At 53.9% G+C, this 68,073-nt stretch overlaps 4 protein-coding genes across 7 annotated transcripts; 2 read left to right on the top strand and 2 right to left on the bottom strand.

The window, feature by feature from the left end:
• Nucleotides 1-748: 748 nt before the first annotated feature.
• Nucleotides 749-20,317, top strand: Tmprss9 (transmembrane serine protease 9). 2 transcript variants are annotated; one of them, XM_021174319.2, is made up of 18 exons: nt 749-896; nt 3,475-3,602; nt 4,782-4,849; nt 5,006-5,181; nt 6,231-6,272; nt 7,136-7,249; nt 8,268-8,439; nt 9,160-9,434; nt 10,197-10,333; nt 11,016-11,334; nt 13,355-13,526; nt 14,129-14,400; nt 15,246-15,382; nt 15,811-16,216; nt 18,127-18,298; nt 18,804-19,066; nt 19,145-19,281; nt 20,156-20,317. In XM_021174319.2, the coding sequence occupies exons 1-18, from the start codon at nt 749-751 to the stop codon at nt 20,315-20,317; spliced, it is 3,300 nt and encodes a 1,099-aa protein (XP_021029978.1). The 2 variants fall into 2 exon arrangements, with proteins under 2 accessions (XP_021029978.1, XP_021029979.1); XM_021174320.1 differs by lacking the exon at nt 4,782-4,849 and having other exon boundaries at nt 3,475-3,601; nt 5,039-5,181.
• A 556-nt stretch (nt 20,318-20,873) lies between these two features.
• Nucleotides 20,874-21,788, bottom strand: Timm13 (translocase of inner mitochondrial membrane 13). The gene is made up of 3 exons (XM_021174322.3): nt 21,587-21,788; nt 21,445-21,513; nt 20,874-21,224 (listed from the first exon to the last, which is right to left on the bottom strand). The coding sequence occupies exons 1-3, from the start codon at nt 21,704-21,706 to the stop codon at nt 21,126-21,128; spliced, it is 288 nt and encodes a 95-aa protein (XP_021029981.1). The 5' UTR covers nt 21,707-21,788; the 3' UTR covers nt 20,874-21,125.
• Nucleotides 21,789-22,370: 582 nt separating this feature from the next.
• Lmnb2 (lamin B2) lies at nt 22,371-39,075 on the bottom strand. 2 transcript variants are annotated; one of them, XM_021174910.3, is made up of 12 exons: nt 38,760-39,075; nt 30,688-30,824; nt 28,178-28,334; nt 27,944-28,069; nt 26,032-26,202; nt 25,838-25,963; nt 25,505-25,725; nt 25,067-25,340; nt 24,883-24,990; nt 24,387-24,506; nt 24,142-24,252; nt 22,371-23,847 (listed from the first exon to the last, which is right to left on the bottom strand). In XM_021174910.3, exons 1-12 carry the CDS (start codon nt 39,012-39,014, stop codon nt 23,806-23,808), a joined length of 1,848 nt encoding a protein of 615 aa, XP_021030569.1. In that variant the 5' UTR covers nt 39,015-39,075; the 3' UTR covers nt 22,371-23,805. The 2 variants fall into 2 exon arrangements, with proteins under 2 accessions (XP_021030569.1, XP_021030570.1); XM_021174911.3 differs by lacking the exons at nt 27,944-28,069; nt 28,178-28,334; nt 30,688-30,824; nt 38,760-39,075 and adding an exon at nt 27,000-27,307.
• An 11,942-nt stretch (nt 39,076-51,017) lies between these two features.
• Nucleotides 51,018-53,121, top strand: Gadd45b (growth arrest and DNA damage inducible beta). Of its 2 annotated transcripts, none has more exons than XM_021174943.2 (4): nt 51,018-51,287; nt 51,376-51,477; nt 51,957-52,179; nt 52,458-53,121. In XM_021174943.2, the coding sequence occupies exons 1-4, from the start codon at nt 51,244-51,246 to the stop codon at nt 52,569-52,571; spliced, it is 483 nt and encodes a 160-aa protein (XP_021030602.1). In that variant the 5' UTR covers nt 51,018-51,243; the 3' UTR covers nt 52,572-53,121. The 2 variants fall into 2 exon arrangements, with proteins under 2 accessions (XP_021030602.1, XP_085699506.1); XM_085843380.1 differs by lacking the exon at nt 52,458-53,121 and adding an exon at nt 52,233-52,420 and having other exon boundaries at nt 51,957-52,192.
• The last annotated feature ends 14,952 nt before the right edge of the window (nt 53,122-68,073 follow it).

The raw sequence follows: 68,073 nt of genomic DNA on the forward strand, positions 1-68,073 counted from the left end.
TTAGGGAAGGGATGAGCACGGGGTGTGTGTGTGTGTGTGTGTGTGAGCACAGTATGCGTGTGTGCTCGTGTGTGCATGCCTGTGCACGCACACACATGTGCATGTGTGTATGTGTTATGCACACACATATCCACATGTGTGCATGTATGTGTGTATGTGCACGTATATGTATGTGTGTGCATGTGTGTATGCATATGTGTGTATGAATGTGTGTGAGTGTGTTTGCATGTGTGTGGTCACCTGTGTGTGCATCTGTGTGTACATCTGTGTGTATGTGGACTGTCACTGAGGTCTCCCCTGCAGTCCGAGGCCGAGAGCTCACTGGTCAGAGCTGGAGCATGGCTCCTGTCTCTCACTTCAGTGATGATTTGGGGATATGGTTGCTTCTCCCCCAGAAGCTCTGTAGCTTAAGCGATGTCATAGTGGGGCCACTGACCTGTCCCCTCTGCTGTGCATGGCGGCCACAAGGGTCTGAGTGGCCATTTCAGGCAGAGCAAGTCTCCTTAAGGATGGGACACTTTGGCTTGGCCTCAGCCTTGGGATACCAGGATTAGCAAAAGGTGCACTTGGGTCCACATGGGTGTCAGGGAATGCGGGGTGCATGCCCGTCACCCCTGAACTCTGGAAGTGGAGTTAGTAGATCAGGAGTCCAGGACCAAGTTTGGCTGAATGTCAGACAAACCCTTTGTCCATTTTTAATTTTTTTTTCTCTTGCAGGTGTCTAGCTGGAGCTTACCTTTGCCGAGCCATGGAGCCCACTGCACCAGACTTACAACTTGTGCCAGAGGTGACAAAGGATGTCTCTGTACCTGCTCCAGACCCTGGCCCTTGTCGAACGGCTGTCATCACAGTGGTGGGCATCAGCATGGCCATCGTGACCCTGGGAGTCCTTTCAGGTAAGTGGCAGGAGGAAGGCCTGGGTCCTCAGGGTAGGGACCATGCAAAAGGACATCCCAAGTGTCAAAGGGCTGACCTTCCAGCCAGAGCCAGCAGTGGCAAGGACAGGCTCTGAGGTCCAGGAATATGCTGGGTATGCAGGAAGTGTCTGCAGCAACAAGAAGGAGCGGGTGGGCGGCACTGTGGTCCAATGGGGAGGGAACAGATACGTCAGTTTTGACAGCTTAAGGCAGCAGGTGGGTCCTGCCTTCCAGGTAAGGCAGGACTACAGGGGTGTGGCTTAGGAGGGGCTGGGCTCATGCCTGTTAGTATGGTGATACCGTGATAATGGGTACAAACTGGGGAACTTGTGTGGAAAAAATTTAATTGGCCAGGCAGTTGTGGCATACACCCTTTGATCTCTGTGAGTTTGAGGCCGACCTGGTCTACAGAGAGAGTCTAGGACAGCCAGAGCTGCACAGAGATACCCTGTATTGATAAAAGATAACAGAATACATTGGTAACTGCCCTACAGTCCCCAACTGTACTAATATGTATTAAGCTTTTCTGGACCGGCTAGGTTACTGCAGTCTGACATGGCTGAATGCTGCCTCCTAGTGGCTGTGCCTGTCACATGCGGTAGCATTCTCATCTCCCTTCGTGCTACCCCTCTTTGAGGGCTTCCTGTCAGTCCAAGCAGCACACAAACCTTTGCGATCATTTTTGAGGGATTTTCCTGGTTTTTTGAGAAAGAGAAGGGTCTGACATAGCTCGTGCTGGCCTCAAACTCTCACTGCTGAGGATGACTTTGAATTCATGATCTCTGTCTCATTCTCCGAAGTGCTGGGACTAGAGATGTGCACCACCACGCCATCACCCAGGGCCAATGCCTGCGGGGAGTGCTCTACCCACTGAGCGACACAGCCCATTGGGATGATCCCTCTACCCATGAATCCACAAATCCATCCCGACGGATGGCTAAGACTCAGCACCCACACGCTATCCGTTTGCTTCTGTTGTGTTTTTGTTGTTGTTGTTTGTTTTTGTTTTTTTGAGTCAGTTTCTCTGTGTAGTTCTGGCTGTCCTGAAACTTGCTCTGTAGATCAGGCTAGCCTCGAACTCAGAGATCTGTGTACCTCTGCCCCCTAGGGGCTGGGATTAAAGGCTTGTACTACCACTGTCTGTGGCAGATTTTGTTTTTAAATTTTATTTCTGGGGCTGAAGAGATGGCTCAGAGGTTAAGAGCACTGCACTTTCAGAGGTCTTGAGTTCAATCCCTAGCCCCGACATGATAGCTCACAACCTTCTATAATGCAGGAAAAATGCTGTATTCATAATACATAAATAAATCTTTTTTTTAAAAATTATTTCTGTGTATGAGCTTTTTACTTGCATGTATGCCTGTGCGGCACATGCATGCAGTACCCACGGCCGCCGGCAGAGGGTGCAAGGCACACTGGGCCTGCTATTATAAGCGGTTGTGAGCTATTGGTGCCGGAACCAAGTCAGGCTCCAAATGCCTGAGCTGTCTCTCCACCCACTAATTTATTTGCTAAGGGTAAGAGGCTCGTGTTGGTCTTGTTGTTGTTGTTGTTTGTTTTGTGGTTTTTTTGAGACAGGGTTTCTCTGTGTAGCCCTGGCTGTCCTGGAACTCACTCTGTAGACCAGGCTGGCCTCGAACTCAGAAATCCGCCTGCCTCTGCCTCCCAAGTGCTGGGATTAAAGGTGTGCGCCACCACTGCCCGGCCGTGTTGGTCTTAAATACCCTGACGCCACAGTGTCCGTGTGGCAGCCTCCTGAGTGGAGGAAACTGAAGAGTCAGAAACTCCCTTTAGGAGAAATGGTGGCACAGGCAGGGCCAGCTGGGGAGGGACGGTTGTAAAGTCCAAGTCACCACAGCCTACAGAGCAAAACCCTGCTTCAAAAGAATGAAAAGAAGAGAGGCTGGGAGATGGCTCAGCCCCCACACAGGGGCTACCTTGCCAGACACCAGGGTCTCCATCCCCACACCAGAAAAAGCCAGGTGCAGTAACGGGTGCTTGTCATCTTAGAGTCAAGGATGCAGGGGCTCCTCAGGTTCCTTGGCTGGTCATCCTAGTGGAATTGGTGAGCCTCTGTGTTCAATGAGAGACCCTGGCTCAAACACATGATGGAGAGAGAAGGGAGAGGGGGCAGGGTGGGGTGGGGAGTCGGATTTGATGACCTGACGTTCACATGTGTCACAAACTGTCAAAGAAGGCATGCCAGCCTGGAATGTGGCCTCTGGATAAATTGTACAAAGGTTCTGGTGTCTGCCGGCTTACTCTGTCCTCTGCAGGAGTCACTGCCCCATCCTAGGAAAGAGGTTGGGACACTGTAAGACCTCCTGAGGGACTGTGACCTATGATGTCACAGGAAGTCAAGGAAGCTGACTTTAGGGACAGTCCATGTCACTTTATACTGTCTCTGGGAGTCCTCAGGATGGCCTTCAGCAGAGGCTCAATGCTGGTCCACCTGGGGAGTCAGGTCCTGTGTGTATGGAGGCTGGGCAGGTGCAGGAGGCACTGAGCCCCAAGCCCACAGTGGGGCTGTCTCACCAGGCACCCATCTTGTCCGCAGCCTTCTTCTCCGCACAGGGCGCCCACGTGGAGCACATGGCAGAGCTACACGGGGTCCGTTTCACCAGCTCTTTGCAGCAGGAGAACTCTGACTTCTACCGCCTACTCACGCATGCTCTGCAGACACTGGCGAGTACAGCTGGGGCCTGGAGGCGGGGTCTGCTTGATAGACTCTGGGGGAGGGGAGGTCGGTCTGTGGGGTGAACTGGAGACGCTGTGCTCTGCATCCACCTACTAAACAGACGTGATATTTTTATCATGGAGTCTATTCTGTGTTGGTTTCTTACTGAGCACAATGTCCCAAGGTTCCTGCATGCTGGGCACATGTCAGAGACCCCACCTGTTCACAGCTGCATGCTAGTTCAGTGTTGGAATGGATCATGTGTTGTGTATCATTCTTTTATCCACCCACCCATCCATCCATCCACCACCCACCCACCCTTCCATCTACCCACCCACCCATCCATCCATCCACCCACCCACCCATCCATCTCCCCATCCATCCATCCACCCACCCACCTATTCCCCCATCCCCCATCTATCCATCTCTATGGTCATGCAGCTGCTCCTACCTCTCAGTAGCTCTGACTAGTGCAGCTGTTAATGTGCCTGAAACTGTTTGAGATGTTGCTTTAAGTCTCTGTGGTTGGGCTAGAGAGATGGCTCAGCAGTTAAGAACACTGGCTGTTCTTCCAGTGTTCCTGAGTTCAAATCCTAGCAACCACATGGTGGCTCACAACCATCTATAGGGGGATCTGATGCCCTCTTCAGGAAGCAGATGTATATGCAGCAGAGCACTCATACGTTAAATAAATAATATTAAGTATATATATATATATATAAAAGTCTCTGTGGTTATAGCTTGGAAGCAGCATATATTCTTATATTCTTTTCCACAGCTGAGTAATATTCCATTCTTATATTCCTTTCCACTGCTCAGTTCCATTTCGTTACATGCCTCGATTGCGCAGTGTTTGTTAATTTATTGACAGAAGAGTGTTTCACGTGACCAACTTCACAATGCCCTCCCTGCCTGATCTCTGGCTGTGGTCCTGTTTGTTTTGCTGTGGTTATAGCATCGTTGCTCTCATTTCTTTTTTTTTTTTTTAATTTATTTATTTTTCATTATATGTAAGTACACTGTAGCTATCTTCAGACACTCCAGAAGACAGAGTCAGATCTCGTTATGGATGGTTGTGAGCCACCATGTGGTTGCTGGGATTTGAACTTCGGACCTTCAGAAGAGCAGTCGGGTGCTCTTACCCACTGAGCCATCTCACCAGCCCGTTGCTCTCATTTCTGTTGCAGTTTGTGAGTAGTTTCCAGAAAACAGAGTTAGAGTCAAGCTGCGCAGGCTGCACCGTGCTTAGTTACAGGTGAGCTGGGGCCTCTGTGAGGGCATAGCAGCCTTGGTAGACATTGTGGAGATACCAGAAGCGTATAGATAATTCCAGAACCTTCCAGGAGTATCTAGAAGATTCCCAGCTGTGAGCTTGCCCTCCACCCTCAAGACCCTCCCCTCTTGCATGCAGGGATGGCAATTCCACTGTGATTGTACATTTCCGGCTACACTTTCTGCTCCGAGCCCTCCAGCCCCTGAGCCTGAAGCAGGAAGCAGACATCTTGCAGAAAGGAATCCAGGAAAGGCTGCAGGAACAAGGTCTTTCCCTGGCTGCCTATGGCACCATCGTGTCAGTCGAGCTGACAGGTAGGTGGGTGGCTGCCAGGTCTGGGAGATGAAGGGTTGTTGGGAGCGGTGGGTAGCTCAGATTGCATAGAGCTTCAAAATTTAAAAGCTCTTCACCTCTGATGGCAGGAGGGAGATACAGGCTCACACGCCCTCTGCTGTGGGGTACATGTCTTATTCATACATTCATGGACTATTTTGTCCATGGTTCCAGACATCCTGGGTTCACTGTGGTCCCAAAGACAAATCAGAAAATACCAGAACTAAAGAAGTCACACATTCTAGGTTGGACCTGTTCTGCAGAGTGTGATATAATTCAAGGGGCTTGGGGCTAGAGAGGGCTCCGGGTGGTTAGATCTCCGACTGCTCTCGGAGATATCCTGGGCTCCATTCCCAACACCCACATCGCTGCCCGCAGTCTCTGTTGCTCCACTTCCAGGGGATCCTATGCCCTCTTGGATACGCACACACATGCAAAACACCCCCATACATAAATTAATTTTAAAATATCTAGCTGGGTAGTGGTGGCACACACCTTTAATCCCATTACTCAGGAGACAGAGGCAGGGAGATCTCTGTGAATGCAAGGCCAGCCTGGTCTACAGAGTGAGTCCTAGTACAGCAGGCTGATCAGAGAAACTGTCTCAAAAATATTAATTAATTAATTAATTCTGCCTAAGCCATCTGAGTCTGCCCTGCTGAGGCTGTGAGCCACTCCTGTGTGTAACTTCTCACGGATCACTGTTTCAGTCCACCTGCTATAAAATTCCTCGGTGGCAGGCGTGTTCCTGCTTTGACAGTGGCTGCCAGCCTCAGGTGGCTCTTAAGCGCTCTCACCAGCCAAGTTGAAGACAGGGCTCAAGTGTTGGTGGCTCTGCCATGGCCTGCAGCAGATGTCCTGAAGAGCCAGCACTCAACGCAGTTGACTTTGTAGGGAGAGGGAGGAGAGAGGGAGGCCTCCTCATGCTGCCCAGGCTGACCTCAGGTTCACAATCCCCCTGCCTCAGCCTCAGCGACAGGCATGACCCACCACTCGTCTCTCACTTGGCTTTGTCTCACTTCTGCTTCAGGAAGGTGTGAAGGTCCGGTGACTGAGAGGGACTTAAAGTCAGGTAGGACTGGCCTGGGCCCCAGCTCAGCTTCCTGGAATGCCCTCAGCTCATCTCTGGCAAGCATAGGTGCAGCTACTGTGGTCCTCTGGCCTCCCTGGGACAATAACACAGGAGTCGTGGGTGCCGCAGCAGGATGTGCTAATGGGTAGTTTATCCAAGTCAGGGTCTCACTATGTAGCCTAGGCTGGCCTCAAACTCAGAGCTCTGCCTCCCGAGTGCTGGGGTTAAAGGTGTGCGCTTCCATTCCCAGTCACTGCTTATTTTTATGTTTTTCTCTGTCACTCCTCTGTTACTGTGACAAGACACCTGACTCAAGGAACTAAGGGAGGGAGGGTTTACCTTGGCCACAGTTCTGATGTCCATCTCATCGGGGAGGGTGTGGCAGCAGGAGGCAGGGTCCTCAGTCAGGAAGCAGAGAGAGGTGACCACTGGAGCTCCGATGTCCTCTCAGCTGAGTAGAGGCTTGTCTTCATACTGTTTCCAGATCCCATCAAGTAGGCCATTAAGATCAGCCATCGCAGAAGGTGACGTGGATTCTATTGTAAAAACAAAACCTTTAATCCCAGCAACTGGGAGGTGGGCACAAGTGGAAGTCTGTGAAGTCAAGGCCAGCCTAGTCTGTAAAGTGAGTTTCAGACCATCCAAGTCTACCCAGAGAGACCCTGGCTCTCACACACATACACACTCACACAGTCACTCACGTCTCACACACGTCCGTGTTGTTTAGCCCCATCTTTGTCTCCAGAGAGAAGCAAAGAGCTCGCAGACATTCTTACACTGTGCGGTTACCTAAAGGGCCACCATAGGTCGCTGCCTCTGCAAGGAAGAGACCCCGGGCCCTCAGCTTGGTTCTCTGTTCCCAGGCTACTGCCCTGGGAATGTCTTCGCCTGTCAGAATGGTCAGTGCGTGAGCAAAGAGAACCCGGAGTGTGATGACAGAGTGGACTGCTCCGACGAGTCTGACGAGACTCAGTGCGGTCAGTGTTTGTGTGGCCTGGGCGCTCAGTGCACTTGGCTCACAAGCTGGGAGGCGGAAAGGGAGGAGGTGTGTGAGGCTGCCGGGTGGGTGGGGGAAAGCCGAGGGGGTTACTCCTCAGAGAAAGCAGGGGTGGGAGCCTAGAGCTCGATGTTGCCAGGAACAGGATTGCTCAGATCAAAACGTGAAGAAAAGCCGGGCAATGGTAGCACATGCCTTTAATTCCAGCACTTGGGAGGCAGGGGCAGGCGGATTTCTGAGTTCGAGGCCAGCCTGATCTACAGAATGAGTTCCAGGACAGCCAGGGCTACACAGAGAAACCCTGTCTCAAAAAACTACCAAAAAAAAAAAAAGTGAAGAAAATACCGTGGTATTTTATCACATATTGTGATAATCAATGTTTCTAGTATTCTCAGCCTGCACAGAGAGGCAGCTCGGGGGGGGGGGGGGGCGTTGCGGGGGAGGGGTTCTGCTTTGTGCTACTTAGGAGGAAGCCCTGTATTTTAGCTCCTAGTCCCTTGTGAGAAGGTAGGACAGGAACTCAGGCCAAGGATGGAGGTAGGCTGGGCTCGCTCCCTCCCAGTCTCACTACAGCCCAGGATCTCCAGTCTAGGGGTTGACACCACCCACGGTGGGCTTGGCCCTCCATTAGGAATCTTTACTAATCAAGAAAGTGCCACCCAGGGCTTAGTGGGGTGGGAGTGTCAGGCAAGTGCTCAGGAGCTGAGGCAGGAAAATCATGAGTTCCAGTCCAGCTTGGGTTGGAATAAGAATCTGTTTTAAACAAATAAACAAATAGGTCACCCGATTTTCGGGCTCCGGCACCTGGCCTGAACCTTTTTCTGACACTGACTAATATGTGTGATCTTGGATGTCTGATCCCTGAGGCTGAGTGGGGCTTCAGGAAGGTTGGGCAAGCCCCAAATAACAAGTGGGGGAATGCCTTGAACCTGGGGCCAAAAGATAAGTGACGACTGCTCCTGGGTCACGGTCCTGGCTGGAGATCCTGTGTCTTGCAGACTGCGGCTGGCAGCCTGCCTGGAGGTCAGCTGGCAGGATCGTGGGAGGCGTGGAGGCGGCTCCCGGGGAGTTCCCCTGGCAGGTCAGTCTTCGAGAGAATCACGAACACTTCTGTGGCGCCACCATCATCGGTGCCAGGTGGCTGGTGTCTGCTGCCCACTGCTTCAACGAGTGAGTCCCACCTGGCCGTGGCTGCCAGTCCTGCTGCTCGGCACAACCCACCTGTGTTTCCCTGTACCCCCTCCTTCCTTTTTCCAAAGTCCACTCTTTATTCTCTCCCTCCCCCCCCCTTTTTGGTTTATTTAATTACATCTATGAATGTTTTGCTTGCGTGTCTGTTGGTGCACCATATGCATGCCTGACTCCTATAGAGAACGGAAGTGGGCTTTGAGTCCCCTGGAACTGGAGATGTTGTGACCCATATTGTATGTGGATGCTGAGACTCAAACCTGGGTCTCTCTCTCTCTCTCTCTCTCTCTCTCTCTCTCTGGTTTTTCGAGACAGGGTTCCTCTGTGTAGCCCTGGCTGTCCTGGAACTCACTCTGTAGAACAGGCTGGCCTCGAACTCAGAGATCCACCTGTCTCTGCTTCCCAAGTGCTGGGATTAAAGGCGTGCGCCACCACTGCCCAGCCCTGCTCAGCTTTTATTTAGCATCTGTATGTGCCACAATGTATATGCATTTGTGTGTGTGTGTGTGTGTGTGTGTGTGTGTGTGTGTGTATGTGTGTGTGCAGGACAACTTGCAGATTTCTCCTTCCACCATGTGTGTCCCCGGAATTGAACTCAGACAGGCCGGCTTGGCCACAAGAGTCTGCTCGCATCCTTTACTGTTTTAAGTTATGGATTCGTCGGGGCTCTTCGTTAAGTCGCATCCCCTCGGGCCTCCCCAGATTCCAGGACCCTGCGCAGTGGGCCGCCCAGGCGGGCAGTGTGCACCTGAGCGGGTCAGAGGCCAGCGCTGTGCGCACACGCGTGCTCCGCATCGCCAAGCATCCCGCCTATGATGCGGACACGGCGGACTTCGACGTGGCGGTGCTGGAGCTGGCGCGCCCGCTGCCCTTCGGACGCTACGTGCAGCCTGTCTGCCTCCCCGCGGCCACGCACGTCTTCCCGCCGGGCAAGAAGTGCCTGATCTCCGGCTGGGGTTACCTGAAAGAGGACTTCCGTAAGCCTGCCGCGTGCATCCTCCCACTCCTGAGACCTTCTAGCCCCAGGGCAATGCTGCCTCCTCCCTCCGAGCTCATAATCTGGGGGTCTGAGGCAGGGGATAAGATCAGGGACCTTGGGAATACATGTTCTCCAAAACTAAAAACAGGGCTAGGGGCGTGGTCATAATGGAGCCCCGGCCTAGAATCCCCAGGTAAGGGGCTGGGGGGACATGGCCAGGGTGGAGTTTTTAGCTAACAAGTGGGTTCCATACCTCCGGTAAAGAACAAAGAAGAAATTCTGTAAAGCTGAAGGTGGTGGTATACAACTAAAATCCCCAAATTTAAGACCAGAGGATCAGGAGGATCAGAAGTCCAAGGTCATCTTTAGCTATAACGTGAGTTCGAGGTCAGCCTGGGCTATAAGAGACCCTGTCTCAGAAAACAATAAAAGCCTATAATCATAAGGCAGTGGGTGGCGAAAGTGTCTCATTTGGAGCTGAGCTGCTGGGCTGAAGAGTGAGTTCACCCTCCCGGCAAGTCGGGGTTGGGGCCTGAACTGTGACAAGAGAAGCTGATCCAGTCTAGCATGTGTGGGGAGAAGAGATGAGGGGTGAAGGCTTGCCACCTGTTAGTGCCTAAGTAGATGTGGATGTTGGGGTGAGGTCAGGTGGACCCAGCATCCTGAGAACCAGAAGGAGATAGTTTTCAGTCTCCTGGCTCAAAGTGGCTGCTGGGGGTCCAGCGCTCTCACCTGCTTTTCTCTGTTGCCCTGTGGGCAGTGGTGAAGCCAGAGGTCCTTCAGAAAGCCACGGTGGAATTGCTGGACCAGAGCCTGTGTTCCAGCCTGTACGGCCACTCGCTCACCGACAGGATGGTGTGTGCCGGCTACCTGGACGGGAAGGTAGACTCCTGCCAGGTGAGCTGCCAAGGTGAAACAGTTACCCTCTGTCCCCTCCCTCCGGAGAACAAGCAAGTGCAAGCTAGGTGGAACCAACCAGCACTCGGGAGGTGGAAGTCAGGAGTTCAAGGTGTGAGGCCCCATCTCAAAAGGAAAACAAGCCAAAAGTATCAGTATGAGCTCGTTGTAGTTGACTGCATTTTATAAACGAAGCCACCGCATAGTTTTATTGGTTTTTCCAGACAGAGTTTCTCTGTGTAACCCTGGCTGCCCTAGACTGTATTTCTCAGTAAACCGGATTGGCCTTGAACTCACAGAGATCTTCTTGCCTCTGCCTCCCGAGTGCTGGGGCAGGAGGGGTGGCTCAGGGGTTAAGAGTTTTGGGGGATCCGATGCCTTCTGGTCTCTGAGGGCACCCGGTGCAAAAGTAGTACACTGACAATAAACACAGACTAAATATTCATCACATAAATATCTAAATAAATAATTACACAAAGGTATGCAGCTCCTGGCACGAGTGCTAATGACATCACATTTGCTATCCTCGCTCTCCCCTGTGCTACTACCCAGGAGCCCTTGTAGCAACCTCCATCTGCCTCTGTCCACAGCCACGTGGACAGAGGATTCAGCCCCGGCCCTGGGTTGTCTCCGCCTCGGAGAGACCTTGCTCCCAAGCTGAGAGAGTGCCTTTGTTTTCCAGGGTGACTCCGGGGGACCCCTGGTCTGCGAGGAGCCTTCAGGAAGGTTCTTCCTGGCTGGTATCGTGAGCTGGGGAATCGGCTGCGCAGAAGCGCGGCGCCCAGGGGTCTACACCCGGGTCACCAGGCTGCGGGATTGGATCTTGGAGGTGACCAGCGCTGCTGACGTGTCTGTGGTCGCCACCGCGGCTCCAGCGCCCGCCACCCCCAGCACTCCCTGGCCTACCAGCCCTGAGAGCTGGGCGCCCAACACCTCTGCCAAACCCACCGCTGCCCCCAGCCCTGTGCCACTGCACCCCAGCACTGCGGCCAAGCCACAAGGTATTGTGGATTTTGGGCAGGTGTCCCCTCCCGGGCCGGTCAGATTAGACCTGCCTCTCCTCAGCACTAAGGAGACTAATGATCAATTACTGAGGTCTGTCACGAAGCACTCGGTGGAAAAGAGAATGTTAATAGATCTTCATCCACATCTGTCTCATTGGCTCCTGAGGGAGTCAGCAAGCACTCTATTGACTATTAATGTCTGCCATGCAACACTGGCTGAAGAGGGGCATCTAATTGAAATCCTGACATGCTCAGTGTGGGGTTGGTAATCAATTGTCAATGTCTGTCAGGAAAGACCTAGAGGAATTGGTGATTGACTATATGTTTGGGGGAGGGGGATATTGGGCTCTTTGTAGCCCTAATGGTGGTCCTTTAACTCTTTGTGTAGACCAGGCTGACCTCGAACTCACAGACATCTGCCTGTTTTTGCCTGGGGTTAAAGGCGTGTGCCACCAGGCCTGGCTGTGATTAACTGTTGCTGTCTGCCTTAACACTGTGGGACACTAACAGCTGATTACTGATTTCGTCTGGTGGGGGGAGATGGAGGGAGAGGGCAAATGCCCAAGGACAACTTGCAGGAATTGGTTTTCTCCTTCCACCACTGGCTTTCAGGGAATTAAACTCAGCTTATCCGGTTTGATGGTTAGTGCCTCTACCTGGATGTCTGTAAGTGGAGGATTGGTGATTGATTGCCAGTGTCTGCCTGCCTTGACTCCTCATTGAAAAATTGGTGATTGATTATTGGTGTCTGCCATGAAAGAGCATGGTGGGAGATCAGCAGGTTTATTATTGGCATCTGTCTTGACATTTAGTGGGAAATTGGTAACTGCTTATTGATATCTGCCATGAAGCAATCAACAGGGGATTAGCAATTTATTACTGATGTCTGACATGAGCACACACATCTGTTTCAGGTTGGTCATTCTCCAGGTCTTTGGGAGGACATTTTTTATTATGTTTTAAAATATTTATTTATTTGTTTGTTTTTGGTTTTTGTTTTCGAGACAGGGTTTCTCTGTGTAGCCCTGGCTGTCCTGGAACTCACTCTGTAGACCAGGCTGGCCTCAAACTCAGAAATCCACCTGCCTCTGCCTCCCAAGTGCTGGGATTAAAGGCGAGCGCCACCACGCCCGGCGTGTTTTTAAATATTTATTTTATATTTTATATGCATTGGTGTCTGCCTTCATGTGTGTCTGTTGGATCTTAGAATTACAGAGGGTTGTGCTGCGAATTGAACCTGGGTTCTCTGGAAGAGCAGGCAGTGCTCTTAATTGTTGATCCATATTTCCAGCCCCAAATTTTATTTTATTTTATTTTATTTTTTTAAAGATTTATTTATTTATTATATGTAAGTACACTGTAGCTGTCTTCAGACACTCCAGAAGAGGGCGCCAGATCTCATTGCGGATGGTTGTGAGCCACCATGTGGTTGCTGGGATTTGAACTCTGGACCTTCGGAAGAGCAGTCGGGTGCTCTTACCCACTGAGCCATCTCACCAGCCCCTTATTTTATGTTTTAAAACAATTTTTTTTCACTGAGGCCTGGATGGAATGCAGCTCATTATGTAGACTAAGTTAGCTTTGAACTCACAGAGATCCTCCTGCCCCAGCCTCCCAGGGGCTGGGATTAAAGGCCACACTGCTGGTTTCATTGAAAGTATAATGTAGGTGTGTGGGAAATGAGGCAGCACAAGACAGCACAGTTAGAGTGATATTGCAGGGTCAGCAGGAAGTTCCATATGCCTGCGGGAGCTGGGTGACCAAGTCTCTGCTGTGACCAGCATAGTCCTGCGGGCACCATCCCTGCTCCTGCACACCTCTGTGTTTTATCAGCTTTGAATCTCTTGAGGTTTTGTGTAAGTTGTGACGCCTGGTGTACCTGAGGCAAGGGCCCTGCCACACCCTGCCCAGGCTGTGACATCCCAATTGCTGTTATGTAGGTTACCCTAGGCCTAGAATGGGTGAACCCAGAGTAGATGACGACCCCCTCCATTCCCTCTCTCCTCTCCCCTGGCAGAGTGTGGGGCCAGACCCGCCATGGACAAGCCCACTCGGATTGTGGGCGGGATCAGCGCCGTGTCTGGGGAGGTGCCCTGGCAGGCCAGCCTGAAGGAAGGACCCAGACATTTCTGCGGAGCCACCGTGGTGGGTGACCGCTGGCTGCTGTCTGCCGCCCACTGTTTCAACCAGTAAGGCCTCCCAAGATCCCTGATAGCAGTCCCTCACTGCATGCAGCAGGCACCAACTAGCTAGTGTGCTGCTTTCCTGTCAGTCGGGGCTCAAAATTGACAAACCAAACCAAGCAAGACAATAAACAGGAAGCGCTTATTGTTCGCTGAATGCACATACAATGGGGTTCGTCCAGAACCACAACCATTGGCTCTGGCTCTGGCTCTGGCTCTGGCTCTGGCTCTGGCTCTGGCTCTGGCTCTGGCTCTGGCTCTGGCTCTGGCTCTGGCTCTGGCTCTGGCTCTGGCTCTGGCTCTGGCTCTGGCTCTGGCTCTGGCTCTGGCTCTGGCTCTGGCTCTGGCTCTGGCTCTGGCTCTGGCTCTGGCTCTGGCTCTGGCTCTGGCTCTGGCTCTGGCTCTGGCTCTGGCTCTGGCTCTGGCTCTGGCTCTGGCTCTGGCTCTGGCTCTGGCTCGACAGCAGGGGGATTCTGACCTACAACATTGATAAAGTTGCTAGGGTCTCGGTCAGAGTGTCAAAAGCAAAGTCCCAAGGGTGCATGCACTCTGCGGCAGGGCCTTTTCCTGGGGTGCGGGTGGGAGTGCCTGAGGTCCTGTCTCTGCAGCACCAAAGTGGAGCGGGTGCAGGCGCACCTGGGCACCGTGTCCCTGCTGGGTGTCGGCGGGAGCCCCGTGAAGCTGGGGCTCCGAAGGGTGGCCCTGCATCCCCGCTACAACCCAGGAATCCTGGACTTTGATGTGGCCCTGCTGGAGTTAGCCCAGCCATTGGTCTTCAACAAGTACATCCAACCGGTTTGTCTCCCCCTGGCCATCCACAAGTTCCCTGTTGGCCGGAAGTGTATGATCTCTGGCTGGGGCAACATGCAGGAGGGAAATGGTGAGCAGGTCCCAGGGAGGGAATTACTACTTTATCTCCAGGGCCTGGCCTGGGAGGGATGCTGCGGCTTGGCTTCCCTCAGCTGGGTCCTAAACTACTCATTATTCTGTGCCGACCCGACAACCTAATCCTAAGTGTCCCTCCACGTCTCCTAGGGTCTACAGATGGGCCCTTACGTGTGTGTATAAATAAAGTTTTATCAGCACAAGGGCCATACATTCATACGTCCACGGCTGCAAAAACATCTGTGCTGACCCAGTAACCTTTAGTTTCATAGACCTGAGCCACCAGCCTCTTACTATGCCAGAAATCACATGGAGCCCACTGACTGGGTATAAACCAGGCTTTATTGCCCTATGGGCCCTGCACATCCATTCACTAACAGGATATCTTATCCCTGGCTTTTCTTTCACACGGCTGAAACAGTAACAGCCAGTAACATTCTAGTCCTTTACGGACAACTTTGTCAAAATGGGAATGGTGCCTACACCACTACAGCACTCAGGGACAGAGGCAGGAGCATCCTAGATTTAAGGCCAGCCTGGGCTACATAGTGAAACCCTTTTAAAAAAATGCAAGAATTGGGGTGTGCTGAGCACTTGGTTAGTATGTGCAAAGGTCCTGGGTTCCACCCCAGCCCCACAAGGAGAAATGAAATTCCTGTGAAAGCTAGGTGTGGGGGCAGAGAGGCAGAGGCAGGAGGATCTCAGTGAGTTCCAGGACAGCCAGAGCTACACAGTGAGACCATGTCTTAAACAAGTTAGAAATTCGTGTGGGCTCTGCTGGCTGGTCTCAGGGTACAGACAGTGCCTGCTGGCCCTGCATGATGACCTCTTTCCTGGCAGCCACCAAGCCCGACATCTTGCAGAAGGCATCCGTGGGTATCATAGAGCAGAAGATGTGTGGGGCTCTATACAACTTCTCCCTCACTGACCGCATGCTCTGCGCTGGCTTCCTGGAGGGCAGAGTTGACTCCTGCCAGGTGGGTGCCATAGGGATGCCCCGCCCCCCGTTCCTACCTGGGCTCTAGGAGCTCAGTGGTGAGCACTTGCCTAGCGTGTTTGAGGCCCTGGGTTCCATCCCCAGTACCGAAAAAGGGAAAACAAGAATGCTTGATGATCGGGCAGTGGCGGCACACACCTTTAATCCCAGCACTTGGGAGGGAGACACAGGTGAATCTCTGTGAGTTCAAGGCCAGCCCGGTCTACAGAGTGAGTTCCAGGACAGCCAGGAATACACAGAGACACCCTGTCTCAGAAAAAAAAAAAATGTGAAGGATCAGAGAAGGAAAGGAATCTGCCGAAGGTCACACAGCCAAGCCTGAATGTGAAACCTGATGTTTAATGGGAGTGGAACCTTTTTGTTCCTTGGATGGGTGTCCCACAAAGGCCTGTTGGTATCCTCCTGCAGGGTGATTCTGGTGGCCCCTTGGCATGTGAAGAGACACCTGGTGTCTTTTACCTGGCTGGCATCGTGAGCTGGGGCATTGGCTGTGCCCAGGCTAAGAAGCCTGGTGTATATGCACGAATCACACGCCTCAAGGACTGGATCCTGAAAGCCATGTCCTCAGAACCCAGCTCCATGGCTCGCCCCCACACCTCCAGCACACGGCTCAACCCTAGTGAGCCCCCCAAAACTACAGCTGCTGGCCTCATTATCCCAGAGGCCACCACCAGCAGACTTGCTACCCCCAGGGCCACCATCAGAGTAACCACTAGACCACTCAACACAACACTGTCTGCCAGGAGTACCACCACCAGGGGACAGACAGCAGCCCCAAGTGCCCCGGGCACCACCGTACACTCTCACCTGCCAGGTACGGTAACTCAGGCCCGGACTGACTCTCACGGCACGATGGTGCTGAAGACCATCCGGAGCTGGAGTCCGATGTCTGGGTCCTGTGGCAGCCTGCCCAGCCTGCAGAAGGCACTCTGCCCATGGTGCTGTCTGTGTCTGTTTGCTGACATCTTCTGTCCATTTATTTGTGTGTGCACACGTGTGCATGCAGAGGCCAGAGGAGGGCCTCCATATCCCACTTCACCAAGAATGTGAACACTGTCCTCTGTCACACTCCACAGTGCTCCTCCGAGGCAAGGCTCCTCATTGTACCTGCAGCCTCTGCAGCAGCTGGCAAGTCCCAGCCAGCCTCCTGCCTTTGCCACCATCCGTGCTTGGGTCAAAGGCTTGCACACAACCATGCCCACTGACCCATCTCTCCAGCTTCTATTTCTTTTAGTATTGTCAAGTACTCTCCTGGACTAGGACCTACTCAGTAGCTGAGGCTGACCTTGAACTCCTGTTCCTCTTGATGGCTGGGCCTAAAGGCAAACACGTGTCACCTCATCTACTTGACAGGAGCATCACAAGTTCAAGGCCAGCCTGGGCTGTGAGGAGCTTTTAGGGCTATTGTGATCAATTTAGTGAGAGTTCCTCTAACCAGCAAACACTAAGGACTGGAGCTCTGCCTAGAATCCTGCCCCACAGGATTGGGGTGTGGTCAGGGTGGAACCTCTGCTCAGAATCCCCCAGTGAGGGACTGGAAGCGTGGTCCGGCCCAGTTTTGGAGTCCAGGAGTGTTCAAATAAAATTTAAAAAAAAAAAAAGAGGAGAGCAATACCCAGAGGGAGGGAGAGCGAATGGGACGGCTGGAGAGAGGAGTAGTGCCTCAGCTGAGCCTCTGGGTGTGGTTCCACATACCATAAGTCTTGGAGGCTGAGGCAGGAGAATTGCTTGGACTTTCAGGCCTTTCTGGATGCATGTGTAGGGAGATCGTGTCTCAAAACCCCAACATTTTACAACAGCTGGGAAAAGTAGACTGTCTAGAGAGGGGAGGACGTGACCGGTGTATGCTTTGTGTGGTCGGGTCTTACCCCACCCCACCAGCATCTGTGAGTGCGGCATGAACAGAGAGGAGAGCTGGTGACGGGGTTGTGTTTGTTTCTACCTCCCACTGTACTACAAGTGCCTCCCACATCCAGGCACCCCAGCTGTAAATCCCTGCTGTGGGGACGCTTGCCCAGGGTGAGTTCCCAAAGGGTCCTAGGCTAGACCTTTCTCACCCCTTTCTCTCATTACTGTTGGGGTGCTGCTCCTAATGTCACTGGGCCAGCGAGGATGTTCCTCCACTTGAAGCAATATGGAGGCGGTATTGAGTGGCTTTGAAATAGCAGATGGAGTCAGGACTACATGAGAGGTAGTGGGCCCTTGGGGTCACAGCAGGGCCTCTACGGGAAGCCCCGCGCCTTGGGAGACCCCACACCTGAGCGACCTGGCAGATGAGTACTGGCTTCCCCAGCCTGGCCTTCAGCTCAGTCTGACCCTGACCCAGGTGACTGCGGTGGCCTGGGAGCTCCCGGCCAGAAACCCCGGGAGACCCTAAGGTGGGACTCTGGCTCCGGGAGCCAGTGCCCGAGGCTTACTTAGGAAGGAGGCAGTGCACGCTGAGTTCCGAAATCACTCTCCTGAGTTCCCACTCCTCCGATGGGGCCTTAGATGTCTTTCTTTCCCTGGGCTCCTTTTGTATTGGTTGAGGGTGGGCCAGGAAGAGACTCGGACCTAATGTCCCGGTGGTGGCCAGTGGCTGGGAAAGAGGCACCAGTTGGGTGTTATATGAAGCCACCCTCTGACCCTCCCACAGGGCACAGGGTGCTGGGTTGGGGTCCCAGCCTCGGGGTGGGTAGGAGGAAGACCCTCTGCACCAGGCTCACCATACTTGCTCTTCCACAGATTGTGGCCTGGCACCCCCCGGGGCCCTGACCCGGATAGTGGGCGGCAGCGCAGCCTCGCTTGGGGAGTGGCCCTGGCAAGTGAGCCTGTGGCTGCGGCGCAGGGAGCACCGGTGTGGGGCGGTACTGGTGGCCGAGAGGTGGCTTCTGTCTGCAGCACACTGTTTCGACATGTAAGTCCTGCCCTGGGTGCAGGAAACCACCTGCCCTTCCCCAATCCACCTCTGCAATTTGGCCCCTGTTCCCAAGGCCACCGAAGAGAAGGCACGGTCCCTCCTTGGCAGGGTTAAGGGACCCTCAACATGTGCTCATGTGCCTATTGGTCACAAGGTGAAAGGGACTGATTGTCCCATGCTGTGAAGGACCCAAGAGGGAGACTGCACTCTGGAAAGTTGAGCACCCAGAGCCCTGGTAGAAATGACTGGGGCTGCTGGTGTTCCCTCAGGGGTGTGTGTGTTGTCCCCATTTCCCTTAGTTGACCTAGTGGGAGTCCAGAGCCTTGACATTCAATTCTGCAGAGAGTGTGTGAGGCAGTTGGTGGTGTCCCCTCAGAGGGACACCCCTCCTGGCTGGGTGAGCCTGAGTTGGGCAGGGGGCAGAGCATCCCATTTCCAGTGGGACGGTGTCTCAGGCAGGCGTGGGGCTCTGGCATTGCCCACACATACGCGCACCCTGCAGCTATGGGGACCCCATGCAGTGGGCGGCCTTCCTGGGCACCCCATTCCTGAGCAGCGCGGAGGGCCAGTTGGAGCGCGTGGCACGCATCTATCGCCACCCATTCTACAACATCTACACACTGGACTATGACGTGGCGCTGCTGGAGCTGGCGGGACCCGTGCGCCGCAGCCGCTTGGTGCGACCTATCTGCCTACCAGGTCCCGCAAGGCCCCCTGATGGCGCGCGATGCGTCATCACCGGCTGGGGATCGCTGCGCGAGGGAGGTAGGCACGCAAGCGTCCGGCGCAGCGCAGGGGGCGTTGGAGGCACTCCCCACCCACACCTATCCCCGGATCCCACAGGCTCCATGGCGCGGCAGCTGCAGAAGGCTGCAGTGAGGGTCCTCAGTGAACAGACATGTCGCCGCTTCTACCCGGTGCAGATCAGCAGCCGTATGTTGTGCGCAGGCTTCCCACAGGGTGGCGTGGACAGCTGCTCGGTGAGTGGAGACAGGGCTTCTCTTAGTCCATGTATGTAGTCCAGGCAGGCCCGAAGTCCTGCACCACCACTGTCCTTTGAATCTTTCTGTCTCATCTCCAGTGCGCTGGCAGCACACGCATTCGCCACACTTGGCGTTTCACGTGGGTTTTGGGATTTAACTTGGGTCCTCGCGCTTGTGTGACAAGCCATCTTCCTACTGAGCCTGCCCAAGTCACCCCAGCCCACCTGACTCTGGGGACATCACATTTCACAACTGCACGTTCAGAGAAAACATGTGGTTTCCCAACCTCACATCCTACTGGAGGGTCCAGGCAGGGCAATTATGGAGTTTGAGACCAGCTCGCCCCAACAACACATACACAGATGTGTTTCGGTACAGGGAGATCACTGTTTTATGCGGTGCTTGCTGTGCAAATAGGAAGACTGAACATAGATCCCCAGGAGTCATATAAAAAGCCGGTGCTTACAGACTATGTGTGCTTGTCACTCCATTCTGTGCGGGTAGCAACAGGGGGAATAGTGGGGACCTGGCCACCACCTACTTCCAGGTTCACAGAGAGGCCCCGTGTCACCCGTGTCAGTGGAATGGAGTGGAAAACAACAGATAACCACTTAGCACCCTGCTCTGGCCTGCACATGCACAGCACGCACACACGTTGGTCCTTGGGACAAGGGCCCTGCAGAGGCAATGCCAGTGCAAATAATGAAGCAAATCAGCACTGAACCCATTCCCCACATGGCAAAAGCGAGGCTCTTGGCAGCCTCTCTTCCGCTCAGGGGCCTTTTGAGTGCCCAACAGAGAGGTGCAGTTGCAGGAGTCATGCCTACTCCTGAGGGCTGCTCATCTGGTCTGAGGACACTCTCTCCTTCAGGGTGATGCAGGGGGACCCCTGGCCTGCAGGGAGCCATCTGGCCAATGGGTGCTAACTGGGGTCACCAGCTGGGGCTACGGCTGTGGCAGGCCCCACTTCCCAGGTGTCTACACTCGAGTGGCTGCTGTGCTGGGATGGATAGGCCAGAACATCCAGGAATGATTGCCCTGTGGCTAGCAACCCAAGCTTGGACTAAGAAACACAGCTACCGGCCACCCACCCCACGCTGAGGAGTTGGTAGCAGACAAACATGGGAGTCCGATGGGAACTAGCTGTGACTGTGTATATTGTTCCAATAAACAGAGTCCTTTCTCCTACTGGCTCAGAGCCTCTGTCGAAGCCACGAGTCTCCAGGAGCAGGGCATGTCTCCAACTCGGGCTCCTTTGGTGCTTATGTTTTGGTGGGACAGAGTCTCATGTACCAATCCTCTTGCCTCCACACTTAACCCACCCTCAAGTGCTGGGCTGACAGGTGTGCACCACACTTGGTTTATTCAGAGTTGAGGTCGGCACCCTGGGCCTCATGCATGACAGGTGAGGGCTACATGAAGCCTTGCTTCTTACCCTCAGCTGGTCTCCCTGGGATGACCAAACACCTGAGACCATGCTCCGGATTCCCTGAGAGCCAGCAGCCCACTGACCCCAAGGGGAAAGATACCCTGGGAGGTCTGGGCCTACTCAGGGGAAGGGACCTGAAGCAGTGAGGTGACACGCCTGCTTTACTGCCCCAGCAGCGATTTATTGGCCTGCTCTCCTGAGGTCACAGGTCAGTGGGGCCAGCCAGATCCCCGTGCTCTGTCGGGTCCTCACTCTTCTGAGACTGAGCTGGACGCAGCAATCCAGGGGAGAGGCCTCGATCCTCAGGCCCTCCATGCTGCCAGACTTCGGGGCAGCTAGGAGGAGACAACCTAACTGGCGGGGAAAACAGTTCCGACCATAAAAGCACGGTGTCCCGAGGCACAGGTCCCGGTCACATGTTGGCTCGTTCCCGCTGCAGTCGAGAGTTGTAGGCGCGGGACACGGTGTTCCAGGCGTCCATGTAGCGGTCCATGCACATGGCGATGCATTTCTGCAAAGCGTGGAGGGGGATCCCTGACTGACGGTCACACGACCCGAGGACCACCCATGAAGGCTGGACCGATCTAGGCAGAAGCCCGGTCCTCACCCCGCGCACGCGCACAACTTCCTCAGTAGCTATGGCTAGAGGCCGCGCACGCGCACATTTCTCAACCTCCTAGACGCTCCTGACCCCGCGCCCCTCACCACCCCGGGTTCCTGGGATGTCTCACCTGCTCCGAGTTATCCAAGGAGCCCCCGGGCTTCCCGATGCACTTCCGGAAACACTTGTCCGTCATTCTCTGTGAACACATGCGAGGTCTCAGCGGGGACTCACCCGGGGAACCCCGCCACCAACCCCGGCGCGCCCCGCACCTGGAGCAGCTCCTGCGCGTTGGCCACGGCGATCTGCACTTTCACCTGCTCCATAATGGCCCCCGGGTCCAGCTTCCCGCCACCCGTGCCGCCAAAGTCCGAGCCGAAGCCGCTGTCCATGGCTGCTCAGTCAACCGGGCCGCGGTCGCGCGCGCCGACCGTACGCCCCGGAAGCCAAGCTAGGGCACCACGGGAAACAGAGGCTGAGTCAATTCCCACAAGGCGGCGCGCGCCGTCAGCAGTCTGACAAAGCTGCGGCCTGAGTCACCATGGAAACAAGTCAAACTACACCTCCCACAAACCCGTGCGCGCCGTGCACTCTGACCGCGGAGGCTCTATGGGAAACTGCACACTCCTGCTCCCACAAGGCTGTGCGCGCCGTCCCTAAGCACTATCCTTTGGCTTCTAGAAAGGAAGGAAACCCGAACCACAATTCCCAGAAGGCTGTGCAACTTCCCGCGTGAGCCCACTGACTTTTGACTCCCTGGCAAGGGCTGGGCCAGGGTCATTTTGTCCGGGACCTCCCCGCTGCGCATGCGTACAGTATAAAATCCTCGCTCCTAGCCGGGCGTGGTGGCGCACGCCTTTAATCCCAGCACTCGGGAGGCAGAGGCAGGCGGATTTCTGAGTTCGAGGCCAGCCTGGTCTACAAAGTGAGTGCCAGGACAGCCCGGGCTACACAGAGAAACCCTGTCTCGAAAAACCACAAAAAAAAAAAAAAAAAAAAAAAAAAAAAAAAAAAAAATCCTCGCTCCTATCTTAATCTGAAGATCTACTCTGAGGCTGCAGTTAAAGTCAATGTTTATTTGAGTATACAAAAGTTTCCAGTTGTAAAATGTATATTACAAATCATAGGCGTAAAAGAAAAGGTGGAACACACGTTTGGCATGCATCTTATAAAAGAAACAAATCTGTAGAGCTGAGCGATTGCGCAGTGCCACTCCGGAAACCATCTCGCCTAGCCAGGGCCAGAAACAGACCCCTGAGGACCTGCAGATTACTCTAGACCTGCTCCTCAAATACAAGGAAGCTAGCTCCAGTGCAGAGTACACCTGCCCTGTGGGCAAGGCAGCAGGGCTGCGCAGTGACTGCAGCCAGCCATGACTATCCAGGATCCAACGCCGGTCACAAAGAAAACGGAGGTATCTAGAAGCAGGAGGTGGCTGGTGGGTTCTGGAGGTCGGTGGCAGTGGTGGCATCCTGTGGCCAAGAGCTCTTGCCTTGGGGGAAGACTAGGCCTGGATTCTTCCTACCATCAGCTGTGCCAGGAGGGAGACAGAACTTGCCCTAGCTCAGTAAAGGAAGCTGCCAGTTGTGGCAGCTCCAGGCCTGAACCCCCAGAGCATCGTCCCAGTGAGCTGTGTTACTGACCGATGTAAAAAAATAAATATTCTTTAAAAAAATACCATGTGTCAGTGGTGGGGAGGTGACAGGTGAAACTGGCTGGCTCCTGGCACTAAGTTGCAGGGAAGCAAGTTTCCAGGCCTTGCCATCGGGGTGGGGCACAGAGGGGCCACACAGTTTACATACACGAGAGGCCAGGAGCATAGCTAGTGTGGCCACACTCATGTGAGCAGTCACTGGCTGGGAACCTGCAGCCTTTGCTCCTGAAGGCACAACGCCCACGGTTTGCCTGTCCCCTTCAGTCTTAGGATGGGAGGCGTCGTCCCATGTGTGAGCTCGCTCCTTCTTGGTCCTCCGCTTTAGAAGGGACTAGAACATTTCAGAATCTGGGACCAGAGAAGCCTGTGAATGCCCTGGAGCTGGAGACTGTTATAAACCCTTCAGATTCAGAGCACAAAGCTGGAACGTCCCTGGGTTCAGGTGCCATCAACTCCAGGAGAGGAGGGTCTGCCCTGTGTCCTAAGAGCTACCACATCCTGACAGGCGAGTGAGCCCCACAGCCCTCTTGGATTCTGAATTTGATTTGATTTGAAAGGCTTCAAAGAAAACAACTGAATCATCAGTTTCATACCAAGTCCACCCTGAGCTAGCAGCCATTCTCCTGCCCCAGATCCAGGCCCAAGTCCCTCAGCCTGCAGGTTCCCAGCCCAGGCCCGCGGGCAGAGGGCACCTCCATCTCGGAAACCCAGTAGAGCCCACCCACATTCTCATGGTTGCTTAACAGTCATCGAGAAATAGACCAAGGACTAGTGAGAACAGACCATAAAAAAGTAGTTTTAGGGGCTCTGGGGACCATGGTGACCGTGGGGCAGGTTTCACATCAGTCGGCAGCCCCTTGAGGTAGTCCTTGGGTCCCCCTGCAAGGAATGAGGGAGGATGGAGTTAGGCAGCCTGCTCCCAAACAAGTTGAAGGCCCTATTCCAGAGCCTTTCATTTGTCCCCAGCCCAGACTTGGGGGCTGGAGTCCCTATCTCCCCACCCCAAGCTCTAGGCAGAGGGAATCCTGGCTGAGGGGTTAGGAGTGTGGCCTCTGAGGTCTGTGGTGTCACAGAACCCACACAGTGAGTGGGTAAGTCCGCATCTGAGGCAAGACTGTGGAACCTGTACCTGAAGCCCCACTAGGTGTGACGCCAGTCACACACTTTCTCTACCTGCTGGTGGAAGAGGTCCTCTTCACCGAAGTCTGCCTCTTCCTCTTCCTCCTCTTCTCCGTTCTCCCTCCCCTGGACAGATGAGTGCTTTGCAGCCTTCACGGCCACCTCCTACACAACAAAAGTCACCAGTTTACTCGACCACCCCCAGTGCTGGCTAGTGGCTGCATCTCACTAGAGGTTTCAGCCCAGGTTTCAGCCCCGACACAAGTGCTGGGTCCCCGCCACGCAGGCTGTGCACCTACCTCACCATCGGCACTGACCAGGGCAGTGCGGAAGCTCTCCCCAGGGCCCCAGCTGGTCTGGCTTTTCCACACAAGGGTTGATGGGGGGCTGTGGGTAGCCCCAGCGCCAGCTGCCCACACCTGAGGAACCAAGATGGCCCTTGTCGATCACCTCAGGGCTTGGGCCAGGCCATGGCTGGCCACCATGAGGCTCTTTAGTTGGCTCCTCCCAGCAGAACAGCCCCAGGATGTGGAAGGGACAGGTTCACAATGGTCCCGAGCACACAGCTGGAGAACTACACTGGGATCCGAGCACCTCGGGGACTAGACACCCACACTGACAACTGTAAACTGCCAGGCCACAGACATGGGGAATCCCTTGGACAGTGCGGTGCCCGGAAGGATGTGATAGCTGTAAGTGCAGCCCAGCGGCCACAGGGCTGGTCTCAGAATATGCTAAAACCATACTGTACCTCCCACCCTGGAACCTCCCAGCTTAACGCCCACTGGCACCTACCGTGACCGTCTGGCCGGCCCGCAGGACATACTTGGGTGTGAACTTGTAGGCAATGTCCTCACCCTCCAGAACCTGTCTCTTGATCCTCCAGTTCCCCAAAGACTGGTCCTGCAAACCAGACCTGCTTTTAACCTCTGGCCACCAGGAAAGCGGTGCCCTCCCCACTCACCCAGCCTGTGCTCACCTTGTCTGAAGAGTTCTTAAGGCGCACGAACCTGCCCTCCGGGTCCACCTCGTCGATGTTCACAACACCCGTGGCCACAGACTGCTGAGCCAGGCGGGAGCCGCTGCTCACTCTGGAGGCACTGCTGGGTGAGCCTGGGGTGTCCTCAGTCTCCAGCCGCCGGCGCTTGCCCCGGCCCTGGCCCACAGACATGCCAACCCCGCTGCTGCTGCTGCTGCTCGATGTGGCCCGAGAGATGGTGATCCGTGATGAAGGGCTGGGGGACAGCTTCAGCCTGCGGGAAGGGAGGCGTGGTCAGGCCGCCCGAATGCTGCCCACTTGCAGTCTCTGGACCTCTTTTGAAGCTCTGCCCAGCCCTCTTCCCTGGCTCCGCCCAATTGCCTGGCTCCACCCACCTGAACCCCTCTGCCCATCTCCTTGTCCCAGTGCCCCTCTCACCTCTCCTCCTCGCCCTCCAGCAGCTTGCGGTAGGCGCTTATCTCCATGTCCAGGGCCAGCTTGATGTCCAGCAGTTCCTGGTACTCTGCCAGCTGCTGCTGCATGACATCACGCACCTCCGTCATCTCCTGCTCCTTAGCGTCCAGCATCTTGCGGAACTTGTCACGCTCCCCAGCCAAGGCCTCCTCCAGCTCATGGATGTGGTTCTCTGCAGCACTGGCCTGGGGAGGGTATGGCCAGGTCACAGTGTGGCCTCTGTATTCTCAGATGTGAGGGACCATGGGAGGACTGGAGTGTCAGAGGCCCTGAGGGGCAGGTCTGGGTCCCTGTCACCTGCTTTTGGAGGCCTAAGAGCTGGTAGCTGAGGGACTCCACGCGCATGCGGGCCTCCTTGAGCTCCTCGCGGGCTGCATGGGCTGCCTTGTCGTTCTGGTCCGAGAGCAGCTTGGCGTTGTCCAGCTAGGGGAGTCGGGAAATGTAAGCACAGGTGGCATGTAACCGGCCCGTCCCTCTCCTCACAGCTGTACCTTGGCCTGGTAGGTTTGCTCCAGTTCTAGCCGGTACAGGCGCACTTGCTCATCATGCTGACTGCGCAGGTCCTCCAGGGCCTGAGCCATCTTGAAGTCATATTCCTGTTGCCGGCTGCTGTCCACCTCCACCAAGCGCCGCTCGTGCCTCCGTCGGGTCTCCCGTACCTCCTGTGAGGGAACAAGACTGGTGACCCAGCTGTGCCAGGTTGTATCTCTAGGTGCCTGGCCATGTGCACACTTGGAGTGTTATTTAGCCATGGGAAGGAGCAAGGCTCTGACACAATCCACAGCTGTATGTGGAGGGACATGTACTGTATGCTGAGCAGGGAACTAGACACCAAAGGCAACAGCACTGGGGAAGCAGAGGCAGGAGATGGCTCTGGCCAGCCTGGGATCATAGTCAGATACTGTCTTAACAATACTTTTCAAGAGCCAGGTGATGGAGTTTTGGTTTAATTCCAGCACTTGGTAGGCAGAGGCAAGTGGGTCTCTGTGAGTTCAAGGCCAGCCTGATGTACAGAATAAGTTATAGGACAGACAGCTACACAGAGAAACACCCCCTCCCCCCCAAAAAAACTTTTCTTCCCAGGGGTGGCAATGCTCACCCTGAATTCCAGCACTCAGGAGGCAGAGGCAGGAGGATCTCTTAAGTGTTCCAGGCCAACTAGGTCTTCATAGGGAATTTCAGAGTAACAAGGGCTGCACAATGAGAAGTGGTCTCAAAACAGTAAGACTTCTAAGGCAGACGCTGACAGAGCCTTCTCTGGCACCCCATCCTCCTCCTCCCCAGCCTGGAGTCAGGGCAGCAGTTTCCACAGGAGGATCCAGAGTGGGAGGTGGGGCTCGCCTGGATGATCTTAGTTTTCTTACAAAATAGACTCTAGCCCAGGGATCTAGGGTGCAGTGGCTGCCCCAGGTTCAAGACACCTTTCTGTCTGGTGCTCCACATGGCTGCACCCCCTCACCTGCTCTCTTGTGGGGACCCTCAGGTGGTTGTTCCACGTCCTGGGATACCCCACAGCCCCCTCTGACTTCACAGGATCCTCCACGGGGGTCTTCCCAAGCCCCCTTGGACGTCGTTTCACATACTCCCTCAGAGGCCCCCCTCTGAGCTCTGGCAGAGCTCCCTCCACGGTCTCCATCAAAGGGCAGGCTGCCTCTGGGCAGTCCCTCCCGCATCCCTCTCCAGTGCCTCTCATGGATTCAGACTCCCCCATGGGTTTGTATTCTCAAACTTCAGTCCAGGGTCCCTTATAGGTCCCTCTGTGGGTTGCTGGTGACTTCCCACACAGGGCTCTACACTGAAGCTATTGGCCTATGGGCTATCCCCATAGGGCCTGTGGCTCCACGGCTCCATGGACCTCCTCCTGTTGAAGCTGCCTTTGCACTGACTAAGGTGGGGCCTGGCCCAGCGGAACCCAGGGATGCAGCCTGCCATTATGATGACACAACAGGCTCTGTGGGGGTCGAGGTGCCTGGGGTTCTGTGTGGAAAACCTGAATCTAGGGATAGTCCCTCCAGCCTTGCTCAGCAACCCAAGGTCCCAGAGGCCTAGATGTTACAGGGGAGACCCTAAGGTTGGCTGAATATAGTCCCCGAAATGCCACACTGTGACCCTCAGTAGACAGGCTAAGTAAAGGATGTCTATTTTCTGTGTGTGTATTGGTGGGGGATGTGCCATGGCTGTGGACATCAGAGGACAATTTGTGGGAGTCAGCTTTGTCCCTGTGGAAGGGGTGGGTCTCCTAAAACTGGAGTCTGTCTGCCTACCCCTCACCTCCTCAAACACACTCGGACCCCGCCCCCTCACCTCCTCAAGCACACTTGGACCCCACCCCCTCACCTCCTCAAACACACTCGGATCCCGCCCCCTCACCTCCTCAAACACACTTGGACCCCGCCCCCTCACCTCCTCAAACACACTCTTGCTGAAAGCCAACTCCTCCTGCAGGCTCTGGCATCGGTTCTCCAGGTCCACACGCATCAGAGTCTCCTTCTCCAACTGCTTCTTGGCCACAGCATGACCATCTTCTGCCTGGGAGACACGGGGCAGTGAGCTGAGGGGACAGCCTACTGGCCTGGCTGCCATCTCAGCCTCTCCATGTCACTACGGAGCTGAGACCCCAGCAGCTCCAAGACCCACCTTGGCCAGCTGCGCTCGAAGCTCTGCCACCTCAGTCTCCAGGCCCTGCTTGTCACCGAGGACTGCGGCCAGCTCAGCCTCACTCCGGTGAAACAATGATTCCAGTTCCTTCACTCGGCCCTGGGCCACTGTGAGCTCACCTTCCCGCTTCTTGGCACTGAAAGCAAAGAGGACGGGTGTCAGAAGGCCCAGGGAGGCCAAGCCCAAGGTTGCCATGGGCCCTGGTAGTTGCTGAAGGCTGCCTGTCTGCTGTTCCAGCTCCTGGGAGGCTGAGGCAGGAGGACTGCTCCAAATTTGAGACCAGCCTGGTCTACAGAGATCCTATTTCAAAAACAACAAGAGCATTCTCAAACCAAATTCAACCAAACTACTTGGCACTGTGGACCGCAGGATACTGGCTGCATCTGTGCCCGCAGTCTTCCCAGCTGTGTTCAGAAGTCCAGTTCTGGGTGGGGCTGCCCAGCAGTGCAGGACTAGGTACAACTCATTAAAGTCACAAAGGAAAGCCCCACTCTCCTGTCACACGTCACGCGGCAAGATTAGAGGTGGGCATTTAAGCACGCAGGTGTCAGAGTGGATTCTGGCGACTTTTACAACCTTTGGATTCTACCCTTTTGTGGTACGGAATATTCAGAGCCCAGCCTGGCCTCACATTTTTTGCAGCAGTCCTCCTGCCTCAGTGTTCCCAGAGTCAGCTAGTAAGAGGTGGGTGTGTAGAGATGGGTGGCACCCATGGCTAAGTAGCCACAGCTCCTGCAGACTCCAGACTGCTCCCTACTATGTCTGCTGGCGTCTTGGTGTGAGGTGCAGAAAGATCTGGCCCCTGCTTCAGTCAAGGACCCACCAATGCTCACAGAGGTGACTATTTGGGGGCTGGAGTCCTGCACCAGCTGGGATGTGGGACAGGCTGAGAAGGGACCATGTGCTCTGAGGATAAGTGTGGAGGCAGGACCACAGGCTATCACAGGCTATCACAGGTGCAGTGGCCTTGGGTGCAGCAGAGGATGGAGTCAGCAGAGGAGGTATGAGTGGTGGCTGGGCAATTCCTGACCGACCTCAAAGGCCCAGGCTCTGCCGAATGCATGGGCCTATCCTGAGAAGGGCAAGGTGCTAGGGCAGGGTCTTGTGGACCACACCAGAGCCTGAAGCCCGCTCAGTGGGTCCACCCAAGGCTGCCATGACTTCACGTTCCAGAAGGGGAGTAGGGTGGGTTAGGATTAGGGAAAAGCCGGTCTTATTCGTCAAGGCCATCCTCAGCTACATAGAGAGCTGGAAGCCAGTCTGGGCTTATATAGAAAGCTAGAGGCCAATAAATCAAGGTGCAATCTGTAGAATTAAAACTATTCTGGCTGGGTGGGGGAGGGGACGGTGCTGTGGACAGACTTGGGTAGAAATCTTCTGCCTGGCTGGTGCCAGCCCCACACCAGATGTGCTGAGGTGGCCAGGACAGAAGCACTGGCTGCCTGAGCACCTTTGATGTGGCTACTAACTATGACCCTCAGGCTCCAACACATCAGCCTATTAAGTCAGCGGCAGGGGCCGAGTGAGGGAAGACAGCCTGGCAGCCACCTCAAGCACTGCCACCAAAGGCCAGGTGTGTTGTCCCTCAGAGGACTGGCTCTGGCTTGTGGCCACTGTGGGAGCAAGGAATCCTGATGTGAGCAGAACCTGGGCAGATCTGAGACAGGGAGGTCCCTTCTGTGTCAGGGAGGTGCCAGGACGGTCTCACCAGCAGTGGGTTCCGCAGAGCAGAGCCAGGCCCCGGTTGGGATGGGAAGGGTGTGGGAGACTCTCACCCCAACCTGCTCTGAAGATTGTGATGTCCCTAGCAGAGGCAGGACCTGAATTCTCCACTCAGCACAAGCCAGGGCCCGTGTTTAGACAGCCACTCTACAATGACAACATTCTCCTGCCATTGTCCTGGGGGGATCTTCAGCTGCCCAACACACACCGTTCAGAACCTTTGAGGCTTCTGATGAGGGACACACTTTGTGACCCCCCCCCCAAAGGGACAGTCAGGGAGGCTAAGGAAACAGGGATCTTGCGCCTGCTCTCCCTAGGGCAGCAAGTCTGCAAAGCACAGCCTCAGAGGGAGGGGTCTCACTGCCAGCCCAAGGAGCCATGGTCTGAACAAGCGTGTGCACGGTCAGGTCATTTGCAGCTGCTGCAGGCTGGTGGCCATATGGCCCCATTTCAACACCACAGTCATCCTGTCCCTGGTTTCTGGAGCTCCTGGTCCCCTGGGAGGCCAGCGCCTGTGGAGCCTTGGCCACGGCCTTTCTGTTTTTCTCTGCTTGTGTGTACTATGTTCATGCATGCGCACATGTGAAGGCAGAGGTCTGAATTCAACATGGGGGGCCTTCCTCGATCACTCTCCATTTTCTTGGTGGAGGCGGGTATCTCGCTTGTCGCTGTGGCTAGTCTTCTAGCCAGCTTACTCTGAGGAGCCCTGTCCCCATCGCCCTATCCCAGTGCGGGACAAGCACTGGGTCCCTGGCCTGAGCACCCACCTCTTCCTGGCCTCCTCTAGCTCGGCCTGCACCTTTCCAATTTCAATCTGCAGCCGGGCACGTTCACGGGCCGTCTCATCCAGTACCCGTCGGGCGTCAGCCAGCTCTGACTCATACAGGGTCTTGATGCCACTCACCTGGGGAGACAGGGCAGGGGGTGACAATGGGAACACAGGACTATCCTATGTCGACCCTATGACACTGTCTTAGCTATGACAGAGGAGTCTAGGTGGTCTTTCTAGAAGGATCCATCTTCCTTTTCTACAATTCGGCCTGACAGGATCAGGCCACGGGACCCTAAGCTTGGGTGGGAAGGTGTAGCCAAAGCTAGCCCACTTGGCACCATTGGCTCAGGGCCTTACAATTCTCAGCTAGGGGACATCCCTGCCAACCCACTGCACCTGTGCAGCAGACACCGGGCATCCCACTGCCAGTATAGAATTCCTGGTCTAATGTGTTTCCTTTTCTCCAAAGCCTCGGTACCGAGATGGCAGGTATCCAGCGCCAGGCAAGCACTCTCTCCACTGAGCCCAGCCGCACAGTGACAGTGCTGATCATGTCACGATGTGGGCAGGGTGACACCTGAGTCCACAGGGAACTTTCCTGGGTGCTCTGCAGAGTCAAACTCCTGTCTCTATTATGGCAACGTGGAGACCCCCTTTCTGAACCGGCCCTCAGGTTCCGTATCTGCATCCTGTCCCATGGGGGGAAAGGGCTGGGAGACCTAAGGCCACCTGGGCCACTTCGATGAGACTTTGTGATGGCCATTCCTGGTTGTCAACTTGACTATATCTGGAATGAACTACAATCCAGAAATGGAGGGTACAGCTGTGCTCCAGCTCTTGAGGCATAGTGGCCATGAACAGCTTAGGCCCAGGCAAGGTGGTTGCATGCCTGTAATTCTAGAAAACAGGCAAGGAGATCTCTGAGTTTGAGGCCAGCCTGGGACAGAGCAAGTTCCAAATCCAGGCCTGGTTGGCACACACCTTGAATCAGGGCCATACCTTCTGCTGGAGGCCTACACAAGGACACTGGAAGAAGGAAGACTCTCTCTCCTTCACCTGCTTGCACTTCCTTACCAGCACATCTGTTGGAACCCACTTGTTCAGGATTCCAGCTTCTACCGAAGAGCAGCTGAGACACCCAGCCTCATGGGACTGAGCAACTACTAGATTCTTGGCTTTCCCTTTCAGAGATGCCCATTGTTGGGTCAGCTGGACTGCAGACTGAAAGTCATTCCATAATTCCCCTTAATCTATAGACATCTCGTAGGTTCTGCGACTCCAGAACCCTGCCTAATCCAGACACGCTCTGAGTTGCACCTGGATCCATATTCAAAGTCAGGCTGCTGCAGGGTCACCCCACACGGGGCCTGGCAAGGGGCATCCAGGGACACTCAAATACACACTTTGGATGGAGTACCAACCCTGCTGGGAAGACAGCTGCCATTTGCATACCACAGGCTGCCTGCCCCTGGCCAGGCCACACACACTCCCGCTGGGCTGCAGACTCAGGTTTCTCCCAGGCCCTCCTCCCTCCAGTGTGCAGCTATGATGTGTTTAAAGACATGTGGCAACAGACCACACGGAGACACAGCACATCACAGCCCTGACGGCAGAGAGACAAACAGGCACAGGTGTAGCCCTTGGCTGTAGAGAGCGGGGCTTCCTGTCACCCCAGCGCCACACGGTACAGAAAGAGCAGGAATGCCCACCTGCCAATCTACAATGTGCACAATGCCACCAGCCCCAACACCCAGGGGAATTCTCAGCAAGTGATGGCCATGTGCTACCATCTGCCCACGAGCTGCAACACTGCCCAACCCTGAACATGAGCGAGACTCTGATGTGACAGTGTAGAAGGACCTAGAAGACCTGGTGCTCAATAAGACCCAGATGCAAAGCCACACAGCGTGCGCTCCAGGACGGAAATGTCCACAGTGGGGGGAACCCAGACAGGAAGTAGACTCATGGGTGCTGGGAGGAGGGAAGACAGGATGATGGCTCCCAGGAATGCACTCTTTCCAGGAATAGAATGTTCTAGAATTGGACAAGGGTGAGATAATACAGATCTAATATAGCACCCTGAACTGCAGCGCCACTTTGGGGGTATATAAGCTTAACACACATCAGGGCTCAGAGACCTGGTATCTGTCAGCACAGAGATGGTGGCTGCCCAGCATGGGCCTGGCAGGTCAGCCAAGGCCAGAGTAAGGGCTGCTGAGGGTCTTCTGCAGGTGAGACTCGGGCTCAGACGACAGTATGTGTGTGAAAGAGAGAAATGTGACACGCTGTGTGTGTGAGACAGAGAGAAATGGACACACTGTGTGTGTGAAAGAGAAATGTGACACACTGTGTGAGAGAAATGGGCATACTGTGTGTGTGAGAGAGAAATGTGACACACTGTGTGGTGAGAGAGAAATGTGACACACTGTGTGTGTGAGAGAGAAATAGACACACTGTGTGTGGGGGGGCACTGGAGTGGGTGAGGCTCTTATTCCCATTTTACAGACAGACACTGAGCAGGAAAAAGCCTTCTTCAACCCAGCCCTGCGTCAGCAGCACAATGGGTCTGCTCCAGGAATGCAATGCAGGGAGAGGTGTCCTGCCTCCAACTCTGCAGGCCCTGGTGTGGGGAGTGCCTTTGACCCTAGGAGGACACTTGAGATATAACCCCACTGGGCCCCACACCCTCATGTTGGTGCCAAATCAACCAAGAACACAGTCCAGATAAACCTCTTGTCTTCACACGCTGGTGAACCCCATTCTGTCATAGTGACAGAAGCCAGTACTAAGGTGTAAAACAAGATACACTCACACACACATCATAGACAGACACACATACATCATACACACATCCACAGACAGACACACACACAGACACCACATATACATACACACAGACACACCACAGACATACACTCAGACATACACACAGTGACAGAAAGACAGACACCCACCCACCCCAGTCCATGCCTGCCAGTCACTTCCGCAGGATGCTGATTCGCCAGGCCTGGGGTGGACAGAACACAGAAGCTCCTGAGAAAGACCAGAGGTGAGCATGGGACTGCCCGCTACTAGCAGCAACAGGAGGAGCGGGTGGGTGGGGTGTGGTGACGGGATGTATGCCTGTCACCCCAGTCCTTCAGAGGCATTGACCGGTGCAGGCTCTGTGGGCTCCTGGAAGGGCGCTGGGGCAGAAAGGGCACAAGGAACGCACATGATACCGTGACCCATAGGCCTGCTCCACAACTTGCTCCATGTAGATCCTATGTCTGGCTCAGCCTGGTCTATACTCAGGCCTGCAGGCCAGTTGCAACGGTTGCCTGAGCCTACCTGTCTAGAATTGCTTCTATATTTTAATTTTTTTTTTTGACAAAGAGTCTCACTATGTAGCCCTGGCTAGACTGGGAATTTGTTATGTAGACCAGGCTAGCCCTATACACACAGGAATCCTCTGCGTCCTGAGAGCTCGATTAAAGGCACTTTCCATATATTTTTTAAAGATTTATTTATTTATTATATGTAAGTACACTGTAGCTGTCCTCAGACACTCCAGAAGAGGGCGCCAGATCTCGTTATGGATGATTGTGAGCCACCATGTGGTTGCTGGGATTTGAACTCTGGACCTTCAGAAGAGCAATCAGGTGCTCTTACCCACTGAGCCATCTCACCAGTCCACTTTCCATATTTTTAAGTGGCTGGAACAGAGTGGGTAGTCTGTGCCTGAGAGCACTCACCAATAAAGCTTTATTAGCAAGCAGTCTCAAAGTGATGTAATCTCAGGTGGATTTGACTCCACACCACCACCATGTCACTCAGTCACAAAGACCTCAGCCTCTGGTGGAGAAAACTGTCCCCTTGTAGGGATGGTGGCAGGCAGCGTGAGCCCCACTCAGCAAGGACAGGTGGCTTCTGGCAGTGGTTTCTGTAGCACTACTGCAGGGCCCAGCCTGATACTCCAGACACATGTCAACACACATTAGCCAGAGCCTCAGGGCTCAGATGGTCTGAGGTGGCCTTTGCCAGTGTCACACGTAAGCTTGGCTGGAGAGTTTTGTTCCTCCAGAACTCCCTGTCCCCCAGACACATCAGCTCAGCAACAGGACACCGGGAAGGAGGTGCTGCGGTCGGTCACGTTTCCATGTGGGAACCTTATATCCCAGCTTCAATGTGCACGGGCAGCCTTTCTGCTGCCCTCTAGCACTGTCTACCCACCCACACCAGCACGGCCTCACGGACACCAAGTGTGGTCAGTCTGTGATAAGAAGCCATGTTCGGCCCAGCTCTGAAGGAAAGTGAATGAACTGAGAGCCAGCACGCAAGCCCAAGCATGGCAGGAGGGCAAGGTCACCTCGTGTGACCAGCTGGCAACCTACCCTTCAGTGGTACCTTTAACGCCTCCCTCACATGCCCCTGCCAATGCCCCAGGTCTCAGCTGCAACAGGATAGCAGATGACCTGGTGATCCCTTAAGGCAGGCCTTGCCCTGCCAGGCGACACCCAGTCACACCTGTCCCTGCTCCTTGCCAAGTTGCCCAGAAGGCACTGCTGACAGGTGGTGCTGTCTGTATGCTGTCCTTTGTGGTCACTGCCCCCCCCAACTTCCTGTACTGCCTGGCAACCCCATCAGCTGTCCCCAGACATCTTACAACACTAGATGGAGAAACTAGGCAGGCGCATTGCCCTTCCGCAGGCTGGCTCCCGGAAGGGCAATGCGCCTGCCACCTGCTGCCCGGCCCTGGCTCACACTTCAGTCCCAAATCAGCCCTGTGTTCTGACCAGCCTTGCAAATCTGAGAAACCAAAGTGGACTTTGCCACCGTCACCTGCATGGACAGGTGGCGTCCACTAGGGCTGGCACTGCACATGTTCGCAAAGCCCAGAAGCTCCAACTGTCTGTGGGACAAAGGGCTACAAAGAGCAGGGTGGTGGTGGCACAGGCCTTTAATCCCAGCACCCAGGAGCCAGAGGCAGGTGGATCTCTATGAGTTCAAGGCCAGCCTGGTCTACAGAGTGAGTTCCGGGTCAGCCAGGGCTACACAGAGAAACCCTGTCTTGAATAAATAAAATAAATACATCTTTAAAAACAAAAATAACCACAAAAATGACTGAGGGAGACACCCAAAGGTCTGGCTTCCACATGCATGCACGCGCGCGCACACACACACCAGCCATCCTGATCCCACCCAGCTAAGCTTAGGTCCAGGCACGGTAATATAAGCCAGGCAAAGACAAGCAGATCTCTGAGTTCAAGGCCAGCCTAGAACAGAGGGGGTTCTACGTGAAGGAAAACTTAAATCGAGACTTTGTGGACTAAGTCCACTTTTAATCCGAGTGCTCGGGAGACGAGCATGCAGATCTCTGAGTCCAAAGTCAGTTTACAGAACAAGTTTCAGAACAGCCAAGCTTAGGCAGTGAAGGGGCTGGAAAACAGAAAGCTGGTGATGTAATAGAACACAGGGCCATGTTCCAGCCCCAGCAAGCAGCAGAACTCGGCAGTTCTGGCCATGTGGCTCTGGCTTTAGAGTCCAAAATAGAAGGGACTACTAGAACAATTGATGCTGGTTAGCTGGAGCTAAGACATTAGCAGTGATTAAGAAGAGACCAGCATCACTGAGGTGAAATCTTGTAGGAAGTGTTATCTGAGAGCACAGAGAAGCTGTGTGCCAGAGAGAGCCAAGGTTGTACCTTGTGCTACAGCTGGACTTGGTAATGTGTAAGAGTTACCCAGTGGTACTGGTTCTGAAGGCATGAAGGGGTCATGCAGAGCAGCTGAGGCTTGGCACTGTGAGGCCATGGAAGGCCATGTGAAGGTTCAGTCTCACCTGCAGTTGATGGCCCAGGACTGACAGGGGGTGGGGTGCGGTGGGGTGGGGGTCATGCAAAGGAGCTGAGGCTTGGCACCATGAAGAGAGGCTATGAGAGGTTATTGGTGAAGCCTAGTTGCAGTGGAAGAGCCCTGTGTACTGGCGATACCAGTGCCCCTCTGAGTCCCCAGATACCCCATGGATCTTACACAAGAAGACCCCATACCTTCATGGTCCCTGGGGTTAAATGGTACCAGGCTCCAGCACCCCTCCTCCCAGGCAGCCTGTCAACTCCAAGAGAATGGCTTCTCAGATACTCACTCCCACAGCCCTTGAGCACTGGGGGCCCATCCAAAGTTCTATGAGAACGAAGAGCCTACGGTTGTCTGAGAGACCCTCCCCCCCTTTCCCCCCCTTTCAAAGGACTTGAGTTGTCTCACCCTACCAAAGACTAGAGACCATCCTCATATTCCCCCAAGAGGGTGGGGTACAAACACCCTCCTTTCACTGCGGGGGAGGGGGACAGCCCCAATGGCTCCTCCCCCAGGTACCAGTGTGAAACCACCCTGCCCCACACCAAGCTGAGTGGGTGGGTGGCCCACTCTGTGCCGGTCCCTGAGGAGTCACACACTCATTGCTGGACTCTTCCCTTGGAAGCCTTCAGCAGATGAACCTCAAGATGTCCATGGACCCTACAGTGGGTGGAGACTGCCCAGCTCCTATCCTTGTCCATTGGTGACACCCAAATCATTACCCTCACAATCTCAAACCCTAGAACCTGAGTGTCAGGAGAGCCCCCAAATGGCCTTCTCACCTGGGTCTCTCAGGGCTGTGCCGAATGCGCCCTTATGCACTGGGTACCCAAAAGTCCACGAGTCCTCTGAAGGGGATCCTTGACCAACACCGGTTTTTCAAGATCACTAAACAAAACCCCCCTCTGCACCTCTCCTCAGGGGCCCCAAATCTCCACAGCTCAAATAAGGATGGTCTTGCCTAGGGTGGTGCTCTCCCTCAGGGGTTCCCCGGACAGTCTGCAGATCACCCCTCACTGGGGTCCTCAGGGGTTTGGGTCTGCCAGGCTTGGTATTCCTCCCTCAGAGACCCTCAAAGCTCCCCAGGACAGCCTCCAGACAGCACTTCCTTAGGGTCCCCTAGGGTCTCATGGGCCCCTAACCTGGGAGACTTGCTCAGTCTCAGCACATTATCTCTGGGGTGTCTTAGGAATCAAGCAGGGTCCTTTAAACCTATGACCCTGGTTGGGCGGGGCTTTCCTGCCTATTCATGGAATGTGAAGTGTCCCCCAAGGTCCTTGAGACAGGGTTTCTCTGTGTAGCCCTGGCTGTCCTGGAACTCACTCTGTAGACCATGCTGGCCTCGAACTCAGAAATCCGCCTGCCTCTGCCTCCCAAGTGCTGGGATTAAAGGCGTGCACCACCACTGAGGGAGACACCCAAAGGTGACCTCTGGCTTCCACATGCACAAACACATACACACACACACACACAGCAGCCATCCTGATCCCACCCAGCTAAGCTTAGGTCCTTAGGACCCGGCCTTATTGAAGTTTTAGCTCAGTCCACACTTCTCCTTTAGGGTCCCCATGTGAGCACAGGTTAGCTTCATCAGCACCTGTCTCAAGAGCGCCCGGATGGTTGGGTCTTCCGGGGCGGGGACTAACATTGTTTACACCTGTCACTTGTCCCTAAAGTCCCTCCGATGGGAGGGATTTGGACCCATCTGCACTAGTCCCCTTCCCCACCCAGACTTTAACGTGTGGCTGGGTTCTTGGTAGGCGGGGCTTACCTGCCTGCACCAGTTCCTGGTCCCCCCCAGTGGGTGGGGCTTAGCGGTTTGCACCTGTAAGGGAGGTGTCTCCCCTCCCCTTGGGCGGTGCTCTCAGCGCTCTGCAATTGTCCCTGGGGTCTATGGTGGGCAGGGCTCAGGCCTATCACCCAACCCGGGGGTGTCCTGGTGAGCAAAACTTAGCCGTCGGCATCTGCCCCAGGGGGTCCCCGGTGGACTGGGCTTCAGCGTTATGCACCTGTACTGAGGTTCCCAGTAGGCAGTATTTAGCCCTTATATTCCAGCCCCGGAGTCCCCAGTGAACAAGGCTCAGCTAGCTATGCACCAGCCCCCGGGTCCCCTGGGGGCTGGGCTTAGCTAGTTCTATGCACCAGCCTCCGGGATCCCGGGTGGGCAGGACTCCGCTCATTTCACCTATCACCAGGATCAAGCTCCCCGCGTCCCCGGTGCCGATCCACGTACCTCTCGAGTGGTCACCTCCTCCTTCTCGGAGATCCGGAGCAGCAACCTATCATTCTCCAGCTCCAGCGCGCGGACACGGTCGATGTAGTGTGCCAGGCGGTCGTTGAGCTCACGGAGCTCCTCCTTCTCCTGCAGTCGAGACAGGCGCGTGGGCGACAGCGGCGTGGCGGGCCCCGCGTGGGGCGGCAGAGACGCCATGGCGGAGGTGGCGGCGGCGGGAGAATCACCTCGGTTGCCCGAATGCGGCGCGCTCATTCAATCCGCGCCGCGGAAGATGGCGCCGCCGCCCGCAGCGCGCCGGAATTTGTAGTCTCCTTGGCGCGGAGCACGCAGGGAGCCGTAGTCCACAGGGCAGCTTGCGAGGCATGCCAGGAGATGTAGTTTCCAGCTTTCCAGTAAAACCCGGGATTTGGCAGTTACCCTGATTGCGGGTGGAGGAGGCGTTCTGATTTCTACATGTGTACAGATGCACACATGAGCCTACATAAGCGCACACAGAGAAATCAATTAATAAATTGAACAAATCAAACAAAAAGACAGCAAGTGTGGGTGAGATGCCTTATAGGGTAGAAAGGCACCTGCTGCCAAAACTGATGGTCGAAGTTGGATCGCTGAGCCCTACATACGAGAAGACAAGCAATGCACACAATTGTCTCCTGGACTCCACATGTGTATCTGTGGTGAGAATATTGGGTTCTTCGAAAAACACAGAAATATGTGAGTTTCTGTTTTTTGTTTTAATTCGAGGTGTCACATATGGGGCTGCTTCAGATTGTCTGCAGTAGCTGACTATGATTTGCCTCGTGCTCTAGCAGAGGCGTGGTTTTGCCAGTTGCACACAGTTTCTGCAATTGTGACCTTAGAAATTATGGACACTTTTCAGAAGATATACAAATGTGTTATGGCCCGAAGACAGGCTTTGGTTGGTCTCTGTTGGTAACAGTTTGTTAACTAGTCGTGTGCAAAGAAGAAACAACAACAAGAAGAAGAAATTAGATAGCCTGACAGCAAAATCAAACTTGCTCCAAGGAACTCAATGCCCCCAATCAACAGGAAATAGTCTAACAATAATGTCATCCCCTCTTCTCTCTGTCCTTTCCCCCTTCCTATCTAGTGTTAAGGGTTGAAAGGATGGAAAGAGGGTAGAAAAGGGTGGAAGAAAGAAGAACCCACAAAGTAGCCAAGTTCTGCTAAAGTGTCCACACACAGGAACATAGTAAACAAATGTAATTTTTAAAAGAGCCGCCACAAGGCAAGCATCCACTACTGTCTTCCCAGCACTGGGAAAGCTGAGGCAGGAGGATGGTGAGTTTGAGGATAACATAGCAGAAACACAGGGCTACCAATGTGAGTCAATGTGTAGAACGTTTGCCTGGCTGAGGTCCTGGCTTCTATCCCAGCACTGCAGAGCACACACTGGGTGTGACTGTGGATGAGCCCCCTGCTCTCACCCCAGCACCAGGCCGCTGGAGGTAAGAGAATCAGGAACTCAAGGGCAACCTCTGTGACACAGAGGGTGTGATGGTTTGTATATGCTCGGCCCAGTGAGTGGCACTATTAGAAGTTGTGGCCCTGTTGGAGTAGGTGTGGCACTGAGGGTGTGGGCTGAGACCCTTACCCAAGCTACCTGGAAGTCAGTCTTCTACTAGCAGCCTTCAGGTGAGGATGGAGAACTCTCAGCTCCTCCTGCACCATGCCTGCCTGGATGCTGCCATGTTCCTACCTTGATGATAATGGACTGAACCTCTGAACCTGTAAGCCAGCTCCAATTAAATGTCCTTATAAGAGTTGACTTGGGGCTGGAAAGGTGACTCAGTGGTTAAGAGCACTGACTGCTCTTAACTCGGAGGTCCTGAGTTCAAATCCCAGCAACCACATGGTGGCTCACAACCATCTGTAATGGGATCCAATACTCCCTTCTGGTGTGTCTGAAGACTGCAACAGTGTATTCACATATGTAAGATTAAAAAAAAATAGTTGCCTTGGTCATGGTGTCTGTTTACAGCAGTAAAACTCTAACAAAGACAGAGGGTGTGAGGGAATCTGGGCTATATGAGACTCTGTCTCAGAAAACAAACAAACAAACAAAAAATGGAGATGAGGAAAGGAGAGGCCTGGGCAAGCAAGAAGACCCACTCAATCCAAATCCCATAGGCCAACATGAAGCTGGACGTGGTAGAGCACCTGCATGTAATGTCAGCACTCCTGTGGGGAGACAGGGAGCAGAGACAGGAGAGTCTGGGGACAGGTAGACCACAGTACACAGGAGGGGGGACAGGAAGCCAAAGATCCTCAGCCCCTCACATGAATACCGTGCCACATGTGTGCACACACGAGGGGGCAGAATAGGAAGAGGAGGATAATAAACAGAGCTTGGCTCCCACAATGTGTGAAGTGTCAAGGGCCAGACTATGGACCACCTTTCTCTAACTTGATGTTAACAGGTACCTGGGAGAGTCAATTTTTATGACTGGGAGAGGACTGCTCCCTAGTGCCACACCCACTCCTTGCAGAATAGCCCTCCCCCCCCACCCCACCCACCCCCCCACCCCACCCACCCCCCCACCCCACCCACCCCCCCACCCCCCCCTGCACATATCATAACACTAAAGCTGTCCAGACAGACTTACTGTCCCCTAGACAACACCTGACCTGTCATCCTGGAAAGGTAAGAATGACTCACTGCGGTTAGCATTTGTCTTTCCTAAAGCTACATTGTGTCAAAGGATCTGACACTGTTACCCATTTTCTTTCTGTCTTCTTTTTTAAAAGATGAGTATTTATTTTATGTATATGAGTACATTGTAGCTCTACAGATGGTTGTAGCCTTCATGTAGTTGTTGAGAATTGAATTTTTAGGACCTCTGCTCCCTCCTGTCAGCCCCACTAGCTCACTCTGATCAACCCCACTGGCTCAGTCCCTGCTAGTTCCAGCCCAAAGATTTGTTATTATAAATAAGTACACTGTAGCTGTCTTCAGAAGGTGTCAGATCTTATTACAGGTGGTTGTGAGCCACCATGTGGTTGCTGGGATTTGAACTCAGGACCTTCAGAAGAAGTAGTCAGTGCTTTTACCTGCTGAGCCATCTCGCCAGCCCCTTCCATTTTCTTTTTCTTTTTTTTTCTTATTTTTTTAAACTTTATTCAATGTATGAGTGCTCTGCTGCATATACATCTGCCTGCTTTAAGAGGGCATCAGATCCCCCTATTGACCATGTGGTTGCTGAGAATTGAACTCATGACCTCTGGAAGAGCAGCCAGTGCTCTTAACCACTGAGCCATCTCACCAGACCTTCCATTTTCTTGTTTTTTTTTTTGTTTGTTTGTTTGTTTTTCGAGACAGGGTTTCTCTGTGTAGCCCTGGCTGTCCTGGCACTCACTTTGTAGACCAGGCTGGCCTTGAACTCAGAAATCCGCCTGCCTCTGCCTCCCGAGTGCTGGGACTAAAGGCGTGCGCCACCACGCCCGGCTTCCATTTTCTTATAATTAGAGCTATTAGTGTAAAAACTGGAAAGATGGGCAGAGGGCATGACTCAGGATCCCCTACCTAGAATCCCCCAGTCTGCAGGCATGGTCAAGGGCGCAGCCCCTTAGAGTTCCCCAGTGAGGGTCTGGGGCTTGGTCAGGAGTGGACACTCCCCCACCCCCCTATAATCTCCCAGTGATGGTCTGGGACCATGCCTCAAAAGATGAGTGCTTACCTACCTAAAGAGAGGTAGGTCCTCAGTTCCACCTCCGCAAATACAAACATTTTTCTTTTCCCTATCTGATTCCCACGGCCCTGCACATATTTGCAAAGGCTCCCAATCCCATCACTAAAAGGGCAGGCCCACTGACTTGAAATTGAGGCTAGGCCCAACTCAACCTGGACTATAGGGAGGTTTCTGGCAGTTAAAAAGCCAGCATCCCTCAGGAACTCCTGAAGTCTGTTCCTATCTACCAATAGGAGCCTGTTCCTTTGCCTATGGGAGAAGGGACACATAGCTCTCCAATACCTGTGGCTCCTATCAACATATCAATGTCCATGCTGGCCCCAGACTTCCCCAGGCTTTACTCACAAGTACCTGTTAGATATTTCAAGAGTTCCCACATTTCCCCCCTCAGCTCTCCCCCACCCCCACCTCCATATACATTCTCTTTATACCCATTTATCCATTTCATCTCTCTGCTTTCCCCAGGAGAGAGCCTTGGCAGTTGGGAATAAACTTTTCCTTTCCCATTGACACAGCGGTCATTTAGGTTTCTTTACTGCGCCCTTGCATACACCCCTCTTGGCTTGTATGTTCTCTATGCCTCAGGGCCTAAGGCTGGGGTCGCGCCCCTTGGCACACCGTTTCTCCTTGCTGTGCTCCTCAGTGCCCAGGCTTACTGTCGACTTCCCGCCCTCTTCCCTACGAGCGGGGCGGGGTTCGTGGTGCACCCCACCCCTGCACGTCTGGACTCTAAGTCCCAGAAAACCGCGCGGTACTCGGGATGAGGCTGAACCCTCTGCTCCACCCCCCGCCCCCTCCCCCGTGCTCTTTGGGAGACGTGCTGCAATTTTCAAATTTTGGCGCTGAGAGGGTGTGGCGGTGACAGCTGCTGCTGAGGTGTCCCCTAGCTGCCCCGGACTCGCAGGCCTCCCCATCCCCCACGCTCCTAATACAGCGGGTGGGAAGTGGAGGACCCATGGTTGGAGGAAAGGAAACTGAAGTTTGTGACAATCAAGGACTAGCCTGGAAGAACACCCCTCCAACAGCAAACGTCTGAGCTGCAGTACAAAGCGGAGCCCCTGAGCCTAGGGCGCTACAAAGTGGCAGCTTGCTATCTACTTTGGAGGTGCAGGGCGGTTGGACAGGAAATCCGGAGCCCTAGACTCTCAATCCTGGAAGTTCTCTGCTCAGTGCCCATTCTTTGCCATTCCCCGAAGCCACTGTCTCCGCCCAAGCTGAATTTTGGCGCCAGTTTTAAAAAAGAATAATAGATAAACAAATCTCATCCCAAAAGTTGTCGCTGGCTTCTGGCCCAGAGCATTTGAGTTGAATTCGGAATTCTGGAGCCTGAATTTGAGAGAAGCCAAAGTCTGCACTTGATCTTAGCCAAAAGGCCGAGAAACTATTGAGAAGCCAAATTCTGGGCCCTGGGTTTCCTGGAGATTTGAGTTCCTGAGTTTGGGTTCCAAATTTTGGATTCTGTATTTCAGGACTCTGGATGTGGCGAGGCCGATTTTGGAGCATCGATTCTGGATCTGTGTCAAGCTCACGGGACTTGGGAGTTCAAGCTCCAATCTAGATTATCATAATTTGACAGCCTGGGACTGTGGCTAGGGATGGAGGCAGGAGGAACTCTCTGAGTCCCGGGCCAGCCTAGTCTCCTTAGTAAGCGTCAGGAAACCTAGATCTGGGAGGCCGCCGCCTCTTAAAACAAAACACAAAGATAAAACACCTCCACTACTGTTGTGTTTTATAAAAAGATAAAGAGAGAGAAAATATGTTTAGTGGATGTGTAGTCAGGTATAGGGGAAGGGGGAGCCTCCCAGGGCCCATGCTGAGGCATCCCTTCCCCTAAGGGATCAGCCACCACAGTATAGTATAGAAGAGAGTTTATTCAGGGCATGGAGACTGGAGTTGAGAGGGGAGCAGAGGCAGAGAAAGGCAGAGAGAGAGAGAGAGAATAGAGGAGTAGAGGCGGCTGTCTTAGTCAGGGTTTCTATTCCTGCACAAACATCATGATCAAGAAGCAAGTTGGGGAGGAAAGGGTTTATTCACCATACTCTTCCATGTTGCTGTGGAATGAAACGGGGTGGGGGGCTAGCAGCCCCTTTTATAGTGAGTCAGGGCACACCTGGCTGTTGCCAGGTAACTGTGGGGCGGAGCTTGGTTAAAATGCTAAGAATCACCACCAACAAAACAAAACAAAACCAAAACAAAACTGACAAGAACAAAAACCTGGGACCCAAACCAGGAAGTTCCAAGGCCTGGTGAGCACCTCCAGGGGCTGATGAGCTCCACAGATGGGGACATTCTGCGGTGAACCTGCCACGAGGGGCGTGGGGGGGGGGGGAAGCAGAGACTCAAGGACGCCTAAGCGGGATGAGTTCTTGGTGAGTAAGACACTAAGACTCCTTGCAAGGTGGTGGTGGTGGTGGGGCACACAACAGAGAAGTCAGAGAATGAGGGAGTCAAACTGGGCAAGCTCGGGAGAATAAGCATCAACAAATACGAGAGTAATATGTATGTGTGTATTAGTCAGCTACTACTGTATAACAAATACTCCCTTAAGATATATATTTAGGGCCAGTGGGTAAGGCATTTGCTGTCAAGCCTGCTGATCTAAGTAACATCCTAGGGACCCAACTGATATCTGAGTCTTCTGATCCCCACAAGTGCAGCACATGCACACCCTCACGCCTACACTCTCCACAATTATGCAATTTTAATTTAATAGTTAGCATCCATGTTAGTCCCACTACCAACAAGTAAGGTAAATTATTTTGAGACAGACCACATTTACACACTTAGTAAACTGCATTTTGGGTTCTTAATCATCTTTTTCTATCCTAATTTATCAATTAAACTGACTGTCTTAGTCATGGTTTCTATTCCTGGACAAAACATCATGACCAAGAAGCAAGGGGTTTATTTGGCTTACATTTCCATACTGCTATACTGCTGTTCATCACCAAGGAAGTCAGGACTGGAACTCAAGCAGAGCAGGAAGCAGGAGCTGATGCAGAGGCCATGGAGCAATGTTCTTTTTTTTTCTTTTCTTTCTTTCTTTCTTTTTTTTTTTTTTTTTGGTTTTTTGAGACAGGGTTTCTCTGTGTAGCCTTGGCTGTCCTCGAACTCACTTTGTAGACCAGGCTGGCCTCGAACTCAGAAATCTGCCTGCCTCTGCCTCCCAAGTGCTGGGATTAAAGGCGTGTGCCCCCACACCCGGCTTGAGAGATATTCTTTACTGGCTTGCTTCCCCTGGCTTGCTCAGCCTGCTCTCTTATAGAATCCAAGATTACCAGCCCAGAGATGGTCCCACCCACAAGGGGCCTTTCCCCCTTGATCACTAATTGAGAAAATGCCCCACAGCTGGATCTCATGGAGGCATTTCCCCAACTGAAGCTCCTTTCTCAGTGATAACTCCAGCCTGTGTCAAGTTGACACATAAAACCAGCCAGTACACTGACGTTTTTATTAGATTTTAAATTATTTTTAATGTTCATGTGTGAGGGTGTGCCTGGGGCCACAGTGAGTGTTGGAGGTCAGACATAGCTCTTCTTGCCTTCCACTGTTCAGATACTAAGGACTGGACTCAGATCAGCAAATTTAGCAGCAAGCCCCCTTTGCCCTTTGAGCCATGTCGCTAACCCTAGAAATTAAACTTGATCCAAGCTGCATATGTAAGACGTGCTTTATAGAAGAGTCAGCGCTCAGTGTTATCCTGGATTCGTCCACTCGGTCGGTCGGTAAGGCACATCCCTCCAGCGTGAAGAGCAGTGTCAAAGCTTAATTGCGGTTTTGTTGTCTTTTTTTTTTAAGATTTATTTATTTATTATATGTAAGTACACTGTAGCTGACTTCAGACACTCCAGAAGAGGGCATCAGATCTCATTATGGGTGGTTGTAAGCCACCATGTGGTTGCTGGGATTTGAACTCAGGACCTCTGGAAGAGCAGTCAGTGCTCTTACTTGCTGAGCCATCTCACCAGCCCTTGTTGTCTTATTTTATTTTAATTGTATTTCTGTGTGTGTGCCTGTGCATGCCTGGATGATGTGTATGTACTGATGACCTTAGCATAGGTGTCAGAGGACAACTTGGTCTCCCTCCACCTTTACAGGGTCCTTCCCAGGGATCAAAGGCAATTCACAAACTCACTGGGAGATTCTAGGTTGGGGCTCCACCATGCCCATGCCCCCAGCCCCCTCACTGGGGGATTCTGGGATGGATTCTTCATCCTTGTGGGACCATGGGCTTCTAGAAGGGCTTTCTCCTGCTGATCTACACACCAACCCACACTTTTTTTGAGACAGTGTGTCAGTTTATTACCCAGAAACGTCCTTGATCTCTACAGTCCAGGCTAACCTAGAACCTGAGCTGCTGAGGCTCCTTTGAACAAATTTGGTTGGCCTTGGGTGACTGTCCTGCAAGTGCCCGCTGTGGGGAAAGTGTGGATGAATATCTTTTTGTTGTGTGTCCAGCATGTGGTCATTTTGGGAAATGATTTTTTTTCTATGCAGACTTTCAGAGAGATTAAACTATCAACTCAAGGATGCACAGTGCGAGTCTGTCTAACCAAAGGAAGCAAACCAGCAGGGGCTGCGGACCTCAAGCAGTCAGCCCGCCCTGGAGACACAGCAGGGCAAGGAGATACAGTGGCTTCCTTGCCCCCAGCTCCCACACCTGCGCTCCCTCCAGCCAGTTCCTGTCTTACAAATGTCTGGGAGCTCATAGGATGAGAACATGAGTCACTGCCCTGGAAACTTCTCCTAGGGGACAGGGACGGGGTTCATTGTGTGAGAAAGCATGACGTCCGAGTCCAGCCCTTCTCACCACAAGCCCATCCAGACCCTCAGTGGCCTGCCTGCTACTGTACTGTCCTGATTTACCCCTCCCTCTTCCCCTCCCCCTCCCTTTCTCTCTCTCTCTCTCTGCTCACAGGCTTCTGTGTGGCTCCTGGCTTCCTCTGGGTCAAAGCCCAAGTTTTCCCTGAAGCACTTAGGCCTTGGCCTGTGCCCCCCACCCCCAACCGCCCCTCTCTCTCCCCATCTGCATTTCTTCCCTCTATTCTGGCGACGACACACACCTCCTGGATGCTATTCCAACAAACTCTGTCCTGCCCCAGGCCCTTTGCACAGGTCACCCTCCTTCTAGGCCTTTTCATGTTCCAGAATCAGCTTGGATGCCACCTGTGGATATTCTGTCTAAACTCCACCCCCACAGTTCCTGGCAGCAGTCAGGTAGGCTTGGCCTAGTATGAAAGGGGCTGCTTGGCCCCTCCTCTCTCTCTTACCTCTTGTCCTTGCTCCCCATTCCCTTCCACCCTCTCTCCACATGGTCATGGCCGGCCCCCACATCTCTATTCTCTCCTTTTCTCTGCCTTTCTCTGCCTCTACTATTCTCTCAACTCCCTCCCCATGCCCTAACTAAACTCTATTCCATACTATACTATACCGGTGTATGTCTGGTCCCTCAGGGGGAAGGGCTGCCTGGTCATGGACCTGCTGAGGCACCCCCCTCACTCACACCCCACCAGAACATATTCTTACAGCTCTTTCTCTTTTTGTGATCACAACCCTTTGGCTGGGGCTCAGTAGATAGGGCTCTGGCCTAGTGTATCCAAGGGCCCCAGAGCATGGTATAAATCAGGTGTGGTGGCCCATGTAACTCACGACAGCAGGATTGTCAGGGGCTCACACAGTGAGGTAAGGTCAGCCTGGGCTACATGAGATTCAGTCTCAAAAAAAAAAAAAATGCTCTGGGATCCCTCCAGGAGTCTAGGCCCTTCCTGGTGGCCTCCTGACCCACAGTCAAAGCAGCTCCTCTCAGGGAGCTCCAGCCTTTGCCTGGCAGTTCCCACGCCCTCTGACACTGTTTCCGGTTTTGTTGTGAGAGTTCTGTAGTGCCCTGCCCCAATAGACCCTCCCCTCCTCCTGACCTTTCCTTTCTCTGTCTAGCCGAGCTCCAACTCAGGGTGTCTTTCTAGAAGTAAGGTGTCTGGGATTTTGGTTGTGTTTTAATCATCCCTTTTGACTTCCTATGTGCATTGGTGTTTTGCCTGTATGCATGTCTGTGTGAGGGTGTTGGGTCCCCTGAAATTGGAGTTACAGATGGTTGTGAGCTGCCATATCGAACCCTGATCCTCTGGAAGAGCAGCCAGTGATCTTAATCTCTGAGCCATTTCTCTGCCCCTGCTGTTTGTTTTGCTTTGTCTTGTTTTGGTTTGGTTTCATTTTTGTTTTTCAAGACAGGGTTTCTCTGTGTATCCCTGGCTGTCCTGGAACTCACTCTGTAGCCCAGGCTGGCCTCGAACTCAGAAATTCGCCTGCCTCTGCCTCCCAAGTGCTGGAATTGAAGGCGTGCCCCACCACTGCCCAGCAACAACCAGTGTTCTTAAAGGCTGAGACATCTCTCTAGCCCCATCTCCAGGTTTAAAACAGGGTCTCATTTAGCCCAGGCTAGCCTCAAACTCACTACATAGCCCTGGATGATCCTGACCTACTGACTGATCTTCCGGTCTCTTCCTTCCTAGTGCTGGGATGGCAAATGTGTACCACCATATGGTTCCTGTGGTAGAGGGGTGGAAAACAGCGACTCACACATGCTCATTAAGGGCTCTGCCACTTAACCATTGCTACAGTCCAGCAGCCAATTTAGACTATTAAAATACACATCTAGTAAAGTTTACTTATTTGTGTGTGAGGACACAGTACGCTTTGGAGTAGGTACGGAGATCAGAAGACAATTTGCAGGAGTCAGTTCGAACCCTCCATCCTGTGGAGGGTGTCTTGCCCTTCATGTTTGATATTTAAAATACTGTATGTATAGATTATGCCAGGTTGGGCTAGAGCGGTACGTAGATATTGGTGATGAGTTTGCTTGGCATCATGAAGTCCTGGATTCATCACCAGCATCGGAAAAAAAATTAATTAAAAAAAAATCGCCGGGCAGTGGTGGCGCACGTCTTTAATCCCAGCACTTGGGAGGCAGAGGCAGGCGGATCTCTTGAGTTCGAGGCCAGCCTGGTCTACAGAGTGAGTTCCAGGACAGTCAGGGCTATACAGAGAAACTTGTCTCGAAAAAAAAAAAAAAAATCATTCCAAGTGTTCTCTCCCCCTCCCTTTCCGGAAGCTGCGTAAGCAGAGACCTCATGAGGCCACCAGGTGTCGCCGCCGCGCCTCTCACGCCAGGGACATTTCGCATGCTGGGTGGGTGGCGCGGAGGAAGCAGGATGCGTCACCAGACCGGGGATCGGGGGATCCGGGGATCCGGGGAACCGAGCCGCGCGGCCGAGGCCAGGACCCAGGCTGGCGGAGGAGGCGACTCAGGGTGATTCACCGGGAGCCCCCGTGCACCGTGGGTGAATCCCACGCGGGGTCTGTCTGCCTCGCTCGTGTCCTTGCTGTCGGCTACCAGCCCTCAAGCTATGGCTAAGCTATGGCTCGGAACGCCCTCGGAAGCCTCAGTTTCCATTTTGCATAATGCAGATATCAATTCCTTTGCTTGACAAATCTTGGAAAGATAAATGACACGCGTGGAAGAAGGGACTTGTGCTTCATGCTGCGCACTACAAAAATGCCAGGGACATAAGAGCGGCTGCCTTTCAGTCACCTCTCCCCGGGTCAGCACCCTTTGGGTTTTGCCGTGGCTTCCCCCTCAGGGAGGGTTAGGTGTGGCGATTCGATCTGAGGATAGACAGTGAGGCAGCCGGCAGGGGGCAGGGTCACTCCGCAGAGCGTCTGGAGGGCTCTTCACCTGTGCCTCCCGTGCACACGTGAAACTCTCGGGGTGCCGGGAGGAGGGAGAAGGGGTTCCGGATCTCTCCCCCTGAGATCCCTTAGTGCTATGCAGCCAGGACCCCTGGGGCACCGCCAAGCCACCTACCACGACCACTAGGAAGCTTCCTGTGTGTCTCTCCTCCCGGGACCCCGGCCTGAGAGGGCTGAGCGTTCTCAAAGCACCTTTGTGCTGGCGATGGTGGGGTGCCTTGGTAGTTCTCACTTTGGGGAGAGGATCCCACCGTCCTCAAACTTAACAAACGTTTACTGTATACCCTAGACGTTATTTAAACACTCTCCAACTCTACAAGGCCGGCTGAACACTTAGTAAGCCTCCTGGCCCATGCACATCCCTTCTTTCAGAGCTTGGGAAAGGCTAGGGACTCTCCGGGGACAGGGAGGGGATTCCAGACAGCCCTCCCCGAAAGTTCAGGCCAGCCTCTCGCGCTGGAAACCCCGCGCGCGGCCTGCGTAGCGCGACTGCCGGGAAATCAGGAGAGAAACTTCTGTGGGTTTTTTTTTTTTTTTTTTTTTTTTCTCTCTAGAGCTCTCTGGCTTTTCTGGCTGTCGCTGCTGCCTGGGTTCACGCTCCTCCCAGCCCTGACCCCCACGTGGGGCCGCGGGAGCTCCGAGCTCCGCCCTTTCCATCTCCAGCCAATCTCAGCGCGGGATACTCGGCCCTTTGTGCATCTACCAATGGGTGAGAAGCGCATGCCTCCAGCGGCCACGCCTCCACCCGGGAAGTCATATAAACCGCTCGCAGCGCCCGCGCGCTCATTCCGCAGCAACCCTGGGTCTGCGTTCATCTCTGTCTTCTTGGATTAATCTCGAGGGGGATTTTGCAATCTTCTTTTTACCCCTACTTTTTTCTTGGGAAGGGAAGTCCCACCGCCTCCGGAAGGCCTCCGACACTTCTGGTCGCACGGGAAGGTTTTTGCCTCTTGGGTTCGTATCTGGACTTGTACTTTGATCTTGAGGATCTTCCGTGGGGGTCCGCTGTGGAGTGTGACTGCATCATGACCCTGGAAGAGCTGGTGGCGAGCGACAACGCGGTTCAGAAGTGAGTACAACGAAGACTGAGGTCTTCTCGCCCGCCGCCTGAGGTCTGCCGGGCTGTCATCGGCTAATCTCCCTGTTTGGCCTTTTAGGATGCAGGCGGTGACTGCCGCGGTGGAGCAGCTGCTGGTGGCCGCGCAGCGTCAGGATCGCCTCACCGTGGGGGTGTATGAGGCGGCCAAACTGATGAATGTGTGAGTCAGCACCCCCCCTTTCTCTGGCGTGGGTGGGGGCGCCCCTCTGATGCACGCGCGCTCCAACATCCCTGTAGGGCTCGGGGCTTTGGGGGACTTTCCCAGCGCTCTCGGTTTTGGGGAGTGGAGGGCGACATTTCTCAGAGAATTTTTTTGGGGAGGAGGAAAGAGAGTCGCTGCAGAACCCTGACTTCGCAAGTTTGAGGTTTTGTGTTTTTTTGTTTTGACAAGGCAACCCCAGTAACTTTGGACTATGCTTCCTCCCCCACTGCCATCAGTATTTGCATAGTCGGCCACCCCAGCACCCGTGCAGTACTGCGGCTGGGGGGCTGTTCTTGCATACACTCCTGATGCACGGTGACTCTTGTCCACCCCTCCCGCCTGCGGTTCCCGGAGCTCATACCCCCCTACCCCACCCCGTGCACGGCGACACCCCGCTCCTGGTCTGACGAACCCCTGACACTCCTTCTCTCCTGCAGGGACCCTGACAGCGTGGTCTTGTGCCTCCTGGCCATAGACGAAGAAGAGGAGGATGATATCGCTCTGCAGATTCACTTCACCCTGATCCAGTCCTTCTGCTGCGACAATGACATTGACATCGTCCGGGTATCAGGCATGCAGAGGCTGGCGCAGCTCCTGGGGGAACCGGCGGAGACACTGGGCACAACCGAAGCCCGAGACCTGCACTGCCTCCTGGTCACGGTGAGCCTCCCCCCCCCCCACGTCTCTGTCTCTGTCTCTCCCTGCCCCACCCACCCGTCCTGGTCACCTGGGTCCCGTGTTTGTCAACATAGCTGGGCTGGCTGGTCCAGCACCAGCTCAGTGCCCAGCCATGCTTGGCATGTCCCGTGGGCTGCCTAGTCACCCTGGCAGCTATTTTGAGCCAGCCTGTTTTTCCCCAGTAGGGCCCCTGGCGCTGAACAGAGGGATACCAAACTCCTAGAGTTCCCACTAAACCCTTCTTTTTCTCCCTCCAACAGAACTGTCATACAGATTCCTGGAAAAGCCAAGGCTTGGTGGAGGTGGCCAGTTACTGTGAAGAGAGCAGAGGCAATAACCAATGGGTCCCCTATATCTCTCTGGAGGAACGCTGAGACCCACTCCAAACATCTAAAGCAACTGTCGAGTTGCTGTCCCCTAAAAAAAGTAAATAAAATACATATTTGACAGCCCCCTCATCCCCCAGAACAATCCCTCAAAGGCTACCCTACCCGTGATACCTTCTGGGAGGGGCGGAGTCACCGAGACTGAGATGAGGAGAGGGGCATGAGCGCCCGCCCGCCCCCTGGGCTGTGGAGCCAGGAGCAGCACCACAGGTGGTCGCCGAGGTCGGAAGGAGGGCACCTCAGGCAAGAGGAGAGCGAGACTTTAGAGCCAAGGCCTGGCAGTCCTGCAGCCAGCCTCTGCTCGCAGCCGCAGACGGTCTGGACACCGCCGCAGGGGTGGGGTGAGGCGTCCCCCACCCTGCGGGACAGTGAACTGTGCATAAGTCAGCGGAGGGCGACGACCCTCGCCGCGGGAGCCGGGACTCGAGCCCGGGACTTCGCAGCTACAGCACATCTATTTTTAATATTGTGCTGGGCAAGACAGATCGCTTGCATATTTTTAAAAATTTCTACTACAGAGACATTCCAATAAACTCGTTAAGCCTTCGTGTTCTCATTGTATTTTATCCCCGCTCCCACCGGCCCCTTCTGCCTACCCTGTGTCGCGCCATGGGCCACCAACCCTTGTTAGGAGCTCTGAGCTCAGCAGCTCTAGACGCTGCTGCTGTCTGCTGTAGGCGCCACCACCCAACTCCAGCTTCATAGCAATTAAGACGCGGGTTTATTACGAAACCTGGCGGCCCATCCCCCACTGTTACCCACCGTGCTGGAGCTGGGGTCTGAGAATGCCAGGAAGAGGACTGCAATCTCCGTCCCCACCCTACTGACCTGCCACCTCTCAATTGAAAGACCAGAGAGGTGGTGAGAGCGCCTGAGGCGGCTCAGCTGGGGGCCTCTGGGGGGGGGGGGTGATCCCTGACCTCCCCTGGGGACGCACCCTAGGTCTCTTGTTCCTGGGATGGGCTCTGTGGATGCACAAAGGGAAAAGAATGCTTTTTCATTCTTTCCCCGAGCTTAAAATCAACAGTAGGAAACACCCTGGAAGCCTTGGCACCCGCTGCATCTCTCTCCAAAACGAAACTACCCGGCCCATCCCAGGGCTCCCCTGCTTCGCTAGCCTCAGTTTACCAGCGACCTTTCCACCAAAACCCTCGTGGGTGGAGAAAATCCCTGGGGGCGCCCTGGGAGTCACGCGCGAGGGGGGAGCCCCAAGGAGGGGAGTCCCCAGAGACCGGGTGTAGGGTTTGGAGGAGGGGAAGGGTATCTGGGGTGCAGGGTGTGGGGTAGGGAAGGAGAGAAGCTGGGGTGTTGGGCTTGCTAGAGCACTAGCCATGGGGGCGGGGAGGAGCGAGTGAGGGGAGATTAAGAATTAGGATACATACATACTGGAGAGTCTTGGAGTGAGACACAGGGGAGAGGGTCACCTTGGGGGGGTCTCTCAGAGGTATTAGGGTGTGAAAATGATCAGGCTGGAGCCTGAAGGAGTGAAAGGACTGGCAGGGGTGGGTTTGAGGGGATGGGGGGAGATGGGGCCACTGGTGGTCAAGGTGTGGACTCTCGAGTTCTCAGTCTGCCTGCAGGCAGTGGCTTCAGGCAGGTACATGTTAGCTCTCCCCTTAGGGCTTGTAACCTGCGGTCCCTTTTCTAACCTGATGGCCTCCTTGAACAAACAAGACACCTAACACTTTTTTGCCTTGTCTCAGTTTCTCCCTCTGATAAATGTCCTCCATTCCAAAGTTCTGAAGTCTTCCTGGCAGAAATCGCTTTGAATACCTGGTTCGCTGACTCAGCCATACCAGCCCAGCGTCTTCCTTCCACCCTCAAAACTACTCCAGCCTCATTTTCCCCCCAGAAAAAGATACTGGAGCTCAGAGCTTAGCTTGCAGTCTGGAATTATGGATGGGGGAGGGGAAAACTCTAGCCGGCTGAGGGGAGACTCCATCCAGTCAACAAGGAGAGCTGTCCCAGGTCATCGAGCTTTGGTCTTGTCCTGGGCTGCTGATCCCCTTAGGGACATCATTGTGTGCCAGGAAACGTGGGTGTGTTATTGGACGTTAAGCAGGAAAAACTTGGCGATGAGGACTTCAGGCAGATGGGCGTGGCACGCACGCACGCGCACGCATGCACACGCAGTCCCCCAGCACTTAGTTATAGGAACACCAGCCCCTGCACCGAGTTACTTCCGGGTTTTACTCCTGTTCCTCTTGGCCGAGTTGCTCAACCTCTCTGAGCTGGCTGGCTGTGACACACGCAGTCCATGTTAGCACGTGCTTGTACAAGCAGGTGTATGTTCACGCAGACCTGTATCCTGTGGAATACAACCTTCTTACAGATCCATGGTGGCGGATGGACACTACACAGGAGCTCGCTCCCTGGCACAGATGGTGAAGCCCCTGTGAGCCTGTTCAGCTATACTAAGGGACCAGGCTGGGGCAAGCGCAGGGCAGATCAAATATGCAGAGATGTTGGGGAAAATCATGTGAGATCGCTGAGAATATTTCATCTCCTATGGTTTGCGGGGTGAGGATATGAAGTGCGGGTCGTACTAGGGATTGGAGCGAGAAAAATTCAAGGCCTGAAAATGGGGTCTTCTTGTGGGGTCTCCACCCTGACCACGCCCACTCCACTGGGGGATTCTAGGCAGGGCTCACCACTGACCACGCCTCCAGCCCATTTCAATTATTCTACTTTAATTCACTGACTGTTCAGGACATCCCCAGGAGGTAGACACCATGATTAGTGTCCCTACTTCTAGGGAAACAATCGGAGGAGTTGGAGCCACCTGCCCAAAGTCCTGTGACTGGTGACTGGTCACCTCTACAGGTCAGGGCTCCATAACTGAGTGGTGTCACAAGACTTGGTGAGGACATAACATGCTGCAGGCTAACATGGATCCCTGAGGGACAAAACAGTCTGTCCTGAGGCTGGGACACAGAAAGTCACCTATGTATCAAACTCTCCTTTGCTGTGACGTGATTCTTTGTGTCACCTGCATTTATGTAGCTCTGACTGTGTGCCAGGCCTTTCCTGCTCCTCTGGGAACATACAGCTAACACGGAGGTCACAAGAAGCAACAGGGTTGGCTATGCCATCTTTAATGTCCAGGAGCTGAGAAGGGGAGGGGCGGCACTAGAAAGGGGGCGGGCCTTGGACAAGGGCTTCTGGGTACGAGTATCAGTGCCCGCAGAAACTGTCTAGATCTGGTCTAGAGTCTGGTGCACCCTGCGTGTTCCTGGTGCCCTGGTTGTGAGCCACCATGTGGAGCAGTCTCCAGTCCCTTATTTTGTATCTGAGACAGGGTCTCACTGTGTAGCTCTGGCTGGACTGGACTCCTCTGTGGAGACCAGGCTGGTCTCACACTCTCAGAGATCCCACTGCTGGTTTGGAACACTTGTGCTGTCACTGTTAGCTTTTTATTTTTCCTAAGAAATTTATTTTATTTTATGTATTGCACGTGGAGTTTAGAGGACAACTTGAGGGAACTGGTTATCTCTAGCATGTGGCTCTTGGGGTTTGAACTTAGGATGAGCTTGGCTGCAAGCCCCTATAACCTCTGAGCTTTCTCTCCCATCCTGTCCTTAAATTTTTAATGACTTCAGACAGGCCTGGAACTCCCTGTAGATCCTGGGATCCCAGGCCTGTGTGTCACCAAGCCCCAGACAGTTCTGACTTTTCTCCCTGCCTCTCAGTTCTGGAAATATCAAACTGGCTCTGCCCAGTTCACAAAGGAGACCATTTCTCCCCTAGTACCACACCACTAGAGGGGCCTCATTGCTCACCCCGTCCCTAGGGGCTGGCCTAGCCCTGGGGGAGGAAGCAGATGAGCTCAGATAGATTTGGACAAATTGGGGTCCCCCCAATCTGGGTGAACCCTGCTCCCAAGCCCAAAGTCATATCACACAGACTCCCTAGAGACTCTAGCAACCCAGGATCACCTCCAAAAACCCAACACAGCCTCCCCCCCACCCCACCCCGTAGCCCATGGCACACAGCCTAAACACCACCCTTCCACCAGGGGCCGAGACTTGGACTCGACCCCCCCTCCCCGCAACCAGATCCACAGTGCAGAATCCACAGGGGGGTTTCCTCTCTCTGCTGGCCCTATTCTTTCCCTGCGCGATTCCCACCCCACCCCCTCTCTGGACTCTGCTGTTCCCAGGACCCTGGGAGTGGGTGGAGTGAGAATCTTCCCCAGAAGAAACCGAAGACCCTCGTGTGCTCCAGTGGAGTGTGCGCTCCAGGCTGGACTGCACGAACATTGTGGGGTGGGGGAAGGCAAATTTGAGATCACAAGGGCGCACGAGGACGCCGGAGTGACGTTTACGTCGTCTTCGTGTACACAGCAAGCGTGCCATAAGTGCTTCTCTGCTGGCTCCAAGGCTGCCTGGAAGGGCAGAACTCAGCCCCCCTGCAAAAAACGACGAAGGCCAAGGATTGACGTTACTCCTGTCTCACGCTGACGGGTTACTTGAGCTCAGGGAGCCCAGCCAGTTGTGACTCAGTTTCCCCACCCATAAAAGGGAAAGTGCGAGGGCCCTCCCACCTGGTAAGGTGAACTCCATGGCTTGCAGAGTGCTCAGCAAAAAGCCAGTTGTTTCCAGAACCTTCATTATGGCTTCTAGCCACCCCACCCTCTCGCCAGACACTCTGGGGGTGGAGTGGGGCGCTGACCCAGACCCCAGGCGCCCCTCCCATCCTCCCCAGCAGGCAGGAGTCCCAGGTTCCCTGGTCCTTAAATTGGATAATTGGAGACAGAGGCGGGTGCTGGAGTCACAGACGGTGCTAGTGGGCGACTCTGCAGGCGTTTGGGCCCTTCTGGCTCCCCAACCTGGGGTCACACCGACCCACTCTAGGGCCCGTCTCGGGTGTGCCCTGAACGCACGCCGCCGACCCCCTCCGGAGCACGCTGGTGCCAGCCTTTCTCTGGTGCCCGCCAGGCCGGGTGTCTGCGGCCCGCGGGGGTGGGGGGTCCGCCCCGGCGGCGGGAGGCGGGGCGTTCGCACAGACCCTCCCTTTGTGAACGGCGCCTTCCCTGGGCTGCTTGGCGCTCACCGCTGGGCAGAGAGCCAGCTCAGGAACAGCCTCTGGCCAAGCGCTCCAGCCCCAACAGCTTAGCTGCCCTGGGGCCATCCGAGGAGCCTACTGTATGCAGCTCCTGAGCGCGGGCCACCGATAGAACCTACTATGTGCAGCCTCTCAGCTTGTGCAGGACCCATGTGCAACCCCTGAGCTCATGCACAACCTACTGTGTGTGGTTCCTAAGGCATCCAATGTGCAAAGCCTACTTGTGCAATCCTAGTGTTAATGCACAACCTATAACATGCATGCAGAGTGCAACAATTTATTCTGGGCAAATCCTGAGCAAACGCAAGGCCTACTGGGTGCAGTCCCTGAATGCTTGCAGGGCCTGCAGTGTTCAGCTCCTGAAAACGTGTGAAGTGACAAATCATCGTAAGCAGAGTACTTAGAGAGCCTACTGTGTTTCTTGGATTCCTGAAAAAGCCTGTGTATGTAGCCTGCTGAGCATTGCAGGACCTACTGTGTGTGCAGCCCTTTCCCAGTGTGTACACACTTGTCTGGCCACCGTGCATAGCTTCTTTGTTGCCTGCAGTTTATGCCATGCTCAGCTCCTATTGTGTGCACACACTGACATGCTACACACCGCACCTACTGGGTGCAGGCATCCACGTGTATAAACAAACCCCAAGAGAGAGCAGACACACACATTTAGGAGCTCTGTTGGCTGCTGGGTACAGCAGAACTAAACAGCCATCAACAGAGCCTCACACATCGGCCTGTCTGAACCAGTAGTCATCTGTAAAAGCCTCAGTGTGTGCACCAGGACAGAACTGGAGAGGTCTCTGTCCACTCTGGCTGCTCAGGAAGCATGCATGTGCTTTGCACGGGCCAACTGCCCCCGAGTTTAGGGGGAAAAAATAGAAACAACCAGTATCGGCTTCACATCTCCGGGCCCTGTTGTCAGGGGCTCTGCTTTGCATGAGACAGGTTCTGACTCTGAGGGAAGCATCTTACTGTTGGAGAAGTGGCCAGGGAGGCCTGCGAGGTGGCTTTGGGCATGCTAAGCTGCGGGTGGGGGTAGGGCCTTCAGGGTTCTTCCAGGAAGTGCCAAAGGCAGGTGCAAGGGCAGGCAGTCTCCATGGGCAGTGTGCCAGTCCTTGGCTTCCCTGAAACTGGGCACAGCAGCTGGGAGAGGTTTCCGGGGCCTGCCCAGCCCCACCTGGCCTGGGGCACTCTCGGGGATGGGCGGGGCTGGCAGGCAGGCATCCAAGAGGCACCAGCTCAGCCTGAGCAGGTCTGCACAAGAGATACCGAGGTTGGAGCTGAGCATGTACACTTGAGGGGTCTGCTAGGGTGGGGTTGCTGCGCTCTGCACTGTAGTACTGATGCTCTCCCATGCATGCCTCTAACAGCTGTCCCCGGGGTACTGCATGCTACCCAGGCACAGATATTTGTGTCCTTGGGAGAAACTTGCAGATACCCAACTCTGGATGGCTTATTAACACTCAGTAAATATTTGTTTAATGAACCGCTGCAAAAATACACAGACATTTCAGTTTGTAAATGTGCAGTAATTATGGACCGGGCACTTGTACATCACAAACAAGAAAAAAAAAAGTCCTTGGAACGAACAGTCTGAGCACGTAAGCACCTACCTACACTATCTCTCACTGGAAGAAACTAGAACCGGGTTAAAGCACCAGGACCTTCCCTGCTCAACCCTGCTTCTCTTCCTGGGTGCCCCTTCCCTCTTCCCTGGTCTCCTCTTCCCAAGGCCACCAGGCACCCAGGCCTTAGGTATGGAAGGACATTTAGGGTGTGGTAAGCCCCACATTCCCTGCAAGTATTTTCGTGATTTAGATTTCCTTTGCTTGCAGAACATTCCAGAAAACAAAACAATGGACATGAGTGGGGCTCAGAACTAGGGAGGGGCAGTGTCCTGGGGAACTGACATCTAGGTACCCTCAGAAGCCTCTTCTCCTTCCACAGTGGAGAAACTAAGGCCCAGAGAAGGGAGGACCTCTCTGTCCCAACTTCTGGGGACCCTGCTGGGATGTAGGCAGTGAGGACTTGAGGGCGGATGTGGGGGGGTGCTGGCGAGGAGCTGCGATCCAGAGAGTGGGGATGGAAAGAGGGTTGGCCCTGTGCAGTCCATCCTTACAGATAAAAGAATACCTTTTCTTTCTTCCTACCTTTACCTTAAAATTGTTTTAAATTTCTTTTCTTTTGGGAAACATGCACAGTGCCACATACAGCATGCTTGTGGGCGACAGAGAACTAATGTGCTGTGCAGGAGGCTGTTCTGGCTCTCTCTCCCACCAATCAGCAGCATGCTCCATGCATCTGTCTGCCAGGGACACACACAGTGAACAGGAGCGCAGATCACTCACTCAGCCATCCCCCACCATCCAGGACCCACATAGAAACCCAAGTGACCACACCAAGGCCATCCCAGACCCCACCCAGGCTCTCTTCTCCCCAACAGCCCCTGGAACTGACCCTGAAGGGCTAGGGAGACCCAGACAGGCTGCAGACACACTAGGATGTGTTCATCTTTCCAGCCAGCCTGTCTCACCCTGACGGTAATTAGATCCCAGACTGGTGGGGAGACAGGACAGCCCAGCCCGCCAGTCACCACTGCGGCCCCGCCCATAGCCCGCCACAGTTCGCCCACAGCCCACCAGTCATCACCGCGGCCCCGTGCCCACAGGACTGAGGCACCTGCAGGGTGTGTGTGCGAGGCGTGTGTGTGAGTGTGTGTGTGTGTGTGTGTTTGTGTGTGTGTGTCCAGTCAGGAAAGAGAATACTTTGGTGCCCCAGGCTGGCCTCACTGTATAGCCTAGGATGACCTTGAACTCCTAATCCTCCCGCCTTCATTATCCTTGTGCTGGGATGACAGGCACGCACCAGGCTCAGTATATGTAGTGACACCACCGAAGGCACTCAGGGATTAGTATCCACTGAATTGCAGCCCGAGATTCAGGTCCCTCAGTCCGCGCACAGCCTGCGGGTGCACAGACCCTGATCTCACACATGCATATCAAGCTGGATCATCCCCGCATGCCATGAAGTCACAGGTGCTTGCACGCACTCGGGGCATGCAGGCAGGCACTTCGGGAGCAGCACACGGGATTTGCCATTTGTAGAGGACGAGGCCACGCCCAGGCTGGCGGCCACGCCCACTGCTCCTGGAGCCGGAAGACCTGTGTGGGCGTCACGGGTTTCCACCCGCGCCGGGATTCCCTGGCCGAGATCACCCGTGACGGTGGCGCCGTCCTGCGTGGGCTACGCTGGAGCCGAGCTCGGATGACATCAGCCTTACGTTTGATTCTGCGCAGGCCGAGCACATGGAAAAAAGAAATAAAATGTGTCCGTGGGTTTTCCTTTGTGTTTTTTGCGTGTGCATTTGTAGAAAGTGCTTTTAACTAAGAGACCCTCATTTCACGCATGGAGAAACTGAAGCTGGGTCCTGCCTGCCTTACCAGCTCATGATTGGAAGTATATTCATCCCTAGCCCGTAGAACTCAGCGCCTCCATGGAATGACTAGCCCTGAGTTCTCTCCCCAGCACAGCTTAAACCTGAAGGCATATTGATACAGGTCGCACTGCAACTGCTCAGGAGGCTGAGGCAGGATTGCTTTGAGCTTGAAGCCACGTAGGCTACATACAAACCCTCAGCTCCAAAACACAACAAACAAACAAACAACACCCCACCCCCACCAAGGACTGAGATTGTAGTTCAGTGCATGCCGGCCAGCCGGCCCAGCTCCCTTCTGAGGGCTTAGTGGCACAGACCTGCCATCAGCACTTGGGGGAGGCAGGAGGGTCAGGAGTTCAAGGTCATCCTCCCTGCATAATGAGTCAGAGTTCAGTCTGTTTCCAAAAGACCACAGCAAAGCTCTGTGCAGGGCAGCCCCATCTCCTACGGTCACACTCAGTCTCTAGGGCACAAGTTGGCTCAGAAAGGGTCTTTGGGTGCCATAGCTACACACAGCACAACAGGCACCAAACCTGTAGCCAAGTGCTCCCTGCTCGGCATCCCTGCCCTCTGCTGTGGCCTGAGGCCATGCCCACATGGGAGCCAGCACACCCGGCTGGCCTGCTCGGCTGGGGTGTGCCCACTGGCTCTCGCTGACTCCATGGCAGACAACACTCTAAATATAGCCTGGGAGGCGGTGAGAGCTATTTTTAGCCTGGGTGGCTTGGGTCCTCCCAGTTCCCAGGTCAGCAATCTTGAGGCCAGCCAGGACCTGGGGGAAAGGGAGGAGGGTTGCTTCGTTTGCTGAGGTCCCTACCCTCTGTGCAGCCCAGATGACAGGTGGACCTGGGGAGGAAGGCTGTATAGGACAAGAGGAAGGAGAGGGGGAGGGAGAATCTTAGCGAAGGTACCTCTCTCAGACCCTCTGCTCTCTCCAGCCTGACTGGCCTTCTCCTGGGCCAAACTGGCTGCTTTCTATTTGGAGACACATCGTACTTTCCATGGTTATATTTAGCTGCTTTGGGGATCCCTCCACCCAGCCTGGCTAGCCTGCTCCTTCCCCCCTTCTCCCTCTCCTCCCCCTCCTCTTCTTCTTCCTGGCTGGCAGGCCCAGGGCTTGTCTCACCCATCACAGAGTGGGCATTGCCCCTCTGACCCTCTGACCTGCCAACAGCCTCAGTGTAGGGACATTCCCCTGGTCTCTGATGGGGGAATGGCATGTCTAGGATCTCAGTGAGCAAGGCCTTCTGATCTCCAGGAATCTGTGACACCCCACAACTAACATCTGCCTCCAGGACAGGGCAAGCTCCCCTGGCTGTAACCTTTCACCTCATTTTGGGGTTGTTAAGAATGCCTAATACCTCCTTTGGCTGGGGGGGGTACCTTGTCCCCACGGGTGGGCTACAGGGTGAGGGTAAGTTGAGGCATAGAAGATTCTTGGGGTAGAGGGAACGTGATCTTATTTCTGTTCATACTCCATCTAAGTGCTGGGCCACCTAGGGACAGTTTCTTGACCTCTCTGGGCCTCCTTTCAGGATATGACCTAGGAATCACAATGGCATACAGGATTTGTGAACAAATGTGTTAGAGAACTTAGAATGAGATTCACCCAGAGGACTGAGCCAGGATCTCAGGAAGGAGGCAAGTTCAGGCACCCAGTGCTGAAGTACTAGTACTTAGCAACCTAGCACTCAGTACTCTATAAAGTGTCAATGCCCACGTACCCAAGCCCAGCTAAGGAGCTCCTTCTGGTATCTCGGGTTTTACATCCGATGCGGCCCAGGTCTTCTGTTCTGAAAGCTTGATGGGGGAGAACCCAGACTACAGCCCAGGAAACTGAGGCCATGGACTGGGCTCGCAGGGTCTTATGACTGGTGACACACAGACCAGCACATGCTCCTGGCTTGACACTGGTGGTGACTTACACCTTATGCCAGGGCTGCCTTGGTCATTCTGTAGCCCAGGGTTGGATGTACAGAGACCTGTGACTTCTGGCTCACTGTACAGTGGGTGGTTTCAGACCCCTCCTCAGTGTCCACGCTCACAACAACAGAATCTTGTTCTGTTTTAAGACAGAGTCTTCATATGTAGCCCTGGTTGATGTGGGAAATATTGTGTAGACTCCACTGGTCTGCAACTTGTGGTCATCCTCCTGCCTCTACCTCCAGAGTGCTTGGATGACAAGTGTGCCACCATGACCTCATGAAGATATCAGAATTTGGGGGGCTGGAGAGATGGCTCAGTGGCTAAGAGCACTGACTGATCTTCCAGAGGTCCTGAGTTTGATTCCCAGCATCCACATGGTGGCTCATAACCATACGTAATGGAATCTGATGTCCTCTTCTTGGAGTGTCTGAAGACAGCTACAGTGTACTCACATACATAAAATAAATAAATAAATCTTTAAAGAAAATCAGAATTTTAGCCAGGCATGGTGGTGCACGCCTTTTGTCTCAGCATTCAGGAGGCTGAGGCAGGCAGATCTCTGAGTTTGAGACCAGCCTGGTCTACAGAGTGAATCCAGGGCAGCCAAGGCTACACAGAGAAACCCTGTGTGGAACTAAATTATTATTATTATCATCATCGTCATTATTATTATAAATAGTAATTTGGGCACAGGCAATGATATGGCTCAGTAAAGGAATTGCCATGAGAGACCCACAGCACCTACATAAAATCCATGGCACAGCAGCAGTGCAGGAGAATCCCTGAGCCCTGGTTTCTGCCAGCAAAGTCTAATCTGCCCAGTCCTTCTGAAACTGTCCCTAGGCCAGGGACACCCACGACCTCTGAACTTGCCCCTCAGCTGCTCTAAGCCTGGCATCCTCCCCGAAGCAAGATCAGGCAGGATCAGGAAACTGAGGTTCTGAGGCCCAGCCAGACTCTTTCAGAGGAAAGAGGTGAATCCCGTGCCCTAGGGCCTGGCAGGGCAGGAGACAGGAGCATCTTCAGAGAAAATGGCCGGAAGTACAGAGGAAGCTGCTGGTCAGATGGGAAAGTCAGAATCTTACCTCACCAGGGCTCCCTCAAACTCACTATGAAGCCTAGGAAGACCCGGCTAGGTTTGGGCTTTAGAAGGGAGCAGGGTGAGGGAAGATGGATGATGGTGGGGGTCACTGCCAGAGCCAGGAAACAATTACCGCGTGTTTCATCTTGTATATGAAATCTAAATGTGAAAATGGTGTGTGTGTGTGGGCGGGGAGCAGGGTTCAGAAAAGGGAAGGAGTCAGAACCTGGGGATAAGTACAGGGCAAGAAAGGAAGGGACACAGGCAAAGCTCACGAGCTTGTGCCGGTTACAAATAGTTACAGACTTACAGACAGAGCAACAAAAGGTATGGGGGAGGAGCTGAGAGACGGTCAGCAGTGACCCTCACCTGTCATTTTGAGGACACGGTTTTGATTTCAAGCATCCAGACTAGCTCCAGGAAATCCACCATTTCTGGACTCAGAGGGCACCTGCCCAGGGGTGTAGCCTGCCTAGAATCCACCAGTGAAGAGCTGGGATCGTGGGTAGGGCCTGTGTCTGCACAAGGCCTTGGGCTTCATCCGTTGAAGTACAGAAAAACACCTTGGGTATGAAGAAAGGTCATGGTGACTGCAGCCTGAGAGGAGCAGACAGATGGCTTCCGATCCTGGACACCTGTTGGACTGCTTGGCCCCCACATCCCACTGGCTGGCCTGGTGTAGTCTCACATGAACAAGAGCACATTTCTTTCCCATCTTGAGCTTGGAGTTCATCCCAGAATGATAAATTCTGATGAAACTAAGTGGGTGCATCCTTAGGCCGTCAGTGGGCAGCGTTCCATCATTCTTTCCACAGTAAACCCTGCTGGCTCCAAGGTTAGGGTCCCACTTGTTCTGGAGGGCAAGTGCACGCGCCCGCATGCGCGCGTGTGTACGTACACACACACACACACACACACACACACACACACACACTTCACATTCCTTCCTAGATGACCTTTCCCTTCACAGGGAAAGTTTTTCCCTCATCTCTTTGGATCTTCATCATCAGCCTGAATCCTCAGGCAGTGTGTTAAATTTCTACTGCAGAGATAAATGACCTTAAGGAAAAGCGAGAGAGAGAGAGAGAGAGAGAGAGAGAGAGAGAGAGAGAGAGAGAGAGAGAGAGAGAGAGAGAGAGTTTATTTGGTTGTGGGTTCTGGTTGGTCTGTCACTGAAGTTGTCAAGGCAACAGGAAATTGAAGCAACCATCCAGTCAGAGCAGCCAGTCCATCCTCCACTCATTCTTCCTTTTTCATACTGTTCAGGGCTGCGTAAGAATGGCGCTGCCCACAGTGGGCTGGGGTCTCCTCACACCAGTTAACGTCATCAAGAGCATCCATCACTGACAGGACCACAGACCAGCACCGTCCACACAGTCCCAGGTGACAGTACATTGTGTCGAGTTGATGACGAAAACTGACCAGGTCATCGTCAGAGTCACCTGGACCTGTACTGACTGTTCCTATGTCCTTAAAAGTACTTTTTCTTGGGATACGTCATCAGGCAGATCTCTGTGAGATCAACCCCATGCTAGTCTATGTAGTGAGTTCGGCGTCAGTCAGCAAAACAGGAGACCTTGGTTCAAAATTTTTTTATTTTTTAGTTCTTCATTTTTCATTTATTTATTTGTGTGTGGACCGAATGAGTTTATTGGGGCTGCTTGGGTGATTTGGGAGCTGATCCACCTAACAGTCACCAGGACATGGGTAAGGACTCGCCAGAGCTGAGTTGCTGGGCTGTGGGGTGCCCTCCTCTCCTCTCACTCACAGAATTGTTTCTTGCTCACAGAAGTCCTGAGCCTGAGCTTTGTAAATGTCTTGCAAGCCACATGAGCCTGAAATGTGTAATTTCTGTAATGTCCCCTTGCAGAGAGGAAACATACATAGCTAGGAACAGGATGACAGGGACAGCTGGTCCAGGACTCTCATCTCTGTCCCTTCCAAGAGGAAACTGGAAGTCTACGGTAGACCTTGTTAGATTTGGGGAACAGCTTATGATTCTGGGGTGTCTTACTTCAATCCTGTTGCAGGGGCTGTCATGCCCTCCCTGTGTGGATCCATCCACATGTGTGGTAGGGACCACGCTGGGTCTGCAGAGGTGGCATTGGCATTCTGAGTGGTACCAAGCATGCCTCATAGCTCAGCCTTGCCTTGGTGTGTTTGTGTGGGGGCCAGAGTGTCTTCTTTAATCTTTCTCCTCATTGCTTATTGACACAAGGCCTTTCACAGAACACAGAATCTATGCTTGCATACAAGCACTTAACCCATTGATGTCCTATGAGGATCATTACCTGTGGGGTGGGCTGCCCCTCTCTTCCAGCCACTCTTGATGTATGGGTGCCAGCGTGCCAGGAGGTACACTGTGGCCTTGAGGTTGGGGACTCAGATGGCACAACTATCCAAGAGGTTGCCATTATGCCACTAGAGACTGATGTTCCTGTAGGGCAGCTGCCTGAGTGGCCTCTGCTCCTGTAAGGAATCTCAAGAAACTCCTTGGACCATGTCAAGTATGGCGATGCACACTTGGTGTTCCTGCACCACAGAGGCAAATACAGGCAGAGCTACACTCTGAGTCCAGGACAGCCAGAGTTAGACAGAGAAAACAAACAGAATACCTTCAGAAAATTAATAATAAAAAATAATAATTAATAATAGACGGGCAGTGGTGGCACACGCCTTTAATCCCAGCACTCGGAAGGAAGGCAGAGGCAGGTGGATTTCTGAGTTCGAGGCCAGCCTGGTCTAGAGAGTGAGTTCCAGGACATCCAGGGCTACACAGAGATACCCTGTCTCAAAACAAAACAAAACAACAACAACAAAAACCAACAACAACAAAAAAAACCCAGTATTGCATTTATTTACTTGTGGGAGCCAGGCACATAGGCCATGGTGTTAAGTGAGGAGGTCGGAGGACAACTTGCAGGAGTCAGATCTACCACGTGGGTCCCAGGGATGGAACTCAGGCCCTGAGGCTTGGCAGTGAGTGCCTGCACCCCCTTGTCCCTTTGGCCCTGTTTGCTTGTTTAACTGTTTTCAATTCAATTGCATTTGTAGGTGTGTCTGTGAACATGCCTGTGGGTGCCTTTGGAGGCCAGAAGGGCATATCACATCCCCTGTCACTGGAGTTATATGTGGGCTCTGGGGACCTAACTTGGGTCCTCTGAAAGGGCAGCCAATGCTCACAACCTCTGAGCCAGCTCTCTAGCTGCCTCTGACCTGTTTTGATTCTGGTTTTTTTTGTTTTGTTTTTTGTTTTTGTTTTATGAGGCCTTAAACTCATAGCAATCCTCTTGCCTCCACCCCCTGAGCGCTGAGATGACGGCTTAAGACCCCACACTTGTCCAGTAGACCATTTGCATACATTTCCCCAGCAAAAACCGCGGTGACCTTCAGGGCCTGGATGATGTAGAAGGCTGAGAAGCCCCCTGCCAGGTTCTTTGCTCCTATGTGAGTGGACCAAGCCCCAGACTCTTCTATTTAGATGTGGGTGTGTTTGAGGCTGTCCTCCTAATGATCACAACCCTCACTGAGGGTCACCTGTTGTCCATGAACTCCCATTGTTCTCCTCTGGGCAAAGCTTGCTTCACTCAGCGTAGTGCTGGCGAGTCACCCCGTGCTCGCACCGTATTCCTTCCCAGGGCTGAGTTGCGACCTTTGGTATGAACGTTTCCTTTCCCTGTTCACCTGTGGCCGAATGCTTGAGATGCTTCCAGCTTTAGTCTCTAGAACCAGAGCCACTCAGAACATTCCTTTAAAAGAAACATTTCTCTTGCTTTTAGTTATTTGTACTACGTTCGAGTGCAGTACCCGCAGAGGCCAGAGGGGGCGTCAGATTCCCATGGAGCTGAAGTCATAGGCAGTTGTAGGCTGCCATGTGGTTGCTGGGAATTGAAGCTGGGACCTCTGCAAGAGCAGCTAGTGCTCTTAACTGCCGATCCACCTCACCAGTACCAGGGACTCATTCTGTAGCTCAAGCTAGCCTTGCA

The sequence above is a fragment of the Mus caroli genome, unplaced genomic scaffold, assembly GCF_978045245.1.
Source record: "Mus caroli unplaced genomic scaffold, Mus_caroli_1 scaffold_9, whole genome shotgun sequence".
In the NCBI taxonomy this organism is placed as follows: Eukaryota; Metazoa; Chordata; class Mammalia; order Rodentia; family Muridae; genus Mus; species Mus caroli.

Excerpts from the sequence above, each read along its gene's own strand:
- Tmprss9 (XM_021174319.2), top strand. The coding sequence starts at position 749 with ATGGAGCCCACTGCACCAGACTTACAACTTGTGCCAGAGGTGACAAAG. Across the intron at positions 3,603-4,781 it reads CGCATGCTCTGCAGACACTG|TTTGTGAGTAGTTTCCAGAA; the intron begins GCGAGTACAGCT and ends TTTCTGTTGCAG. Across the intron at positions 19,067-19,144 it reads GGGATCGCTGCGCGAGGGAG|GCTCCATGGCGCGGCAGCTG; the intron begins GTAGGCACGCAA and ends CGGATCCCACAG.
- Lmnb2 (XM_021174910.3), bottom strand. The coding sequence starts at position 39,014 with ATGAGCGCGCCGCATTCGGGCAACCGAGGTGATTCTCCCGCCGCCGCC. Across the intron at positions 30,825-38,759 it reads AGGAGGTGACCACTCGAGAG|GTGAGTGGCATCAAGACCCT; the intron begins GTACGTGGATCG and ends CTGTCTCCCCAG. Across the intron at positions 25,964-26,031 it reads AGCAAACCTACCAGGCCAAG|CTGGACAACGCCAAGCTGCT; the intron begins GTACAGCTGTGA and ends CGACTCCCCTAG.
- Timm13 (XM_021174322.3), bottom strand. The coding sequence starts at position 21,706 with ATGGACAGCGGCTTCGGCTCGGACTTTGGCGGCACGGGTGGCGGGAAG. Across the intron at positions 21,514-21,586 it reads ACGCGCAGGAGCTGCTCCAG|AGAATGACGGACAAGTGTTT; the intron begins GTGCGGGGCGCG and ends ATGTGTTCACAG. Across the intron at positions 21,225-21,444 it reads CCTTGGATAACTCGGAGCAG|AAATGCATCGCCATGTGCAT; the intron begins GTGAGACATCCC and ends CACGCTTTGCAG.
- Gadd45b (XM_085843380.1), top strand. The coding sequence starts at position 51,244 with ATGACCCTGGAAGAGCTGGTGGCGAGCGACAACGCGGTTCAGAA. Across the intron at positions 51,288-51,375 it reads AGCGACAACGCGGTTCAGAA|GATGCAGGCGGTGACTGCCG; the intron begins GTGAGTACAACG and ends TTGGCCTTTTAG. Across the intron at positions 51,478-51,956 it reads GCGGCCAAACTGATGAATGT|GGACCCTGACAGCGTGGTCT; the intron begins GTGAGTCAGCAC and ends TCTCTCCTGCAG.